At 39.4% G+C, this 71,631-nt stretch overlaps 3 protein-coding genes across 3 annotated transcripts; 1 reads left to right on the forward strand and 2 right to left on the reverse strand.

Annotated features, from left to right (window-relative positions):
- Nucleotides 1–223: 223 nt before the first annotated feature.
- LOC104608169 (ethylene-responsive transcription factor 12-like) lies at nt 224–977 on the reverse strand. Its single transcript, XM_010274065.3, has one exon. It carries the CDS (start codon nt 910–912, stop codon nt 439–441), a length of 474 nt encoding a protein of 157 aa, XP_010272367.1. The 5' UTR covers nt 913–977; the 3' UTR covers nt 224–438.
- A 4,486-nt stretch (nt 978–5,463) lies between these two features.
- On the reverse strand, nt 5,464–41,171 carry LOC104608170 (receptor-like protein 4). Its single transcript, XM_010274067.3, has 9 exons — nt 41,001–41,171; nt 36,517–37,569; nt 33,926–34,073; nt 32,816–32,887; nt 31,945–32,016; nt 8,265–8,336; nt 8,094–8,171; nt 6,573–6,754; nt 5,464–5,961 (listed from the first exon to the last, which is right to left on the reverse strand). Exons 1-9 carry the CDS (start codon nt 41,065–41,067, stop codon nt 5,846–5,848), a joined length of 1,860 nt encoding a protein of 619 aa, XP_010272369.1. The 5' UTR covers nt 41,068–41,171; the 3' UTR covers nt 5,464–5,845.
- An 18,285-nt stretch (nt 41,172–59,456) lies between these two features.
- On the forward strand, nt 59,457–64,632 carry PRA1.H (prenylated RAB acceptor 1.H). Its single transcript, XM_010274069.3, has 4 exons — nt 59,457–60,053; nt 60,145–60,281; nt 64,067–64,138; nt 64,228–64,632. The coding sequence occupies exons 1-4, from the start codon at nt 59,587–59,589 to the stop codon at nt 64,320–64,322; spliced, it is 771 nt and encodes a 256-aa protein (XP_010272371.1). The 5' UTR covers nt 59,457–59,586; the 3' UTR covers nt 64,323–64,632.
- Nucleotides 64,633–71,631: the final 6,999 nt, after the last annotated feature.

Consider the following 71,631-nt stretch of genomic DNA (forward strand, 5'->3'; position numbering starts at 1 on the left):
ACGTCATCTTATCGCAAACAGTCGGCGTGGACCGTAGAAAAAAAAATACGCTAAAGACCCACTTAACACACCATAGCAGAAAAAATGTGCGTGAGAGAGAGAGAGATCTGTTCATTATCCGTAGACGGAGGAGCTGTAAGCGAACGGTTTGATGCTACCACTCCAACCAACAAAAGTAGACAATATCAAAGATTTAAAACAGAGATTGGGGGAGCTCGGAAGGTGGAAATAAAACATGACAACATGCTTCGTTTCACGTAGCTAAGAACTAAAAATATATTTACAAACTGATTCTCTACGAGTCGATCTTTCTCAGTTCCATCTCCGAAAAGTGAAACCCAGAAGAAACAAAGGGGAAAAATAAGCAAGGCAAAGAAGGAAGACGTGGTGAAATAAGCAAACAACCAACGTAAAAAAACAGCTTCTCTTCTTCCTTTCTCATATCAAGCACAGAGGCGATGTCGTAGAGGGTGGAGGCTCGTTCAAGTCGATCGACAGGCCCCGTCTCGCAATCCCGAAAAACGACTGCGGTGCCGGAGTGAGTTCTGCCGCCGAAGTCTCGCCCGAAGCACATATATCTCTAACCGGAGGACCATCACCGGAGCTCACCTCCTTGAGAACGCGAGTCTGCAAATACTCACCGAATACAAAACCACCAGGAGGACAGGCCCAGCGGTCTGAAGGGACGTTGAGGTCAAAAGATAGAGCAGTCGCCGGAGCCGGGAAGTTAGTCTTGGCTTTAGCTCCCCTGAGAGACCTGGCAGCGCCGTCGTAAGCAAGAGCAGCTTCCTCGGGGGTATCAAAGGTACCCAACCAGACCCTGGTTTTCTTCCATGGATCCCTTATTTCGGCAGCGTATCTTCCCCACGGTCTCTTCCTCACTCCCCTGTAGTGTCCTTCGCGAGAAGCCATGACGAAGAAGAAAAAGCTCTGCAACGTTATTAAATTGAGCGGCAAAGAGAGAGAGAGAGAGCTGCAACCACTGCAGCAGCAGCCTAAAAAAGAGCAAAACAGAAAAAGTGGAATGGGACCCACTAAAGTCTCTGTCTCCCGTAATCATCGGCTAAGTGGCACGATGTTTTCTGAATCAGATGCCTCCCTCCCGTTAACCATCCGTCTAAATTCAGAACGGAAGTAGATCTAAATGACAAAAATAGCCCTAACACGTAACACTCATCATGATATTGGTGATGGGTAAACTAGTAATTTAATATTTCCGTTAGTACTTTTTTTAACGCGGACAGGAGTCCTAAAAAAGAGCTCATAAATTAAAAAAAAAAAAAAAGGTGCAAGTAGGTCGTCGTGTCGTGGGAGCAGCAAAGGCAGGTGCCAGGCACACACGCATCAGAGCCGCCGCTTGATTGGACGTGTCGCAGGGGGCTTTCATGTGACTCCATAACAGGACGGTAACGTCAGCCCTACTGTAGTACGGATACTGACGAGCGGCGCCTTCTTTTCTGGTTCTTCTCCCTTTTTCTTTCTAATAATAATTCGATATTTTATATATATTTTTTATTGATTATTGTTATTGAGCAGCGGGAATGGGGACCACTGGCAAGGACTGAGGACGGGGGTGTCATGTCACGTTGTGGGTGGAGGATAGTTACTTGTCTCTGATGTGTGTTTTGAACTTACTTTAGAAGTTAGAACTGGCTGCGGCTTCCCACGTGGACGGAATCCGCGTCGTGTCGAGATGCAGGGGACAGCCGAGTTCCACTCGCTCCTCTCCGGCCGAGTTCCTCTTGGTCGGCGACTCGCCCCGCACTGGGCCCCTCTGTTGCATACGGCCTGGCACTGGCACTGGCACTGGCAAATTCAACGCGTTTCTCCTCGTGATTCGTATAAGATTGCTTGTGGGCTGGGCTGGGCTGACAAATAAAATAGCCCATGTGATGGGCTGCCCTCCATGGATTTGAGTCCAATTGAATTCCAGGAGAGTATGAAGCGAAGTAGGATGTAAATATAATAATAATACCAACTTCCCTTCCACTCCACGTGCCATAAATAAGTGGGTTTCTTATACTTAATAGAGAGTGGTATTGGTGAATCAAAATTCATTTAAATAAATAAAACATAATATATTTAACATAAAATTTGTTAAATAAAGAATTAAAAACTATTAAATACCCATGTGGATGAATAGCTGTCTTTCATGGATCATGAAACGCATCAGCTTAGCCCCATTGGGATCCATTCCAGGATTGGATCTTGGATCCATTACCAGAAAGGGCTGAAAGCTACTGAAGAGGTCAGACTCAGACGATTAGGCGTCTGTTTGGCATATACGTTACATGCCAAACATATACGTTAGTTACATCGGAAAAAGTGGTACTTCAGGAATCGCCTGTTAGTTTGAAATCGTTTCTTGCTCTAAGCCACACCTTAGAAATCTCGAACGATTAACCACCCGGGTCAACGGTTTTCTGACTAAAATCAACGATTTTTTGAGAAATTCTGATTTTGGGGAAAAACGAAACAGGTCACCTGACTGATTTCCGGTTTTTCCGGTCCAACCGTCTGGTCCGGTCCGGTTTTGAAAACCATGCCTCAATCCCCTGAAATGTGTAATATGTAATACCGAAAAACAGTTATTTTCATACAACCATTTTCCTCTTCAAAAAGCAGAAAGAAAAGTGAAATATTTTGCACCTCCACAGTCCACTCACTGTTTATGGAGTAAACTTTCAGCCTAAGCAGCCTAGTAATGCTTATTCATCCATTATCATGACCTAGAAATAATTTAGTGGAATTATAAAGAAAAGATAGATTAGAGAAACAAATACACAGCCAATCTTGGAAATCCTTAGGCTCAGTTTAAAAAAAGTACAAATATAAATATATACAGTACAAATACAAACAAAATAACACAAAATACATACAAAATAACACAAAATACAAGGTTTTGTACTGTACATTTTCATTCACAAATTGTCTTTACTGAAAAACCTGGTTTTTCTCCTTTTCCTTTCTCAATAAATGTTTATAATGGATTCAACAGTGGATGTCTCTATCAGCTGCGAAGTGAACGGTTGAGATTATTTTCAAGCTTCCATCTGATTGATAAGTTTAATATGTGGATGGAGAGTTTGTGTGGGTTTTGATTAGTTTAATCCTATAGGATTGAGTGTTCAGGTTGTTTGTGATGGGTGAACTGTGAACAATTTAGACTATATATTCTTTTGGGTTGCTCTAAAGTCATCTCTTGGAACCTACATATGAAGCAGAGATACAATTACAAGCACTAACAAGTAGCAATTCAACAACAGTCTTAGCCTTTTGGGTTTCTAAAAAAATTCAACAACGGCCACACAAATGTACCTATTTGGTTTACTAAATTTGTCAACTTTAGATTATCAGGGTCAGGGGGAATCATATTCTAAAAATTATTTATTTTATTGTTCTGGTTCTTGAACATGGTTGGAGTAGATCCTACATCAGTCTCTCAGTTCTATGTCCTTTGCAACCCCAAAAGAGATTCTTCTCGATTTGTCTATGTTATACACGGATGCAAACTAAAATTAGGGATGACAATTTCCACCCTTCCTTCATGGGCGCTCAACCCCTAATGCTTATAATTAGATTATTTTTGTAAGGCATTTAAAATTATGTATTGTGTGTTGAAAATAATAATATTTTGAATGTTATGTGAAGGATAATTAATAACTGTGTATTTTCTATATATTTCAATCAAATATTAAAAATTTTGATATTTGTTAATGTTATTTTTATTGTTTATTACTTGTCTAATAGGAAATAACAAAAAATTAGGTGTAGTTTCAACTTTCAAAAGCCAACTTGCCAACCCAACCCACCCCACCCTCAAATGTGGGGAGGGTAGGGTTGGGGGAGGGTTTTTTGCATTTTAATGTTCCATAAGGGTTTGGATTTTGAAAATCTAACCGGTTGTGGATTTTGGGGAGGGTACGGGTTGGGAGGTTTGGGGAGGCAGGGAGGGTCTAGAATTTACAAAACCTCTCCGAGCCCGCCCGTTGCCATCCCTAACTAGAACAGAGGTTCAACCATTGCATTCAAAAAATGGGGATTCCCTTGTTTCTGCTTCCTTTCTTTCTTCCTCTTTATGTATCTATAATGAACTACAAGAGATCTTTCAATACACTGCCAAATTTTGGAGCATTTTCAAAAGAAAGCGGACTGGGTGAACTGATTTGCCAATGAAAAGAGGGAAATTTAGGGGGTGTTGACAACATAGTTTTGCTAATGTGGCAGCTGTAGTTGTTAAAGGAGAAAACGAGGGTAGGAGAGATAGAAAGAAAGAGAAAATCCCTCGCTATGATTCTTACTCACCCAGCTGAATAGAGGTTTGGGTTGGAGGTTCAAAAATGAGTTGTCACAACTTGGGGAGCTTTGTTTCCCGGTCTCTTAACAAAAACTAGTTTAAAAATCTTTTACATCTAAGCAAAGAGACATCAAGTTTGGATTGGTTCTGTTCTTGGAGCGGTTTAGATGATTCCGCCTCTCTAGTTAATCCGATTAGGCTGATGATTTTTGTAGAGCTGATGTTTTAGTTAGAACCCATCATCTGTTGGTGGCTCCTGATTCCCAGACCTGAGATGGTCTTTTTAAATAAGCTTGAAAATGTTGAACAAAATATGATTGCTTCATTCCATCTCTATAACGCAGATACTTGATAAAAATTAAATTTGATTATATAACATTAACTTGTATCTTCACCCTTGTGTATAGCTAGTGCCCTTATACTAATTTCTAGCGATAATCTAAAACTCATAACTTTTCTACATTTATCTTTCACCATGACTTTTCAAAACATCCAGAAAGCTCCCTGTTAGTGATTTTATTGAATTTTCCATGCTACTCGTATTAGAGGTTATAAATTATAATGTGTAAACTGGGTTGTAACGTAAATTATGTAATCGGAATTTTTTCCCTCCTTATGTCTGCTGGTCGAGACGGAGGTGAGGACAAATAGAACTAATGGATTGTTTATAAAATTGCATACTAGTAGGGAAGAATTTACATTGCATGTGATAAAAATTGAAGGCCAAGGTTTTTCAGTGTAACGTTGGCACTCCTAAGGCACCAAAACTGTCCTCGGATCAATTAAAGCTAGTTAACCCAAATCAACTAATACCAAGTCTAAGAAATAAAAAATATATTTTTTAATAAAAAAAAAATAACAAACGAGAGAGAACATTGAACCAAGGGATATCTATCTTTTCCAGAATATATATCGGAAGATCCAAGGGTATTTCACCATTTTATGGAAATCCATTTTCTGACTTTTTTTATGAAAAAGGATTTCATTTTCCCTGGCCATATGCATCAATACATGCAATCAAATACCAAAAACTAGCATTTTCTTGCAACTTCAATGTTTTCCTCCATTCTACGTTGTGCAAGTGCAACCAGAGAATGAAGTTTGTGTAGCAGGAAAGAAAAAAATAATCTCTCATCCAATGTAAAAATATCAACCGAAGGCCGCTCTTAGTATGAATGGTCGTTTAATATATGCAAGGAATCATTTGTCTGTGTGTGTAAGATACTTTGGCTGAAAACAGAAAGAGAAGGAATGAGCAATATACATGACAATCTACAGCATACAACACCACACAAAAATGAAGGGCACGTGTACGCTTTCAGACGTGGTAGAGTGCCTTCTCAAGGGCTATTAAGCAAGACCTGAGAAGAATCTTGAAGCATTTTATACTGAGAAGCTCAGAAAGCAGCCCAGCTGAAGAACAAAAAGCTTTGGGACTGCAGGGGCAAGCAGATGGATGGTATGGGATTGGAGGTTTTGGTCAAACCAAAGGTATCAAATGGCAAGTGCACAGACAGCAAAGTTGAAAGGATCCAGAATCATAGCCAATCAAGAGAGCAAACTGGGTCCATTCTCAGAAACAGACCGAACGAGCTCATGATGCCTAGTCAATCGCACATCACGCACAAATTGTGTTCTTGCTTTTGCATATGGAGCATCTCTTGCTGACAGACAAAAGTAGGAAGATCGTTAGAACCGGTAAAATAAACCCTGTGTAGGTTACCAAAAAAAAACCTGGTGTATCCATGCGGGCTCTTGTTGCTTGTATATATGAATGAGTCTAAATAAACAGGACCAATACACACCAGTACTGAACCCCATTATCCGAGGTCTTGGGAAGGGTGGTCTGGTTATGGACCTAACTTCTAGCACCTTTTATAGAAAGTGTCCCCTCTCAGACTCAAACCCATATTTTTGTTGTCAGCTCACGATTTTACCATTGTTCCAAGCAACGGCCCCACAAATGATCTTGTATAGCATTCTTCTCATAACAGGAGCTGTCACAGCTAAAGTGGCTGAACTGAATGACTTACTACTTTGTCTTTTAGTTGACAAAATAATTAACAAATAAAGATATTTGAGGCTATAATAATCAACCCAACTTCAGCTTCAGCCAGTACAGAGCTCACAACCTCGTTATTCACTCAGAGACAAAACAATAAGCCATTCAATTCAGATCAGCCACTTCAGCTGTTATCAAACGTCCCCCATAATTTTTTTTTTATTGTTCCTGATAAAATAAGGCCCCAAATTAATGCATATACAAGGTCCTTACCTGCAATTCTCTGTGCCCGCAGTATATTCTGTCTTCTTTTCCACCAGCACATTGAACAGACAAGAAGAAGTATAAATGCCACAAACACCCCAAATGCAATCCCTATCTTGGCACCAGTAGAGAGGTGGGGTCCACATGTTGGTAGTCCCGGTATGCCACAAAGGCCAGCATTACCAGTAAAACTGCATTTGTCCACAGCAAATGTCATAATTTTGCAGTACAAAAGGGAAAACAAGCTCCTCAAGCCGTTTTACCCTCAGCATTAAAAGTCCTAAAAACCATTTTTTACCAATAAGCAGATCAAAGAAACTCTATTAAGGTAATGAAAGTGGTAATTAAGATAATTCTTCACAGGCCAAAAGGCCATTGCCCAATGTCAGTCCCAGCTATCTGGATCTTGGGAGGGTGGACTGGATAAAGTCCACCTTCAGTATTTTTTGCACAAAGTGGCTGCCCGTAGACGCGAGTCCACATTCTCATGCTTGACACATGTTAACAAATATACAAGATCACCCCCAAGCTTCTGAATCATCCAAACAGATTATCCCTCCCAAAACCCTCTCTTGATGAAGCTCATAAAACCATGTTGGAGACACATGAAATGAAATTATTTTATTTAGGTATCTATGGCATTTGAGTCAGCAAGGTTATAAACTAAAATGAGGTAAAAAGAAAAAAAGAATGAGTCCGCTTCTTAAAATCCTGAAATTATTTCACTTTTATCTTTTTTAGCAAACCAGAGATTTGCCCATTTTAAACGGTAGCTTCGCTCACGTGTGTAATAGTCATGATTAGAATCATTAGATAAGTTCTTTCCAGCCACAATTACACACTAAATAATTCTAGTGTTTCATATTTTATGGGTAAATTACGAACTGCCACCCTGTACTTAGATGGTGGTGACACTTAACCCCCCAAACTTTGTTATGAACATGGACCCCTGAACTTATGGAATTCAACATTTGCCCCCTATTCCACCAACAGGGTTGACAGTGAAGGTGAAATTACTAAATTTCCCAGTATAGATTTGATGAGCTGAGAAAAAAAGCTATCAAAATGATAAAAATGGACACTATCTCTTTTGGATTGGGTTACTGTGCTTCCAACCCTTGTTGAAGAAGAAACAGAGTTCATTGACAGGTATTTGGAAGCACAGTAACCCAGCAAAAGAGATATTGTGATTTAGCATGCCCATTTTTGTCATTTTGACACTCTCAGCTCATTATATCTAAACTGGGTAATTTTACAATTTTACCTTCACTATCAACCCCGGGAAAAGTGCTGAAATCCAAAAGTACAAGGGGGTCTTAGTTGAAAAACAAAGTTTTTATTTATTTATTTTTATTTTTTATTTATTTATTTATTTATTTTTATTATTATTTTTTTTTTTTTTTGGGGGGGGGGGCGCTAAGTATCACTACCCCCTAAGAACAGGTTGGTAGTCTCTAATTTACCCCATTTTATAATAGTCGTGTATCTTGACCCATTAAATTGACCAATGAAATAAAAACCATAGCATACTTGAAGCTAGCCCTGTGCAGAAGCCTTCCTCCAAGTGCAGCTGGAACTCTTCCAGATAGAAAGTTGCTATTGAGATTCCTGCCACCATGAGTTAGATTAGATCCCAAATTTTGTATATTTCTATTAAATTTCCAAGCCAAGCAAATTGGATGGTTAGAATTTTGCTCTTACAATCTTCTTAACGATGTTAACATTCCAAGGCTTTCGGGTATCGTATCATTAAAGAAGTTGAAGGAGAGGTCTCTGCCATGCAACTATATGCAGTTAATCACCAAGAAATTTCATAAGCAAAGCACGGCAATTAATAGTCAGGCTGAAAGATTACCATAAAATGAGACTATATAATTTATTTAATTTAAGCATTAAAGAGATACTATAAACACAGATACAACACATTTCATAACTAGAAATCTTTTCCTTTCACATGCTTTTGATGCTGAGGCATGAAACCATACCATAAGCAAGTTGTGGTTCAAACATGTATGTCACAGAAAGTTTTGGAATTTTGTATTCATTTTTTTTCAGAACTTTCTTAATCTACTGGGTGTGATAAGGCAGAAATATTTTCACCTCTTCTATTGGGAGTTGTCTTCACCAAAGATACATCTTCCATACAGTTGACTGGTGACCTTTCTGTGATACGACTGTTATCAATAGAGGCTACCTAACTTTTTTCTGAACATCGAAACCCAAAGATTAATTTGAGGACAAAATTCTGATATTCTGCTCCCAAGTTCAATATCAATGTGGTTCACTATAAACTCATGCACTTCAGTAATATAAATCTCATTGTAATATTTTCTTGGTCAATTGGATTTGTCAGCAGTTGTAATTGTTGTACAGTTTTTGAGTAGTTAAGATGTGGGGTTTCTGCCAATGAGATTTGAAATAATCATCCCAAAGAAGTGAGCTATTTGTTCATTTGTTCCACATGAAATAGTTGGAAGGTCTGGCATTGCAGTTTCCATAGTCTCTGTGACCAACATAATTGAAATTGGTGTCAATATGTCATCATCAATTCATCATCCAAGCCCTATCCCAACTATATGAGGTTGGCTACATGAATCCTGTTTCGCCCAACATAATTGAAATTGGTGTCAATATGTCATCATCAATTCATCATCCAAGCCCTATCCCAACTATATGAGGTTGGCTACATGAATCCTGTTTCGCCAGTCTGTTCTGTTTAATATCATAGCCATTATTAAATTATTGGCACTTAAATCATTTCTTACTACTACCCATTTCCTTGTTGTCTACCCCTTGCCCTTTTAGCCCCTTCTTGTAATAAATCACTTCTTCTTACAGGTTCTGTTCATAGTCTTCTACACATAACCAAACCATCTTAGACTACTTTCTCTCACTTTATCACCTATTAGAGTTACTCCTAAGTTCTTACAGATGACTTCATTTCTGATCCAATCCTTTTCTGGTTTTCCACTCATCCATCTCAGCATACACATTTCTGCCACATGTATTTTCTGGAAATGTTTCTTGACTGCCCAACAGCCTGCTCCATACAACATAGCTAGCCTTATAATTGTGTTATAGAAATTTCCTTTTAACCTGGTGGTATTCACCTATCACATAAAGCTCCAGATGCACCCCTCCAGTTTGTCCTCTGGCTCTAATTCTATGGGCAACATCCTCTTAAATCTTTCCCTTGTTATGATTTGTTTTTTATCAGCACTCTCCCTTGTTATGAATTATCGAACCAAGGTACCAAAAAAGGTTACATTGAGTTATTTCTTGGTCTCCAATCCTAACTCTAAGTGTACCCTGATTTGCACTCCCATTGTTATTAAATTTGCATGACATCTATTCTGTTTTAGTCTTACTTCAAAACCTCCTGTTTCTAAGGCACTTGTCCATAAGCTCAATTTTGCATTTAATCCTTCGTTAGTTTCATCAATTAAAATGATATCATCAACAAATACTCTTCTAATGCATAGTATAATTAGATGCCTGACCCTAGAAGTTATAAAATAGGACAGACAAGAGTACCCTTCTTTAGACAATAATGACTAAAATACCCCACACACCTATGCATTAATAAACTCTAACAAAGGTGATTTAAGAAGAGGGAAGTAGAGCATATTTTTATGGGATGGAGTCAAAGGGGTGTAAAATGGAAGAGAAGGAAAAACTAGATAATGCATCTAAGAAAGGGATGATTCATGAAGGTAGATACATGGATCATGATTGATAACCCGCTGAATAATGATGAAATGGGTAGTGATGATGGTATTCATGATAAAGAAGAGAGGAAAAATCAGCCACTAATGGCTAGACGGAGAGAAGTATCAGGAGCAATGGAGAAAGGGAGAAGTAGCGAAGAATTTCCGGAGGTGCACAGGTGGAAATATGAATTGAGCATTGAAGCAAAAAGAATGCTGTTCGATATTGGAAGAGCCAGTGGTAGAAAAGTATTAAAAATCAGAGAGGACAGGAAGGCGATGATTCTCTTGCATGAGGAAGCTGTGTTGTGGTTAAAAGGGTTCATTGACGGACTAATCAATTCCTTCAGGACAGCAGGATGGAGGAACTCTTTGGAGGTGCTAAGGAAAAGGTATGATGTTGAGTTGAGGAGAAATGAAAAGGGATGGTTCATTACTGTTTCAGAGTTTTTTGCTGATAGAAAACAAATGGCATGCATACCAGAAGGGAAGCAGCTACAAGGCTGGATCTCTTTTACAGAGCAGTTGCAACAGTTTCTTGTCTCCACAAACAGGGTCACAAAGGAAAAACAAGCACCAAACCAAGAAAAGAATTCGGAGCAGGTTCAGAGTCAGGTGCTGAGCGATGTTAACATTGAGGAAAGGAACTTGCAAACCTCAAACCTCAGGAGCACAGTCATTGTGAGTTCCAGTGTACTGAAGAAGGTGGTGATTGAGGCTGAGCCCTGTGACTGGGAACAGAGACTGGTTATATCAGTTAATATAGAAGTAAAAGACTGGAGGAATCTGTTAAACACAGCGGTGGAAAAATTGAAAATCAAAGACGAGGAAGCCCTGAAACCTTTCTCAGACAGAAAGGCTATTATGGTAGTTGGTGATGAAGCAAGACAGGATTTCATGACGCTCGAGTTTGAAGGTGGGCTGGTCCAGGTACAGAAGTGGAGGCCGCTGTGTAATTAGATGGAGCCGCTCTCTGGTAGTTTTCGGGTTAAGTTGTTTGGTTTGCCGTTTCACCTCTGGAGTGAGTCTTTCTTGGAGTATATTGTGAGGTCTCTAGGGGGAGTAATGGAGGAAGTCTCTCTACATGACTTGCAGGCTACGGAGGTTAGGGTAACAGGGGTGAAACCAGAAACCCTTCCAAGATCAGTTGATATTCTCACAGCTGAAGCATGGTATAGAGTCTGGCTGATAACAGAAATGGAAGCAACTCTGTGAGGAAGAAGCTCCAAGGTTGAAGACAAAGCTGATGTGGCGGGCTGGTATACACATGGCATACATTCGGAGGTGAGGAACTCTGATGTTCTGAACAAACTAGATGGGGAAGAGACGGGATCTGCTCCTCACAAATGGGTGCCTCACATGCATATCCACCGTGCATTGGGAACATCTCCCGTGAATAATAATTAATAAGTACGGGAGATGTTCCCAATGCATGGTAGGATGTGCATGTGAGGCGCCAGGTGTGAGGAGCCAATCCGATCTCGATGGGGAAACTGAAAAGTTGAGGTATGTAACCCAAAGGTTAAGTAAGTTATTTAAAGAAAGAATTTCAAAAAATTTTGAATTAGAAAGATTTGAGGAGGTCCGGGCCTCTTATGCTGACGTGGCCAAAAGGGGAAGCGGTCCGGCCAAGAGGTTGGGAGGGGTTGTCGAGTTGGGTTCAACGGGGAGTCTAAAAGCCTCAACCAAAGCCCAGCAGACCAACCCACATGACTCTTTAAGTGGTCACGTGGATCGGGGAAAAAGAGTTATTGTAGACGGTAAAAACCGTCTATCTTCTTCTCCACAAAAAGTGAAGACTCATCTTCTTCCTATGGCCCGAAGGGTAGAACAGACCTCTGAAGGTTCTCTGCAATGGGTCACTCGAACTGATGCAGTCTCTGTTAGTGCCTATCAGGCTGTACAGGATCGGCCAAACCCAAGATACTCTAGAACTCGCCTCGAGGAAAGGGAGGGTGCTGATGAGGACTGGGTAGACTGCAGTTTGGAGGAAGATGAGAGTGAAGAGACTCTGGAGATTGCTCAAGCCTTGGTAGTGTTGGGGATGAAATTTCGACTGAGGAAGAGCTTGATGCAACGTTAAATTTGGAGCTGCTGTTTAAAGGAGAAGCTGAAGGTGAAAATCTCAACTGTTCGTTTCAGCTGGACAGAGAAGAGTTAGTCAATGCTCTGGAAAAAAACCAAACCGTAGGAGTTGGAAAGCCTAGCTCAACTTCAGAGGAACCATTTCCAAATCATGATGCTAGACAGGAAGCGTGTAAGGAAATTTTAGAAACACCTTTGCGGCAGGACAGGGATACAATATAGAGGAACAAACAAAAGGGTACAATGAAAGATCACTGTTTAACAAAAGAGACAGGTAGCTGCACCAAAAGCCATGGCTCTCCTTTCCCAAACCAACAAACCCCAGGTAACTGTGTCTTTTCAGGTTTTGCTACTAATGAGTGTTTTGTGTCCTCTGTGCCAGATTCAAGTCCCATGCCAGAGATTGCAATTCCTGTGGGAGGAGAAGGGGGGGGAGAGCGCAGTGAAGTTAGGGAGAGTCGTGGGGATGGAAGGCAGGAGGAAGCAGAGAGAAATAAGAAAATACTGGAAATTTTGGAGAGGTTGCTGAATGATTTCGAGGAGAATCATCTTCAGAAGGGATGATCTCTGAAAAAGCAAAAGTGGACAAAAGAAGGTTGGGGGGAATGAATCAGGAAGGAATGACCAAACAATATGATAGAGGAGAGTTGAATAATGAAGATTTTGTGGCAGACTTTGTGGGGAAGCTTGGATGTAAATTGAAAGATATAAATGATCTCAAAGTGTTCTTCTAGTTCATCCATTGATTGGAATTTGGGTTCTAGAAGGCCCTTAGAGACCCGGAATTGAACCTCATTGCTGACCTGCTAAAAGTCCTTGAGGGGGTGACTATTGATCCACTTAGGAGGGATAGTAGGATCTGGACTCCTCCTTCGGGTGTTTTCTCATGCTCCTCGTTCTTCAAAGCTTTGGCCCATTCCCCACCTGTCTTTGGAATCCCTTTTCCAGTTTTGGAAGTCTGGGGTAGACCAATTCCTCCCAGAGTTGGTGCATTTTGTTGGGAAGTTTTCCTTGAAAAATGTAACACTTGCAACTTACTTCAAAGAAAAATGTCTAATTGGTGTTTATCCCCACACTGGTGCATCCTTTGTAAGAAGAATGGTGAGAATTGTTATCACTTACTGATTTCTTGCCCATTTATTTCAGAAATCTGGTGTTGGTTTTTCTATCTTTTTGGATGCAGGTGGACCCCCCCCTCCAGATGTACAAAGCCTATTCCATTCTACTACTGTTAGGGGGCTAAAGAAAATAGGGAAAATTCTATGGAGATGTGTAAGAGCAGCTGTATGTTGGACTGTTTGGGAGGAAAGGAACCAACGGACCTTTCATGGGAAAGAAAGAAATAAAGCTGTAATTATTGAATTAATTTCCATAAGGGTGATTCAGTGGGCTAAGACCTTGCAACTTTTTGAAAACTACTCAGAAGGAGATCATCAGGAAGTGGAAAGAAGTGGCTTGGTCAGTTACAAGGAAGAATGTATTTCACCCAGTTTGGCCCCCTCCAGCTTCAGGGTTCATTAAATTAAACTTTGATGGAAGCAGCGAAGGAAATCCAGGTTTGTCGGGTATAGGGGGAGCTTTCAGGGATGATGAAGGTCGAATTATCGCATTGTATTCGGGTCCTATTGGTTGGGGGGACTCTCTTAGAGCTGAAATATTGGGTGTTATGGAAGGGTTAAAAAGAGCTCAAGAGTTAAATATCAAAAACCTGATAGTTGAAGGTGATTCTAAATCGACTATCAACTGGTTAATGAAAGATGATTCTAGTTTGTGGAAGTTTCTGAAATGAAAAGAAGAAAATTAGATATCCCATACAAAATATGGAAGTTAAGTTTCAGTGGACTAAGAGGTGTGCCAATTCCTTGGAAGATTCATTGGCTAAACAAGGGGTGGGAAGAGATACTTTGTTCTGGGCAACATTGTAATCTGAACTGTTCTCTTAGGAGGGTTAAGAGTTTTTACCCCTCCCTTTGTATTTTTCTATATTAATATCTCTTAATAAAAGTCTTTGTTATTTATCAAAAAATAAAAAGAGAGAGAGAGGATGTGAAGGTGAAAAAAAAGAAAGATGAGCGAGGTTGAAAGACTATTGAGGGATGTGGAAGGAGAAAAGAGTCTCCACCTCAGAGGGGAAAGGAGGAAAGGAAGCAAGTGAGGTTAATAGAGGTTAGGGGTGAACGATTTGAAGAAAATGAAAATCTTTAGTTGGAATGTTGGAGGCTTGGAGAGTGCTAGAAAGAGGGCAGTCATTAAAGAAGCAATCAAGAAGGTAAATTCGGATGTGGTAATTCTGCAAGAGACAATGAGAGCAGATTTTGATGATAGGTGGGCAAGGAGTATATGGAAAGCTAGGGGACTGCTCCTCTTGGGGGGCAGCAGGGGGTATTGTGACACTTTGGAAAAATGATACCCTCACAGGGTTGGAGGAATTGAAAGGACAATTTACAGTCTCAATGAAGTTTAAGCAGGTGGAGGATGGTTTCAAGTGGGTATTAACAAATGTATATGGGCCAAATGATTACGAAGAAAGCAGGAAATTGTGGGAAGAACTGGGTGATATCAGGGGTTTGTGGGAGGGACCTTGGTGTATGGGAGAGGATTTCAATGTGATCAGATTCTCGGAAGAAACAAATAAATCTCGACAAAGGGTGACCACAAGCATGAGGAACTTTAACCAATTTGTGGATGACTTTGAGCTTAAAAAGATCTTTCCGTCACATAGCAGATTTACTTGGTCTAACCTCCAAGTGAACCCCATTTGCTCGAAGTTGGACAGATTCCTTTTTTTCAAATGATTGGGAAGAGCACTGGGGGAATTTGATTTGTAGGGCCCTTCCAAGGATTACCTCTGACCATTGGCCTATTGTGATATGTACAAAAGAGTTGGGGAATGCAGGGCCAGCTCCTTTTAGGTTTGAAAATATGTGGTTAGGCCATCTGGGTTTTATTAGGAAAGTCAAAGATTGGTAGTTAGAGTGTAATCCTAAGGTTGAGTGGAGCGGTATGAGATTCCATAGAAAGCTCCAATTTCTGAAAAATAAAATTAAAGATTGGAACATTCTAGAGTTTGGGGGTTGGAGGAAAGGAAGCAATCAGTGACAACACAAATTGAAGATTTGGACTTGAAGGAAGAGAGGGGGTGCCTTACAGAAGAGGATAAGGATCTTAGATGGAGGTTGTGGAAACGATTAGATGATTGTTTGCTCAAGGAAGAAATAAATTGGAAGCAAAAATCAAGATGCAAGTGGTTAAAAGAGGGGGGTAGGAATACCAAATATTTTCATGGAGTGGCAAATGGAAGGAGGAAAATTTTCATCTCTAGCCTAGAAGTTGAAGGGGTTACTTTGTCCAATCACAATGAGATTGTTGGAGCCTTTGCAGAACACTTCAGATTAATTTTTAGAATACCTTTAAATAATGGAGTTTGGGTGGAGGGGTTCCTTGAGTGTAGAAGATAGGGTTTGGCTGGAGAGGAGGTTTGAATTGGAAGAGGTGAGAGAGGTTGTTTTTTCTATGGACAAATCAAAGGCTCTAGGCCCAAATGGTTTTACAATGGCTTTTTATCAAGATTGCTGGGAGATACTAAAAGAGGACCTTCAGCTGGACCCTCTCTCCTTTTGGTACCTTCTCTTGTGCTTCCTTTTTTCAAGCCTTAACACAACCAAAAACCAAATGTTCCCTTTGGTCTACCCTTTCCTGTTAAGGAGGTGTGATCTCAACCTATTCCTCCAAAGGTGGGAAGTTTCTATTGGGAAGCCTTCCTGAAAAGAGTTAACACTGGAGATCTTCTTCAAAGAAAAAGGCCCAATAGATGTCTGTCTCCTCATTGGTGTGTCCTCTGTAAAGCCGCTGGTGAATCTGGGTTTCACTTACTAATTTCTTGTCAATTTGCAAACTATATTTGGGAATGGTTTACTTCTTTATTTGGGTGTAGGTGGAACTCTCTAAGGGATGTGCAAAGCTTGTTTACTTCCTCTCCTTCTAGAGGACCAACTAAAAGAGCAAAGATTATGTGGAGATGTGTTAGTCTATTTGGGAAGAAAGAAACTTGAGAATCTTCTCAGAAAAGGAAAGAAGTACAGAAGCAGTGATAGAAGTGATTCATGCAAAGGGTAGTTCACTGTCTGAAAACATTGGACTTATTTATGGACTTCTCAATTGATGATTTGTCTAGGAATTGGAAGAAAATTGCAGATTCAGCCCCAGCCAAGAGGGTCTCAAATTCTGTTTGGACCCCTCCACCTATTGACTTTACCAAGTTGAATTTTGATGGTAGCAGCATGGGCAATCCTGGGCCCTCCAAAATAGGGGGAGTCTTGAGGGACGAAAGAGGGACTGTGATGGTTATGTTTTCTAGCCCAATTGGAATAGGGGACTCATTGAAGGCTGAGATTTTAGCAACTGTGGAAGGGATTCAAAGGGATAAGGACTTGAACATAAACAAGCTGATCTTAGAAGGAGACTCTGAAACTGTAGTGAATTGGTTAAAAGAAGAAAATTCAAGACTATGGAGCTACAGCAATGAAAAGAGGAAATACAACTGGCTGACAAAAGATATGGAAGTTCGATGCACTTGGATAAAGAGAAGTGCAAACTCCTTTGCAAATGGGTTAGCTAGACAAGGGGTGAATAAGAGCCCTGTTTTTTGGGCTCATCTGTAATCTTCTCTGTATTTTTGGCTTTAGTGGCATTTGTAAGAAGTTAAGTTACTTAGCTCCAGTTGAATGTTTTTTATCACTTAATCAATTAATGAAATCTCCGTTATTGATAAAAAAAAATGATGGTATTCATGATGAAGAAGATTAATTTTTTTTTTTTGATAATTGAAATAATTTTATTAAACAGCAATAGACAATAGTCCAAAGTCCCCAAGGAAAGGCACGAGTTGCAACCTCTCCGGGCTAGTTAAGTACAGATTTCCAAATTAATAACTTACATAGAAGCACAAAAAAGATCTTCCCTAGAAACCCCCTGTTTGGCTAAAGCATCAGCCAAAGAATTAGCAGACCTACTAACCCATTTTACCTTAACTCTCATATTGCTGGTTAACCACTTTACTTTTTTGATGAGATCTTTGTAGCCCCAAATGGTGGTATCCAAGTTTAGGAGCCACCTTGTTACCACCTGAGAGTCCCCTTCAACTAGGAGATGCTCCACCCCAAGCTGGTTGGCAATCTGAATTCCTTGTACTGCAGCAAGGATTTCTGCCCTTGTGGAATCCCCCACTCCCACCGGTCCTGAGAATAGAGAAATTATGTTGCTGTCCTTATTTCTCAGGATACCCCCTATACCTGAAGGCCCGGGGTTGCCTTGGCTGCTTCCATCAAAGTTCAGCTTGATGACACCTTCCAAAGGCGGAATCCATTCTGACAGAATTCTATCCTTCTTTGTTGAAGTGTTAGCTATTACTAACCAATTCCTCCACAAATCATCAAAGGAGAAGTCATCAAAGATATCCACAGTTTTCAGCCAATGGATTGCTCTTGTTAGGATACAATCCTTCATTTCATCTAACCCTCTTTCCTTCTCTAAGAAAATTCTTGCATTCCTTTCCTCCCAAAGAGTCCACAGAGTGGCTGCCCTGACACATTTCCACGTGACCTTACCCAATCTGAATTCCTTGCACCTCTTCTAATGTGCCAAACAAAGATAGATGGGTTGAATAACAAACTTAAATCAAAAGGCATAGACCACCTACCTCCAAATAAACAAAGGCTCCACTTCCATATAGCTGTAGCAAAGGAACAGGAGATCAGCAAATGGAAACAGTCCTCATTCTCGGCCTTACACAAGGAACACCAATTTGGGGAAAGACAAAGCGAGGGTCTCTTTTTCTGTAAGTTTTCCAAAGTATTGATTTTCCCATAGAAGACTTCCCAGCAAAATACAACAATTTTGGGGGGAATAGGTCGCGCCCAGACTTCTTTGACAAGGAATCCTTGGGAAATGGGGTTAGAACTGAGGAATTTTAGAAAAGAAGAGCAAGTAAAAGTACCTTTTGGAAGAGGAGTCCAAACCCTTTGATCAGAAGAAGTGGGGTCCAAGCAAACGGATTCTAGTAAATGTATTAGCTCAATAACACAACTCGACTCACCATCCCTTAACTCTCTACGAAACCCAAAGTCCCAGTTTAAAGATAAGGGGTTTAACGGGCTCAGGAGAAAAGTTGCAATTGGCTCATGTTTGTGAAGGGAAATGGAATAGAGCGAGGGGAAACAATCTTTGAGGGGTTGAGTACCCACCCAAATATCCTCCCATAACAGAATAGCATTACCAGAACAAGCATCATACCTGATGAATTTGAGGAAGCGAGGGAGAATACCATGTATAGCCTTCCAAGGTGTAGTAAGGGTGGCTCGGCGAGATATCCCAGAATCCCAACCATTTCCTGCACAACCATGAATGCTTGCCACCACCTCATGCCATAATCTCTCTCTCTCTCTCTCTCTCGGGGCCATCTCCATAGCCACTTCCCTAGAAGGGCTACATTCTTCAGCACTATGTTCCTTATCCCTAAACCCCCTTCTTCCTTTGGTTTGTTAACTATCTCCCATCTGATCAAGTGATCCTTTCTCACCTCTCCTGGTTCCCATAGAAAGTCCCTCATTCTCTTCTCCAGTTTCTTAGCCTCCCTTGGAGGAATTCTGAACACTGAAAGGAAGTAGGTTGGAAGGTTGGCAAATGTAGCCTTAATTAAAGTCAGCCTACCCCCTATTGAAATGTAATTCTTTTTCCAAACCACCAAGCACTTATCAAATTTCTCCACAATAGGGGCCCAGAAACTACTTTCTTTAGGGTTGGCTCCTAAGGGTAGCCCTAAGTATGTCAAAGGCCAAGAAGAAATATTGCAACCTAAGCATTCTGCAATGGATTCAATCTCCCTATTCTCCAAGTTTACTTCAACCACACAACTTTTATCAAAATTTACCTTCAAGTTGGAGACCCTCTCAAAAGTACTTATTAAAATCTTAAGGTTCTCCACTTTGCTCAACTCATTCCCTTTACAAAAAATAACAATATCATCAGCAAACTGAAGGTGAGTTACTGGAATGCCTCTGCTCCCTATCTCCATCCCTTTATTTGGCCCTCCTCATCTGCTTTGGAGATCATCCTACTAAAGACATCAGCAACAAGTGTAAAGAGGAAAGGGGAGAGTGGATCCCCTTGTCTTAAGCCTCTATTGGCTGGAAAAAAGTCCTTAACCACCCCATTCACCAACACTGAATAACGACAAGAGTTTAAGCATCCTCTTATCCAATTACACCATTTATCCCCAAATCCACGTCTTCTCGACATCTCCAGCAAGAAATTCCAATCCACTAAGTCATAGGTTTTCTCCAAGTCCAGTTTGCAAACAAATCCTTTCCTGCCCGATCTCCTTATCTCTTCCACACTCTCGTTTGCAATAAGGATCTGATCTTAATTTGTCTATCCTGTATGAAGGCTCCTTGTGCTTGGCTAATGAGAGAGGGGAGAACTACTTTGATCCTCCTAGAGAGCACTTTTGCCAGAATCTTATAGATGCTTGTCACCAGGCTAATTGGCCGAAAATCTTTAGGGTGTTTGGCATCATTCTTTTTGAGAATTAAGGCTATAAAGGTGGCATTGATTCCAGGACTCACAAAATGTTTATCCTCAAATTCTCTAAATACTCCAATTAAGACTTCTTTGACTATGTCCCAACAGTCCTGATAAAATGCCATTGTAAATCCGTCAAGACCCGGTGCCTTAGCCCTATCCATAGAAAAAACAGCTTGTTTAATTTCCTCTTCCTCAATCATTCTTTCCAACCATCCCTTATCTGTTTGGTTCAAAGTTGGTCAATTCTCCTCCCCTACTATTAACCGATTCTCTAAGGGTCTTTGAAAGATGGATTTGAAGTGATCCACAATCCTACTGGCAATCTCCTCTTGAGAGGTTATCTCCACACCATCAACCTCAAGCTTTAGTATCAAATTTTTCCTCCTTCTCCCATTAGCCAAAGCATGAAAGAATTTGGTATTCCCATCCCCTTCCTTGATCCACTTATGTCTGGATTTTTGTCTCCAAGAGATCTCCTCCCTCAACAAAGTCTCCTCTAACTCCTTTTTCAGTTTCCTCCTCATTTCTCTGTCTTGCTCATCCATCATCCCTTGGGATTCTTTTGCATCTAACTCCTCAATCTGAACCAATAATCTAGCTTTTACCTCCTCAACTCTTCCAAATTGAACCTTATTCCATTCTTTTATTTTGCCTCTCAACCTTTTTAATTTTTTGTGGAATCTAACCCCATCCCATTTCACTTCTCTCATCTCTTCACTCCACCATTCCTTAACCTTAGGCAAGAAGTCCGGGTGTGTCAGCCACATATTTTCAAACCTGAATGGTCTAGGTCCATTACCAAGAGGTTCTTGTCCTACTTCTATAGGGTAGTGATCAGAGGTTATCCTAGGGTAGGACCTTAGCCACCAAACCTCTCCAGTGGCTCTCCCAACCCTCATTAAATAGGAATCTATCAAGCTTTGAGTAGGTTGGGTTTTCTTGGAAGTTGGACCAAGTGTAGGTAGTCTGTAGTAAAGGAAGCTCCCGGAACTCACAGAAATTTATGAAGTCATTGAACTTCCTCATACTAGTTGTAATGGCCTGCCTAGGATTATTTGACTCATTTGTGAATCTTATTGCATTAAAATCACCCCCCAAACACCAAGGACCTTCCCACAAACCTTGAATTCCATGAAGCTCCTCCCATAACTCATTCATCTCTCTGTGATTATTTGGACCATACACATTTGTTAGCACCCAAGTAAATCCATCTTCCACCATTCTGAATTTTAGGGATACAGTGAAGTTTCCTATTAGCTCCTCTACTGGTTCTCCGAAGTCCTCCCTCCACAAAGTTACTATTCCCCCCGAGACTCCCCATGACGGAGCTGAGCACCATCTTACCCCTCTTATTTTCCAAATCTCCCTAACCCACCTTCTATCCAGTTCAGCTAATTTTGTCTCCTGCAACATCACAACATCAGGTCTTTCTCTCCTAAGTAGCTCCTTAACCGATCTCCTTTTTCTGGCACTACCCAAACCCCTTACATTCCAGCTTATTATCTTCATTACCTCTCAAGAATTTAGCCCTCCAATATAGTGTTCCTTCATTTAGAACCCTTCTTTCTTTCCCCTCTGCCACTGAACTCGATATCCCCTTCAATGTCCATTATTAGTCTCTCTACTTCAGACTTTTTCTTCTTTTTCCTACCCTTATTTCCCACTGACTTCTATTCTGCCCTTTATTTCCTAATTCCTGCCCCAATCTATTGGTTCTTGCCTCTGATTCAAGGTTTTTTGGAGCCACCTCTATCATTTCCTCCTTCTGTTTATATTCCTCCAGTAGGGCACAAATCTGCTCCCAAATCCATTCTAACTCCTCTTGTTTCCTTTCTAACAATCCAACTCCCTTCTCTGATCGGACTCCATCATTATCAATCGCCACTTCCCTGTTACTAGTTGGTTGGTCTGGTTGGGATTCCAGGACATCTGTTACAGGCAGAGAACCCAAGTTAGTATCTAAAACCAAATGGACAGGCTTACCTGGAATTAGCATAGATGGTTGCATGTGGACTGACTGTTGGGTATCAATTCTTGGAGTCAGGACTAGGCCCTTCCCCTTTTTCGAACTCAGCAGTGGAAGCGGGCTAGGTACAACCAATACTTCCTCACCCTCTACAGTCATAGAAACTTCACTTCTCTTTCCCTCTGCGTGAATCCTTAGGTAAGGCTCCAAGTTTGATTCCCGTCTCTTTGGCCTGATGTCCTGACTAGGCTGCACATATGGGATGGACTTGTTTATTGGCCGGGATGCACTTTGCCTTACCTCTTTCAGTGTTCCCAACTCCACCTGTCTTTTGTATAGCATACCCAGTTTGGGAAAGATCTGTTCTTTGCTGCTAAGGCTCACTCTTCTTTGCGTTTTGATATTACCAGAATCTTGCGAATCCGTCTCCTCCTCTAGGAATAACAGTTCAGTGTTTAGGCTACCCTCTTCCAGTATATCTCTTGGCTTTTGGAGGTCGATACTTCCCAAGCTGATGGTTTCTTCCAAATCTGAATCGGAATCAGAAAGTTCTTCATCGTCTATCAATCTTTCCGAATCATAGTCGAAAACCTCACTGCTCTTCACACTCCTGGGGTTACGGCGATCCTGTTCCTTATGCGGCATCTTCTTCGAGGGTCTCCACTGTAACGAGATGGAGACCTTCGTTGAACTGTTCGAACGAGAGAAAGAGCTTGAGGAAGACGATGGTAGATGGATTTTACTGTCTACCTGAGGAGCCAACCTTGTCATGTGCTCCTTTAATTTGTCACGTGCCCCCCTCACTCTTGGGTCTTTTAAGCATAGCCCACTTAACTTTTTGGGCCTACTGGGCCCAAAATTACAATTTAGAGATGGGCCTGCTGGTTGGACTCCCGTGCATATTCCTGAGGCTACCAATGCCTCTGCCCTTCCTTCATTTGAATCATTCAAAATATTTTGTTTGGCGCCACAAGCAGCTACCTGAGCAAAGGTTCTATTGGTTGTCAAACCTTTACCTTGTGTCACACGTCTCCTAATAGTCTCTTGACCCAAATCTTTTGGACTGCCTAAAGGTAGAGTTTCCATTTCAGTGAAACTTCCTTGTCTCTTTTTTCCAACCAACTTCAAGCTGCCACGTAACTCCATTTCCTCCACCTTTTCGTCTTCCTCCTGCCTTGCCTCCCTCCAAAGGTTAGCTTCAATGGAGGACACTAACCAAACTGGTAATAACAGTTCATCCACAATTACAGTCACCTTCCTCGGTATATCTTCTGGTTTTACTCCACCCAGTAGAATGGCTGCACTTCGCAGATCTCCCCAGAAGACATCGTCAAGGTGAGCTCCACACAGCAAAGCAATTGAGTTTGCAGTTTCTTGATTCCAGAGATGGAATGGCAGCCCAACCACTCGGACAGTAACATTATTTTCCATTAAGAACACTTTCGAGTTTGATGAAAAAGACCATCTATAGACTGAAAAGGTCCCCAGAACATCTTGGATACAACATGCTCTAACATTTACCTGGTTTTGGAGAGGGTCCAATACTGCCTTAGCAGAATCAAACGGAGTTAAGATGAAGGTGCTTCTTAGCTCCAGTTTGAGCTTCAGTAGTTCTGCAACTTTCCACCAATCCTCCAGTTTCAACCACTAGTGTTCTTTCCCATTTTCCTGCTGTTCCATCTGCTATCCAGGAAGGATCCCTCCTACTGTTTGCCATGGTTAAAAATTTCTTTTCGGTACCTCTTCCTTATACATGATCTGTCTTCTAGTTTCTGGTCTTAGTTCTCTTTCATCAATTTCCGATAGTTCTTTTTTTTCCAATTCCCTTCTATTTAGGAATTTTGTTAGTATCCCAGCTATCTTTATCCATCCTTTGCCATTCTTCCCTTGAGGGAAGCAAACCATCTGCTTCCTTCCTTTAGAAAAATATTCAGTAAGAGATATGAATGCACCCTTTGCATTCCCCTTGTTCTCCATCACATAACTCCTACCTGACTCTGAGGACTTTTCTTTCCATTTTGTCTGTTTCCCTTTAGTTGCTGCATCAAAGACATATTCCTTCACCCAGACAATCATGTCTGAGCCTTCCACAAGAACCGTAGCCCTCTTCTGTTCTCTTATTTTCAGTCCCATTCTTCCTTTGATCCATATTTCTTCAAAGAGAAAATCTTTGGCCTCTACCCTCAAAGCTGACCTCCATTTTGCTTTCTCCACAAAGCCTCCTTCCACTAAGCCTCTATCCATTGCTGAAAAAGTTCAATCCACAAAGCCCTACCTCGCAAGCAGTTATGAGAAGAAATATATTAGATAAGCCTCTAAATTTCAGCGTTCAGTCAAGAACTGCCTGAGTGTAGCATCTGTCAAAAACTTTTGATCCTCAAAGTCTCAAACAAGAGTAGTGGCATCTCCCAAGCTTTGCGTAAAACCCAATCCATAAAATCTTGTAGATGAATAGCTAAAGCAACCTTACAATTAAGATGGAAACCAATTGCTGATTCAACCTAGGGCTGTGATGTTTCTGTGACAAGGCAGTTTCTCTCCATGATGAAGAAGATTATTGACGAGTCAAGAAACCACTTTTTCTGGATTATTCATATGATGATATTCAGAGGGGTTGGGTTACAGGGGCATCTGTAGTCTCTAAGAAGATTAGGGCACAAGTAAGGTGGACATCTCCAGAAGTGGTTGTAAAGCTGAACTTTGATGGTAGCAGCCAAGGCAACCCAAGGCCCTCAGGCATTGGAGGCGTTTTGAGGGACAAGGACAGCAACATTATCTCTTTATTCTCAGGTCCAATGGGAGTTGGAGACTCAACAAGGGCTGGAATGCTAGCATTTGTACAAGGCCTACAAATTGCTAAACCAACTTGGGGTGCAGAACCTACTAGTAGAAGGAGACTCCAAGGTGGTAGTGGATTGGCTGCTGAATCCGAACAGTGCTGTTTGGAGCTACAGAGATCTCCTAAAAAAAAGCAAAATGAATCATAAGGAATATGTCAGTCAACTTCCAATGGATTATCAGATCAGCAAATGCTTTGGCAGACTCTCTGGCTAAACAAGGGGTTTCTCGGGCTTCTCTGTATTAGGCTAATCTATAGCTTTGTTCTGTTTTTGTTAAGACTTGGGCCTGTACTCACCCTAAAGGGGAGGTAGCATCTCTTGCCTCTTTTTTGTTCTCCTTCATAAATCTACTTATTCATTCATCAAAAAAAGAAACCACTTTTTTTACAGAAGAGCCAGACACCATGGAGGCAGGAGGCTTTCTAGTAGAGTTGGTAATTGAAAAGATTCAATAGGAGAAAAGTAGTTTGTGGGGCTATACGCATGGGATTGGTTTGGACCATGGTTCGCAATATCGGCTAGGTTTGGCTAACTTTCCCCAAAATCTCCCCATTCTACTAGGTGGTGATACAAAATTTACAAGAATCATTTTCCCTAATATCTCCTATTTTTTGTTGATATGTAGGTGATATTTCAAATTTCATTGATATACTATACATTTAAGGTTTAAAATTTTAGAATATTATTATGAACTTTCTAATATTTCATTAAAATTGGTGACTTAACAATCATTATAGTTTTTTTAAATCTTTCCCCAAAATAGCCAACCCCATATAGTTGGGATAAGGCATGGATGATGATGATGTTAATGAAAAATCTTTCCCTAAAGAACCAATGAGGAATCAATGATTAGATGATTGGATTATTATTTTCATATAATTCACTTTTTAAGTCATTATAGTTCAAAAGAAAAAGAGAAGTGCACACAACTACCAAAATAAATCTAACCAAAACATATAGTAACAAAAAAGACCAAGTCTCAAGTTTGGAATTGGCCCAAACCAACCAAGTCCCAAGTCTTAATTTGGGTGCTCACCTGGTTGAACCAATTTCTGTGGTGACCTTCCCGTGTCAAAGAGAGAGGAGGCTACTATTCTGCAAGGAAGCACCTGCCCTGCTAGCAGACAATGCAAGCAGGGTAACTCAAGTCTCTCATATGAAGCAGAAATGGGTGATCCACTGCCGTGTTCTTCTGGTAGAGCGTTAGTGGTGAGTGAGAAAGAAAATTAAGCAATTACAGAGCTACTACAGGAGCTAAGACCAATTGCAATGGAGCTGGCAAATCAATGGCAAGAGTCTGAGCAGGAGCAGTAGGTGGTGGCCTGGACCATGTGTAATTAAACAAAGAGGATTAGGCCCAAGGAAGAGGGTATGTCTCCTTGGGTTTTGTCGAAGTTCCTGACCTTTGGGGAATACCTCAGAGTCTCGATCAAGGGAATGGAACCGGAAACTATTAACTTGTTGAAGGAGATAGAAAGGAGAGAAATAGAGGAAAGAGGTAAGAAGGGCAGGAGATCCGACAAAGAAATACAGGTAGCTAAGCACAACCAAGCAAGAACTACAGGTGACAGCTCGTCTTTTTTTTTTTGTGTTTTTTTCTTATACTTCTATAGTTGAAAGGTAAAAGAGAAAAGAGAGAGAAAAATATTTAGAAAAAAGGGGGAAAAGAAATAGAAAAGAGAAAGGAAAAAGGAAAAGGAAAAGGAAAAGGAAAAGGAAAAGGAAAAGGAAAAGGAAAAGGAAAAGGAAAAGGAAAAGGAAAAGGAAAAGGAAAAAGAAAAAAAAAAGAGTGAGAAAGAAAGAAAAAAGGAGAAAAATAATAAAAAAAGAGAATGAACAATTTAAAAATCATTGCTTGGAACATTAGGGGTTTAAATTCCGGACGCCGAAGAGTGGTAGCCAGGGGCTTTTTAAAGAAGTGGAAGCCTTCAATTCTGTCCATTCAGGAAACAAACATGGAGGTTATGTCCAATGAAGTGGTGTGGTATTGTGGGGGGAAGGGGACTGTGAGTGGGAAACAATTCCTACAGTGGGCACAGCTAGGGGTTTGTTAATTGTTTGGGATCCATGCTCTCATTCAGTTCAGGGGGTGGTGAAGGGATCGTTCTTAGTGTCATTATTATTCCAATCCTTTAAAAATAATTTCAAATGGATTTTGACTGGGGTGTATGGGCCAACAGAGGATAGAGGAAGAGGGGATCTGTGGGCTGAGTTGGACGGGATATGAGAGAGGTGGCATTTCCCTTGGATAATTGGGGGGAGGGGGATTTTATTAGTCAGATTTTCCTGAGATGAGGAGTGGTGATAGTAGATGCAGGGGTAGACAAGGCTTCTCACAGTTTTTGAGAAGATGGGAGCTAGTGGACTTACCTTTATTGCGGGCAAGGTACACCTGATCAGGAGGATCCTGTGTTAGTGAAGTTGGACAGATTTATAGTTTCCACTGACTGGGAGGATAGCTTCCCATATCTATCCCAAGAAGCACTGCCCCATCCTCTATCAGACCACTCACCAATTCTTTTGGACTGTAAAGGATTAGCCACCATTAGAAATCCACCTTTCAGATTTGAACATTTGTGGTTGAAAGAGGAAGGCTTCATGAATCTGATTAGAAGGTGGTGGGAGGAGTGTACAGTAATGGGAACAGCAAGCCATGTGTTCTGTAAGAAACTTTCTCATGTGAACTCTGAGCTGAAACGATGGAAGAGGCAGGTTTTCAAAGGAGTAGAAAGGAAAAAAACAGGATTTCCTAAGGAAAATAGTGGAAGTGGATAGGGCAGAGGAAGAGAGGAGTGTTTGGGAAGAGGAGAGGCAAAAGAGGGCAAGGGCAAAATTGGACTATGACAAATTATGCTTCCAGGAAGAAATTAAGTGGAGACAATGTTCCAGATGTTTGTGGTTAAAATAGGGGGATAAAAACACATCTTTCTTCCATAAAATGGCAAACAGGACTACTACCATTAAGAGGCTGGAGGAAGGAGAGGGAGGTGGTTGAAGGGGAAGAAAGGATAAGGCAAGCAGCTACTAATTATTTTTAAAACCTCTATAAAGAAAAGTGGAGAAGACCAAAGCTGGATGGGATGCCTTTTAAGAGTCTCTCTCAACTAGAGGCCAGCCAACACGGAGCAGAATTTTCAGAAGAGGAAGTTAGAGCCGCAATTGAAGAAATGGAAGGTGACAAAGCACCAGGATCAAATGGATTCACAATGGAATTTTTTAAAAGAAGCTGGAGTTTCATAAAAGAGGATTTAATGAAAGTATTTCAGGAGTTCCATCAGAATAGGGCGTTCAAAAGAAGCCTAAACTCTACTTTTTTGGCTTTGATTCCCAAGAAGAAAGGGGTGGTCGGTCTGAAAGATTTCAGACCAGTAAGTCTTATTAGCAGTGAGTATAAAGTGGTAGCAAAGGTGTTACCTAAAAGAATGAAAGGGATGATGGGTAAATTAATTTCAGAATCTCATGGAGCTTTTGTAGACAAGAGGCAAATTATCAATGGCATACTAGTGGAAAATAAACTCATTGATTCCAAGAGAAGAAGTGGAGAGGGGGTATTGCTTAAAGTTGACATGGAAAAGACATATGACCATGTAAATTGGGATGTATTACATGCTTAAAAGGTTCAACTTTGGTAGGAGTAGGAGGAATTGGATAAAGGTGTGCATAACAACAGCTAGCTTTTCTATTCTGGTAAATGACGTTTCAGCAGGCAGATTTCAGAGTTCAAGGGGCCTAAGGCAAGGTGATCCCCTCTCTCCCTTGCTGTTTATTTGTGTTTCGGAAGCTCTAAGCATGATGGTGAATAAGACAGTGGAAGGAGGACTCCTAGAGGGCTTTAAGGTGGGTCAAGAAGTGGAGGTAGCACTGTTGCAGTATGCTGATGATACTCTTTTCTTTGTCAATGTGTCAAAAGATCAAGTGGAAAGAATCAGAATGATACTAATATGGTTTGAAGTGGTCTCTAGACTTAAAGTCAACATGCACAAATGTGAGTTAATGGCAGTGGGGGCTGGCCCTAATTTGGATGTGTATGCAGATATTGTAGGCTGCAAGGTTGGAAAGTTGCCATCAAAGTACTTGGGGATGCCACTTGGAGAAAAATGCATTTCTAAGAAGATTTGGGATCCGGTGGTGGAAAGAATGGAAAGGAAACTAGTCTCTCGGAAATCAAGGTATCTATTGAAGGGAGGAAAACTGGAAAACTTACAATATTAAAAAGTGTTTTATCTTCTCTTCCCACTTATTTATTGCCTCTCTTCTATATTCCAGCCATGTGGCCAAGATGTTGGCGAAGACAATGAGAGATTTTCTATGGCAGGGTTGAAGGATGATTTTAAATTTCATTTAATCAGCTGGAGTAAAGCCTGTAAGTCAAGAAAGGCTGGAAGTTTGGGGTTAAGAAATGTGAAAAATTTTAACTTGGCTTGTCTAGGGAAATGGTATTGGAGGTGGAATGAACAGACCACAAACCAATGGAGAAAAGCAATAGAGACCAAGTATGGCGGGACCCAGGGGAATCAAATCTACTTTACGGATGTGCAGTCTGGAGGGGTATTCAGAAATCAGCAAGGGATTTTAGACAAGGATTAAGAATGGAAGTAGGAGATGGATCTAGAGTTAGTTTTTGGAACGAGGTCTGGTGCGGGGATAGCCCTCTTAAGGACAGATTCCCAACCCTCTTTGATATTGTTATCAACAAGGAGTGTATGGTGTCGGAGGTGTATTCTTAGGATGGAGGGGCAGGTCAGTGGTGTCCCAGTTTTAGAAGGAACCTAAATGATTGGGAAGTGGAGCAATGGGAGGAGCTAGTGCAGATCCTGAATGCGGTAAGGGTGGATAGAACAAGGAGGACAAGAGGATTTGGGCAAGGGAGAAACGAGGTTTTTTTTCTTTTTTGAGAAAAAGGTTAAGGTAAATTTTATTGATATGAAATACTAGTACAAAGCACCCCCCCCCCAAGGAAAACACCTTAATAGGGGAAACAACCCAAACAGAACAAGATTACAGATGCCATAGGCTCCTAGGCCTAGCCCCAAACTGAGAGGCCTGAATCCCCTTAGAAGCCGAGACCCAAGAAATCAGCTTTCCAAAAGAAATAGATATCCGGTCCTCCGGATCCATATATATTCTGGATTAATCTTTTCTTCCTTTCTGCCCAAATGGTGCTGATGACTTCAGCCGGAATGGACATCCACACAACTGAAGCAAGCTTTGACAATCCCTGTAACCCCCAACCCCATAGCATCTCCTTCACTGAAGCTGGCATAGTCCAAGCAAGACCCACCGTACAGAAAACGATTCCAAATTCTAGCAGAGATAGAGCAGTGCAGAAACAGATGGCTGTTATCTTCCACTTCTTGACCACACAACACAGCTCTGATCCTGAAGCTGAACCTCTCTCTTAAATAGGTGGGCTTTAGTTAAGCACCTGCCTAGAGCTGTGGCCTACACCAGAGCATTGATTTTTGAGGGGGATATTGAATTCCAGATTCTAGAAGCAGGCATGTCTTCTGAAAAACTTGCTGTCAGGTGTGTGGCAAATGACTTGACTGAGAAGAGACCATCAGTGCTCCAAGTCCATGACCAACTGTCGTCTTTGAGAAGATTCAGGGGTTGAAGGGAGAGCAGTTCAAGTAGATCCGCCAGGTCTGTGATTTCTCAATCCTGAAAATTCTTACTAAAAGAAGAGCACCAGGCTACTGAGTTCCCAATAACCTCAAAACATTCAGCAATCACTGCATCTTGGTGCTCAGCTAACTGAAATAATTGTGGGAATAAGTCAAATCCTTTTACGGCAACCTATGTAGTGATGAGGAAGCTAATTTCCCCGAAGACTTGGTATGGAGGATCGTGGCTCATCTAAAAGTCTCTTTTTGTTTGTGCGTGACATCTTTGGGGCGGTGCCTAACAGCTGATAATCTGTCAAAGAGAGGTTGGGTGGTAGAACCAAGCAGATGTATCAAAGAAATATGAGGCTTTTTGAAGACAATTTGAGGTCAGAGGAGGAAGTCTTAAACAGCATTTGGGGAAGGTTATACTCCTGAGTGGCAATTCACAAATTGTTCAAGAATTGTCCTTACAGCTTTTTTTGAGCACAGTAATATTTTTGTATGATGTTATTTATCAAAAAAAAATTGTATGATGTTCATATAGCGGTTTTTTGGGATGCAGAAAGTGTTTTTGTCTTGCCCGGTGCCTCATTGGGCAAGGCTGTATCTTTTCAGTTTGTTTTAATGAATTAGTTTACCTTTTCTCTCAAAAAAATGAAAAGTAAATGACATATTTAATGAAGAGAAGATGGCTAAACGAGTAAAAGAGAGACAAAGACAAAGATACCTATTCTCTTTTTTTTTTTTGAATAAGTCTCTATTCTCTTATTTGATTTATACAATTCTGTATTATGATTTTTGAGCCTTAAAGTGCAAATATACTTCTTGTAATGATTCTTTTAGTGAAATTAAGAAAATAACCTCAAAATTTCCCTATTTCTACATGGAAAAGTGTCCATTGATATTGAAATTGCAAACCATGGTTTGGACCATATGGACAAAAAAGGAATGGTCGAATTTTTGAAAACAAAATCTGCTTGCAAGACTTAATTGCAAAGGCCCTATGGGGTAGGCTATACGCATGGGAGGCAGTGCATTGATGTTTGGGGTGTCCCTTTTTTTATTTGAAGGTAGAGTAAATTTTTATTGATATCACAATAAAAACAACACCATATACATGAGATATGCCAATCCCCAGGTACAACCAGGCTAATATCACCCCAATTACCACGAAGACCCCAATAGCACTCAATAACAGAAGTTTGAGGGGGGTTCCTTATAGTTCATTTTTTCGATAACAGATGTCATTTTTGTAATTAACATATGACAGAATGATGTATAGAATAATTGGGTAACCATGTCACAGCATCTTGCTGTGGTGGGACAGAGATGTATTCTGTTTTCATTTTAATACAATACCTCTACATAACATTCTTTTTCATTAATTAATCATATTGCAATACACTCAAAAAACTTCCCACCAACAATCTATGAATACATGATTCAATATTTAACCTATTCAAAAAATTATTAACAAATGATCATGTAGCAGACTCTTAGGCAAAGTGAATCCTTTGAGAGAATGCACTAGTAAGAAGAAACCAAGATAAGAAATGAGATAATCATAGACTGGAAAAATATACAAGTTTTACTTACAATACTTCCAGCCTTGTTATTGCTCCGAGTGAGGATGGTATTGTCCCACGAATGCTATTCCCGCTTAGGTTTCTAGAAAAATGCATCATGAAATGAAATGACATCAGGAGAAAGCACCCTTATCCTATAAGGGCATGGACAAACTAGGCACCCTGTTTTATTTATTAGGTGAAACTTTATCAGGCTCAACGAAAATAGGACCAGCATAAGGATGATAGACATACCCTTACACAACCATCTTATGTAAATTGGACATTGAAAATTATGCTAGTGAAAGACACACAAGTTATCAGACATGCATGTATGACATGATAACAACCTATGAAGCTTTTTCTGAATGATTTAATCCATGGAAATGTATCTATTCATCATGATGGAGCCAATTCTGATCCTCCTATTATATTTGAGGATGCTTCTGATATTTTCTTTTCCACTCTTGGTCATTGATAAAATATTTGTTAGGCAGTTGGTGAGGGGGCAGTAGCAAATGTAATTTCGTTGAATGCCTCATTCAATTGGGTTCCTAGGTCTGCAAATGTGTTGGCAGGTTCCTTAGCAAGAGAAGGGATAGGGAAAGAGTCTTTAGTCTGGAGCTACCCAGGTTCAGGCTGTAATTTGCAAATTCTATGTTGTAGGGTGTTGTTTTTTTAGTGGTGATTTTCTACTTTGTATTCTGTTTTTGCTCTGCTGCTCTGTTTTGAACAGTTGGAGTTTCTTAATATATTTTCAGTTACTTGTCAAAAAATTATTAAAAAAAAAGGAGTGGAAATACCAACATAGTAAATTAGTATTTGAAATTCTTGCACAATTAAAAAGATGCAATTTTCGGTTTGAGAATCTTCACATAGATCCAAAGAGCATTGCAGCATACATGCTTTGTAGATGTCGCAGCTTGGCTATGTCACTTGGCAAAAATCCCCTTAGACCTTGGTTGTCAAGACCACTGAACATGTAGAAGCAAGTAGTTACTCAGATATACAAGTACAAAGAATGGCAAAGAAACTGACATAATCAATAACCTGCTTAACAGCACAATGTCAAATGGAGACAAGACTTCCAGCAAATGAAGGAGAAGAGAAGAGTGTAGATTGGTGAAGTCAAAACCTAAATGACTGAAATAAAAAGATTCACATGATTCTCTTATGTTTCTTGGTAAGGTTTGTAGAAATAGATAGCATGTCATATGTTAAGAGAAGGGTATTCTTGTAATTTTTACTTTAACACATGTAGCCTGATCCTTAGGGTAACTCAGAGAAAATGCAAATGATTCAAATAGATCAACCAAATAACCTATTACACAAACAAAAGCTAATATTTAACTTCGTGTTTGAAATGAATATCAAGCTCACTCAAAGTGATAATCATGTACATTAGGCAATCAATAACATTGCTACTCCACGGACCAACAATACTGTCACCAACTTATGTTATAATACTATCTCTTGTACTCCATGGAAATGAAAATATTTGGAAATTTATGGACATTTTAAACCATGACTATGGCTTTAGCTTTTTAAAACAATATGAACAATAACTCGTCCTGATATCAAAAGTCAAAACAACCTTAAGAGCTTAGAAGAAAATCTAGAGCTTAAATGTTCTCCATACTCCATAGAACTAACCTGTGAAGCGCAACTAAGTAAAACAAGTAAACAAAAAACAAGGTCAATAATATGATTTTGCATTCCAATGTCTCTTTAAATTCCAAGGAAATAATTTTTCATTTTACATTAAGTAAACCGTCACTAATGCAGAAGAGAATTTTTCCATTTTTTTCTCATGTGCTGCTTAGTGGGGGCTGGGATAATATGAAATTTTTTGTATAGTTAGATGGGGCACTAGCCACACTGCTTTTCTTTTTCTTTTTTTTTTTCTTCTTTTTCTACTTTTCTTTCTGTTTTTGGGTATAAAGTAAAGAAGAAAGCAATGGAGCTTCAAAGGTCAGGATCCATAAGGTATTAACTAGGTAAAGATTACTTACAGTCCATCAATGAACCATTTGGCACTTATCCTGTCAAACTGGCAGTCCACTCCACTCCATGGATGTTGTTGGGGGACACACGGATCACCATTCCACCCAAAACGAAGAGGAAGCCCCAAAGCATTCTTCAATTTCTGTAAAGCCCCAACTATTAAAACAGAGATAACAGCATATCAGTGACAATTTCTAAATGTTTAAGGATATTTTCTTTACTTTGATTTCAATGCATCGTGTTGGCTTTACCTAAGCAACAAGATGCCTAGATGATTTGGAGGAGTGAGAGCATTTACTTAATAGACAATTGTCTAGGTTCCTGGGCAACAATTTTCCTTACACAACTACAATACCATAATCTGATATTATATAATATTTGAATGTTTACTTTTTAATGTATATGTTGTTATAATTAGTTATATATTAATTTTTAAATGTGTATCCAAATTCCAATACATAGTTATCTATTTCCCTCATTAAGGCTTCCCTTGCAAACATGCCTGTCTATTTCCTTTCAGTGTTTCAGATCCCTGCCAAAATCAGATCACAGATCGAAAAACTTCAAAGAGATTTCCTATGGGAAGGTGGAGGTGTTAGAAAAGGGCATCTAGTAAATTGGAGTCAGGTCTGCAAACCAAAAGAGGTTGGAGGGCTGGGAATCGGACACCTAAAAGAGAAGAATAATGCCCTCCTCGGAAAATGGCTGTGGAGATTCCCCATTGAATCAAACTCCCTTTGGGCAGCTATCATCACCAGCAAGTATGGGTTAAATGCAAATGGTTGGGACTGCAATCTCCGCTCAAACCGATCAGCTTCCTCAAATCCCTGGAAAGGTATCTCTTCCATTCACAACCTCTTTCTTTCTCTCATAAGATTTAGGGTGGGTAATGGAACAAGAATAAAGTTATGGACGGATCTATGGTGGAGCAAGTCCACATTAGCAGAATCTTATCCTAGGCTCTACAACCTTACCCTAAACAAAGGTGCAACTATCTCTCAGTGCCTCCCCAATTCTCCCAATGAAAGCAACATAAACTTGAGCCTCAGAAGACCCTTAAGGGAACCGGAGATCAGTGAGCTTACTGACCCCCTCCTCTCTCTTAGAGAAGTCTACATTTCCCTAAACTCCCAAGACTCCCGAGTCTGGAAACCCCACCCCAGAGGTGAGTTCTCGTCCAAGTCTTTATTCAAAGCTCTGGTTGCAGGAAACCGAGACTGTGACTTCCCTTTCAAGAAGATCTGGTGCAAGTTTGTCCCCTCAAGAGTGAGTTTCTTTGTTTGGGAGGCTTGTCCACATCAAGTAAACACTTGTGAGCTATTGCAGAAGAAAAACCTTGGAAGGCTTTTTAACTCCCCTCACGTCTGTATCCTCTACCTTCGTGAGGGAGAGACAACTGACCACCTCTTCATACACTGACAGGTAGCCAGCAACATCTGGAACTTCTTCCTACAGGCTATAGTTGGGTGGCTCCTAAGCACCTTCAGGAACTGATTTCTCAGTGACATGGAAGAGGTCTGAGCAAGAGAGGTAAGACTTACTGGCTGATAGTACTTCATGCTGTACTCTGGGGAATTTGGGAGGAAAGGAACAATCGACTGTTTGAAAATAAGATAAAATCTAAGGGTGAGCTGATCAACCACATCACTTATCACTGCAATTTGTGGGCTTCCAGCTCAGAGGAGTTCACAGGAAGTCAGGAATCAATGTTAACGACCTTAACAGAAAAGTGTATAACTTTCTGATCTCCTACCCTTCTATCCCACTCCCCCCCAGAGTTCCCTCAATAAGAAGGGAAGGAACTTGGACTCTAAGCTTTGATGGAAGTGCTTTTGGTAACCCTAGAGCTGCCGGCACAGGGGGAATCCTAAGATATGAAGACAGAGTTACCTGCTGGGTATACAGTGGACCGATTGGGATAGCTGACTCCACAAAGGCAGAAGTGTTAGCAGCTCTCACAGGGATTCGCCTAGTCAGCAAACTGGGTATTCAGAACTTCTCCATCGAAGGTGACACAGCAAATACTATAAGATGGTTAGGACAACAAGAGGCTGGACCTTGGAGACTTGGTCACTTCTTAACAGAGGCAAGGGACCTACTGGCTCATACGAATGTTTCTCTATACTGGATCCCAAGGGAGCTAAATGCCATCGCAGATGGTCTAGCAAAATTAGGAGTCATTCTGGAGACCTTGTACTGTGATAAATTTCCTCCTGTGTAATTTTCAGGGGTCTGGCCCCTGTTTTGTATTTGTACACCTTCTTGTGTACCCCTCTTTCCTCTAATGAAATTAGTTAACTTATTTCAAAAAAAAAAAAAGTTATCATCTATACTATAATGCACCATATCATACCTTTATGAATAATATTTTCTTCTTGTCAACTAAAAACCATGTATATATGTGTGGGTGGGTGGGTGGGCATGCCAGACTTGGCTGTTGTATTTGTCCCCTAACTTCATTTTTCTGAAGCATGGGGTTCCTGTGATAAACTAATTAAATGATACTGTTGATGATAAAAAAATAAAAATAAAAAATAACTTTGTATTGCTGATTGTGAAAGAAAAAACAAAATCATAAATAAGGTAATTTGTAAAATACCTTCTTCTGTTAAAGTTTTGGATTCTGCTGAAATAAGCTCAAAGACCTCAATGGCATTGATAATGGCACTTCCTTTGGTAGGGTTCATGGTTATTGTCAAAGTCCTCCCATTGATAGCAACTGTCTTGTTCAACACAATAGCTGTGTAAGTATCCCCACTCATGCCAATAATGTCAACATCTTTAAATGCAATATCACCATTTATGAGGATATCAAAAACCCTTTGTCCTACATTTGTGATGCCAGCATCAATCTCCGCAAAGTGCAACCAAATTGAGTAGTTTCTGTTAGGCTCCACATCCATACTATATGATAAATCTGGCTGACCATCAGTACCAATAATAGCTGTCTGATAAATCTCCTTTGGATAGAAGTTAGGTGACGAATAAGCTTTCCTGATGCTGTTTTGATTAGATCTAATCTTATCAGAACCCTGGCCAAAAGATGTAACTTTTTGCCAAAATCTGTCCCCACCCCAGTGATGCCCATCATAATCTGCATCAAATTTCGCCAACCCAGAACCACAGTTGAGTCTTTTGGCTGTCCTCAAGATTGTCCCTTGACCCCAGCCCGGCCCATAATAATATGCTTTGTCATCAACTTGAAGAATCTCAATTGAAAGAATAGCAGGATCTCCATGCCCAGTGCTATGAACACAAGAAGAGACCGTACCATCTGGAACAAATACTAGAGCTTCAGCAAATGATTGATCCTCAGTGGTACTCCAACCTGATTCTAAAGAATATATCTGAGTTCCTTCAATAGACACATCAAACAAAGGTTCACTCTCAAAATTAGGGTCTGCAACCAACCCAAAGAAGATTCTCACTGAATAGTGCCCATTGGGTACTCTCTTGATATTATAGCAATTCTCTGGACCATCAGAGAGAGTGAAATAGCGAAGTGTTTTAAGTGGAGGAACAATGTTATTTATTAGTGATGCATTTCCCGGCCTTCCTCCAGTATAACCAAAGTCCTTGTACCAGAGAGTATTGGTTGGTGGGGTGTGAACATTAAGTCGAGCCCCACAGCTTATGCGCATAGCAAATGGCTCTGCAAACAACAAAACCCATTCAAAATTTGTCTATTAACCAAGATAAGAAGAAAAACAAGAGCACCAAAGAAAAGATATGTTTCTCTGATTTTGTAGTAAGCCTTTTTTTTTCTTATCAATAGATTTTTAGTGATGCCGTGACAAAGCACAAGTAGGCCTTGCCTATGTGGCTCTAGTCTAGGACCATACCCAGAGGATTTCATTACTATTAAGGAGCCCTAGAACTATAATAGGGCTTTCTATAAGCCCAGTACCATGCCCAAATTGAAGCATACATGTAAGCCCATTCTATCAGGCTCATAATGAATAAGGTAGAGAAAGAGCATTCCTAAGAATTCTAAATGTTCGATATTTCGCAATTTTTGTTTTGTTGCTTTGTAAGATAACAACACCTCCTATAAAAAGTATCGCACCCCAATTGCTATTTTGGTTAAAGAAATTTTTCTAATTTGTTTCTGTAATTTTGTTGCCATTTGAGAAAGAAGCAAGAGTTTTCTAGTTATCCATCTTATCCCTTCTCTCTGTTGGGGATGATTTTGGAGAAGGCACCACTTCAGCAAGTAAGATGCCAGCTGGCAGCAGAGCAGAAAGACGAACAAGCAATAAGAGATATTTGGTTAGTTCAGTTTGGAGGTTGGACTCAAAAGGACTACAAATGCACTGACACTGTCTCTAGTAGGAGTGCAACACGAGTTGGGCTGGGTTGGGTTGAGTATTTGTCAAATTATGAATGGAACCAAGCACAATATAATTGAAATTCTTCAACTTAGGTTGAACACTTTGGTTTTTCGGCTGGTTGAGTATGAAGCTGAGGGTTATTTTCTTGTCTTTGCTTTTGCTATATGAGGTTTATAATTTGGTATTACTGTATTCGGGTGATGTATTTTGAGAACATATAAGCAAAGAGTGTCGTTTTGCTTAAACTACCTCGGCTAGATGAGGACTCAGTCCATTGTTCAGGGTCACACCCCTCTAACCTAAAGACATCTAGCGAAATAAAGAGTGTAGATGATGTGGGAACACATTCTGATGCTCATTAAATGCATTTTCCATCATTTCTCTCCTTGCAATTAATGAGAGGGGCAGGTATGTATAAGAATATAAAATACTCCAGCCCAATGGTTAAGATGAATCAGCCATTGGGCTGATTCTCTCCTTGCAGTTAATGAGAGGGGAAGGCGCGTGCAAGAGTATTAAATACTCCAGCCAAACAGTTAAGATGAAACAGCCATTGAGCCGATTGAGGGGGTTGTTAGAGATTGTAATAGCAATATCTGTCTCAGTTGCTATGGACCAATTAGAAAGGACATTGCTCTAAGGCAAGGAATTCTTGCCCTCATCCGTGATCTAAAGTTTTTTCAATGGATGGAAGGAATTAATACTGGAGGGAGTCAGGGAGATGGAGATTGCCAAACTGTTATTACATTTATGCAATCTTCTGAGAATATTCCTTGGCGTTACAGACCTTTTGGTCAGACAGGCTCAAGCATTGGGAAGTCAATTGAAATGCTTGCTCAAGTGGATTCCAAGGTCTGAAAATGTTATGGCAGATGCTTTGGCAAGGACAGGGGTAGCTAGAGATTGTATTCTTTGGGGAACTCATGGGCCAGTCTTAAATGTGTAATTTTTATAGTAGTTATCAAGGCTTCTCTTTTTCTCTTCCTTTCCGTTTTGGTTTTGAGTAGGAAGGCTCCTATTATGAATGAAATCATTTTATGTTATTGATCAAAAAATTGTTAAGATGAATCAGAAAGCTAGTCTCAATCAACATGATGGTAAGAACTAGTTGTTACCAAGTCTTGACACCTCAATAGTTCAAATTGCTGGCAAGAGGACAGGGAAGTGGCTTATTACACAAATAATTACCATGGGAAGGAAAGATCTTGTGGGCAACATATGTTACTCTCACCTAATTCACCTCTTTACCTCTCCCTCCTCCTTTATCCCTGGGCTTACAGCTAATCAGCTGTGTCAAATCACAGACCAAGGACCCAATACCAGTTTGGTGTGGCCACTCTAAAACCTTCAGGACATGCACTGCCGCAAAAACCACTGAGCGCAGTGCCCTGTGATGGGATTCCCCTTCCACATTATTTTGTGTCCTTTCTTCTTTTTATTTTCTTTCAATTTGGGGGAATCAACCATTAAAGTACCTTCAATCTCTCATTAATTTTACAAATTAAGGAACCCAATCACCTCGGGTTCCATGCCAACATCAAGTTCCTCTGGAGTAGAAATGGAACTGCTAAATCTTAACTTGTCTTCTAACAACTGGAATTTCTAAATAAGCAAAGAAAACCATTAAATGGACTCATTTATTAAAATTCTTAGTGAAGAGTTAAAGCATTACTGGTCACTCACTCAGTCATGTAATTTGTATAACATTGCACTATCTTGTATTATAATTCAATAAATTTCTTTCTAACAAGCTATTTCATCTCGTCTGAATTAAATTTAAATGCTCGAGAAGTTGTCAACTTAACTTGTTCAAGAAGTTGATAAAATTTCAGGGTTACTGCAATGGTAAAAACCCACACTGACAAGTATGAGAATGTGAATTAAACTCTGACAGTTTTCACACCATCAAAGAAAATTTTAAAAGCTAAGCCTGTATCCAGTCCACTACCCTTCCCCATACCCTGGATAGCTGGGACCAAGGTTGAGTAATGATCCTTTTTCACTTAGTCAAAAACTTATTAGCTTCACAAAAATCCCTACGACTTGTATTCATGTGCGAGAAGGACTAATTGCCACTTAACCCATTTGTTCACTAGTAACCTGAAGTGCAGTGAACGACGCCCCCAACCAAAAAAAGTAAAGAAAATAAAAGGAAGAATGAGAAGGAAAACATAGTAAAATGTTCGCCCAATTTCAGGTTTGCCACTTAATCAGGTCAGCAAATAGCTCTTATTGGTATGAACTAGCAGAAAACCAAGTAAAAGTGGACCATCTTAGCAAGCAACTCAGCAGTACTTGATAAATCTTATTTTCTAAATCCATAAGCTAATTTTCTTCAAAGCTCGTAAGTATGTTTTGAGCGATATATTGTTCTTATTTGATCAAGAAAACCAGGAGAGGGGATACTAGAGCCCTTTCTGCTTTTTTATATAATTATCGGGTTCTCAATGTAAATTTCAACTTTTTGTCAGTGTGAGCCTGTGTAGAACTAAAGTAAGGGTATTCAAACTAATAAAAAGACTCCACCATTTAACACCTCATGGAAATGGATTCATGCATAAAACAAACGCTAATCTGCTAAGTGAACTAGATCCATCAAGATTCATACAGAACTCGTTTTGGGTCACCAGAAACTCAAAACTTCAACAATGAAGACTCGCCCGCTATCAACATCAATAGAACTAAATAAGTGAAAATAAATCATGTAGAGAGAGCGTGCGCGAGAGAGAGAGAGAGAGATTATTTTACTTACCAGGCCGAGGAGAAGAAGGATGCAGAGTCGAGAACAGGGTGAGCAACAGTAATACTAGTTTGGACATCGTAGCTTCGAATGCCTGCTCTCGCCTTTTCCTCTGAACCCTCCACTTCTTTTTCACATTCTCTCTCTCTCTCTTCCTGTCTCTTCCTGGCTTTTGTATTTTTTGCTTTAGAGAGAGAGGGAGCATTAACGTGATAGCAGGTAGACAGGGTGTGTTTGTTTAATTGTTTATTAATAATCCGTTATTTTTTCTTCTCGTTGGCTCGTTGCGTCGTTTCTCGCTCGTGAATTGCAGCTGGGCAGGTGGGGACTCATCAATGAGTTCATACATAATATATCTGATTTCCATCATTCCCAATACACACTACCAGACCAGTCAAAAGTCAAAACATTGATTCAACCTTTAACGAACCATGATGACTCACTCATACTTCAATAATCATATCAATAAAGCTAAATGATGATGGCATCGATAGTTTCTGATTTAGGTCCCACTTTATGGGACAATCTCTCATCCAGCAGAAGGACGGCCCAGATCAATTGATGGACATTGTTGATTATGGATCTTAAGTGCATTGAAAAATATTTCTTATAGTTATCAGTTTAAAAGTGGGAAAAGTGGGAGACAAGTGAGAGGAGTTTGTCGTTTTCAGAAGGAAAAGCCACCCTGGTTCATTTCCTTTACATGAAACTAGGTAGTTGATGAATCCAACTGTAAGCATGTCTGATATCAAGCGTAGATTGTTGATCAGAGGGTGAGGATGGCTCCTTGGTTGGATTTGACCTGTAAATCATCCTTTTGACTTCGAAGCTTCTTAACTACTCCTTCTAAAGCGTGAGTTGTGCGCAACCATCGGAGCTGACATGTGGCGTACGGCGGATTCCGTGGCCCCGGGTAATATGGTGTGCGGCAGTATCACATCAAAATGGATTTCGAGACGGAATTAGATTATCCACGGGTGAGTCACCATCTGACGTGGCTGAATTAATGGCCACGTTCGGATCAATTCTCTAAGACTGATGTCATTAATTAAAAGGCCAGCTGTAAAAATTGGGCCCAGTTGGATCTATTTATCCATGACACGTGGCTAACAAGATAAAATGCAATGATACCTCCGTCATATTAAATCATCAATTCTTTCAATCCGTTCAATAGTTTTAGCTGTTTTTTATTTTAATTTTTTTTTATTTATTATCAAAAAAGGCCATTCATTCGAATCGGACAATCAAATCATTAACTCAAAAACCAATGCCCAAAATAGTTCCGATTCCAAATCGATTTTAAAACCTTGACCAATGCAAATGAAACTTCTACACAACAAAATGTAAAAAAACAAAACAAAACAAAAAATGATCGTTTAATATCTGTAAGTACGAATCAACTTGGAATATGGTTAGCTTTGTAGTAGGACATTGCCAAAGCTCCTATGTACCAACTCCAATTGATCCAGGAAATGATTGTGTTCTAATTTGTACTGACAAACTACCGAATAAGGCCAAAGCACTTAGAAAATCAAGGAGATTTTGGTATTCGACGAATTGTTTTTTTTTTTTTTTAATACACTAGCGTAGGGCCTACTTCGCAGGGGCTGTAATAAAATTGTAACATTTCTTAATAAGATACAATGGTTTCTTAATAAGAACTTATAATTATAAGTACTCAAGTTTTATACATATGCTCATTTTTTAAATATTGCTTTAATAAAATATCTCATATAAAAGAATACGATCATACAGTGATAGTTCTGAGTTCTACTTCATATCTGTCATTTGTTTTATATCGAGAATTCACAGTTGACCCAAATAATAGGACCGTTCAGTCCGAGAACCGTCCAAGCAATTAGTTCCATTTTACCCCAAACCCAGTCATTGGCAAAAAATCGTTGAATTAGTCAATGACCCATGGCCCGAGTGATCGAACCGTCGACCCGTTCAACGGTTTTGGCCATTTTTTAATTTTTTAAATTTTTTATGTTAGAACAAGCCATTCGTTCGAATTGGACAGTCGAACCGTCAACCTAAAAACCAGTGGCCAGAACGGTTTCATTTCCGGATTATTTTTTCTAGATGTCAATAATTAGACAAAATAACTTTGTAGTCATAGCCATGGAAAGGCCGGATATTGCAAGGGATTCCAAAACCTTGAAAGATAAATCCAAAGTGCCCTTAAACACAAAAAAAAAATGATGGTAAATCTACCAAACTGGAAAAGCCAAGGAAAAAAATCAGAATATCGAGTCCAAAGTTCCACTTTGAGATGGAGCTAAACATTTCGGCCTAGGAACCATCCAGGCAACCGGTTCCATTTTACCCCAATCCCGATCCCTAGCCAAAACCCATTGAATTGATCAACGACCCATTGACCCGGGCGGTCGACTTGTTGACCCGTTCAATGGTTTTGACCATTTTTTATTATTTTTTAATTGGGAACCATCCAGGCAATCGGTTCCATTTTATCCCAATCCCGATCCCTAGCCAAAAACTGTTGAATCGATCAACAACCCATTGACCCGGGCGGTCGAACCATCGACCTGTTGACCCGTTCAATGGTTTTTGGTTATTTTTCTTTTATTTTTTAATTTTTGTTGTTAAAACGGGTCATCCGTTTGAATTGGACGGTCGAACCATCGACCCAAAAACCAGTGGCCAAAACGGTTCCATTTTCAAGTCGTATGAGCCACATGCTTGAATGACATAACATGTATGTGCTTAATGGACCTCACACACTCAATTTTTTTCTCGTAATTTATGTTGCCAGAAGGGGCCGCCCGTTCGAACCGGACGATCGAACTGCCATTTTTTTATTTTTTTAATTGGGAATCGTCCAGGCAACCAGTTCCATTTTACCTCAATCCCGGTCCTTAGCCAAAAACCGTTGAATCGGTCAATGACCCATTTGACCCGAGCGGTTGAACCATTGACCCATTCAATGGTTTTGGTCATTTTTTTAATTTATGTTGTCAAAATGGGCTGTTCATTTGAATCGAATGGTTGAACCATCGACCCAAAAACCGGTGGCCATAACAGTTCCATTTTTGGGTCATATGAGTCACACACTTGAATGACATAACACATATGATACTGCTTAGTGGAACTCACACACTCAATTTTTTCCTTGTAATTTTTGTTGTCAGAATGGGCCATCCGTTTGAATCGTCAACCCAAAAACTGATAGCCAGAATAGATTTATAATTTTTTGCTTGTAATTTTTATTGTCAGAATAAGCCATTTGTTCGAACCGAACGGTCAAACTGTCAACCTGAAACTAGTGGCAAAAGGGGAGATCACCCCTATCCCTTTAATAGATATATATAAGATATAAGATGAAAATATATTTTAATGATAGGGGTATAAATGGAAGAATGAAATCAGGGTCCTTTGACGATAACATTATTATATAATATAATATATAAATATATATATATATATATATATATATATATATATAATTCAAGCATTTTAAGAGGGGATAGGATTGGAAATATGAAATTAGGGAGGGGTAGGATTAGAAATATAAAATCAGCATTTTAAGAGGTGATAAGATTGAAAATATGAAATTAGGGAGGGGTAGGATTGGAAATATAAATCAGGGTATTGGACGATGGACGCTCATTCATTTCTCTTTTTTATAAATGGGTAAGATATATATACATAAGATGGAAATATATTTTAATGACAGGGGTATAAATGGAAGAATTAAATCAGGGTCATTTGACGATAACATTGAAACAATCTTATTTTTATTAATAGGTAAGAAAAGAAATGGTTAGGAGCTTATTTTAAGCAAACCACAAGTGATATACAGTTCAAAATGGTATAACAGTCCTTTAATATTGAGTTATAATGATGATAAAATTTCAAAGGGTCATTGTTTGGGGTAATGGTAAAATTTCAGGTTAACAAGTGAGAGAATTAGGATTCAAGTTTGAGAATAGTGAAAAATGTTCAAGGTTAAGGGTCCGTTTGGTAAGTCTTTTTGAGAAGATCTTCTTGTAGCTCTGACAACCAAAAGACACATTGAGCTTTTGACATAAGATCTAGGCAGCCCAAAGACCATTTGGTAGACACACATCTTTCCCTACGCCTTTTCACGTCTTCACATGCAAGCATAAAAATGCAAAAGACACGAAAAACTTCATTTAGAGCTTCCTGAGATCAGCCCAAAATGGGCTTTTCACGTCTTTTTGGTGTTTCATCTTTTGGTGGCTAGATCTTCCGCGCGCCAAACAAAAATAGACCAAATTTCGGTTATTCTTATAAACAGCCAAAAAAACGTACAGAAAGACACACCAAACACGCCCTAAGTCTATATCTAGTACCCCTCCCTTCTTGAAGATAATGATTTTTTATTTCTTTTGAGAGAAAGCACATGCAAAGGACCTATCTCTAGATTGTGAAGCTAGATTCTTCACACATATTACAAAAAAGAGGTCACAAAAATAAACAAATAAATAAAGTCATTGAGTGGTTTAGAAAGGTGACTTTGGAGGTACACAAGAAGGATCCCTTTGTTTGTTACTTGTTAATTTTATTTATTTAAGAAAATGCATGTCTATTGTTTAGAGGGAAAGGTTGAGCTCCCCTCCATCATGTATGTGGACCATTTGGCAACAGCTGAAGTGGCTGAACAGCTTATTACCTTATCTTATAGTGAATAAGAGTGGTTGAGAGTTCTTGATGACTGAAGCTGAAGTTGGGTACGTTACCGTATCTTTGAATATTTTATTATTTAATTATTTTATTTATTAAAAGACAAAACAATAAATCATTCAGCTCAGCTTATTAAAACTAACACAAAATGACTGGCTATCAAACAAATAGATTGAGATTTTCTATGTGCAGTTATTATCAGCTAATAACAAATAAATAAATTTATAATTAAGAGCTAGTAGTTTTATCTTTCAGAACAACAGAATTTGCTGTATCCTTGGACTGAATGGACAAAAGAAACTTACAGCTTTAAAGAAACAAATCATTGTAACAAAGCTTATGTTCTGGTATATCTTATAGTTGTTCTAAGCCATTGCATGTCTCATAATCTTTTTTTTTTCATTTCTAACTTTCTTTTTTTACAGTAATTCACAGTTATCCACTGTGAAAGGAGTATCAAGATGAGAATATGAAAAAAGAAATGAAAAACGTTATAACTAATATAGTTTTAACACCCCTTAATATTTTATATTTCCTTAGGCTGCATTTGGAAATGATGCAAATAAGTGTGAATGCAAATATGTAGAGTGTAAAACGATCCATATAAATTGTAAAATTGGATTAGGTTTTCACTGATAAATTTACCTTCTTACCAAACAGACTTTTAGCAGTAATGGATACAAACACGAATTCCAATAAAACATATGTTTTTTTTATCAAAATCCCACTTGGATGCAAATTTACTTCTTTTTTTATTGATGTACTTCTACATCTTATTATCAATATAAATATGCATTTGTCTGTCATTTGTCAATGCATAAATGTAATGTTGCCAAACACAAGTAAAAGTGAACCAGAGTGCATATTTACCTGAATCAGGATTTACACTCCATTTGCATCATTTCCAAACGCAGCCTTATGATCAATTTGATTGTATTGCAAATTTCATGTGCATTGGTGTAAATGCATGAGAGTGCAAATGGACTTACTGTAAATTTTGGTTTACTTTTTTCATATTTGACTTAATGGCGTGCCCTCCACCTTATATATATGAAAGAGAATGAAAGCAAGAAGAGGGTTGTTTGTTTGGGAATGAGGTAAAAAGCAAGATCATATGATCTGCACACTTAATTATAAGTGAGATAATTGATGTAGGAGGAAGGTGTGGTGCAAATTTTATATCATTTTTTAGATATAAAATTTGCACTTGCCAATGAATGCAAATGAAGCAAAAAGTATAAATTTTGTCTTAGATATAGAAATACAAACCATAATTATAAACAAATGGATGCAGAACTGAACTCGGTACAAAATTTCTGTGGTTTAGATTTGCAGTACATTTGGTAAGAGTGCAAATGCTAAACCAAAGTGAATTTGCACTCTTGTTCAGTTTTATAAGCATTTGGTGATAATACATTTTTACACTTTAAAAAATTGAAGCAAAATTGTTTTTTTTTCCTGAAATTTTTGCATTTAATAGGGAAGCAAACTTTAAAACTCAAATGTTTGGTTGCAGTGCAATTTTTTTTTTTTTTTTTGCACTTGAACAAATGCATGGGAGTGCAAATGAAAAAAAAATGCAAATTCTTATTTAATTTTGTTTTGAGTTTTACTTTGTTCTGCATGATGTCTTAATTTACTTAATTTGTAGTGCAATCAAACAAAATAAGCTAACATTTGAAACAAAAACATGTCAGAATTTACACTCAAATCATTTTCACTACCATAGTTTTGCATCAATACGTGTAAATTTATTTGCATTGCAACCAAACACAGTCCAAAGGTGGTCAATGTAAAACACGTAGATTCAATTTTGTACCCATCACAACTAAAATACAAAATTTTTTCAATGCAAAACCAAACCAAATTTGCATTATAAACCAAACATAATTGCATTTGAAGTTTGAACACTTACCGCAAATGCTGCAGAGGTCAATATTGTAAGGCAAATTCATGAGATGGAAGTATTGACCTAACAAATAATTAACACACTATTTACTTAAAACAAAAAGATGTTGATGAGAATCAATAATTATACCACTAAATTGAAAAGACAAATTTGTTATTGAGAATGAGAAATGCCCATTTCATTGTTTGGTTGAGCAGTTTAACTGATAAATGTTTCTCTTGATTTATGTGAGTCATTTATCAAAAAAATGCCCAAAATGATATTTTTCATTTTCATGGACGTTTTAATTCTACTGTTTGGTGCATGTGGTGCCTAAATGGCATCTAGTGGCACTAAATTGTTAACAATATGTATGTGTTTGGTCATGTCAAACAAAAATAAGTGTCATAAAAGAGACCTATTATTAGTAATGATGGAATTGACTGAAAATGCAAAATACAAAAGGAATTAATGTCTAATACATGGCCGAGTAATTCAAATACTGGATCATTTAACGGTTCAGCAGGGGCTAAATATACCTAGAAAACTAGCTAGGTGATGGATTAACGGGTCCAACCGGCCAGTTCATCAATTATAGGTGGCACTAAGGCTCAGTTTAAAAAGAATACAAATACAAATATTAGAGTGCAAAACATTGTATTAATATGAGTGCATACAAATTAAAGGTGTTTTACATAAAAAGCATAAGATATCCTGAACTAATCAATAGAAGGAAATTAAGAAGAGGTTCGTAGGGGGTTGACTTCATGGGGTTCATAAAACGAAAAGGATTCATCTGATAGCACCGGGCAATGGCTTGCAGCAGAGACTGCTGCTTCAATTCTCTCTTAGTCAGGACTCAGGAGACAGTACTGGAGCTGCTGCATGTCTCGCTCCGAACCGCTGGCAATTTCATTTTGTCGATCAATTCGATCGAAATGGAGCTCTGGTGCACAAACTTGGGCTTGGCTTCGAGTTTAAGTGCTTCCCCGTTAGCATTTGAACCAAGTTCATGAAATGGCGTGCATCTGCGTGGATTACTTGTGGAGTTCCTATGTAAACTATGTTGGGTTCTTCCGTCGTTCTTTTTCATTCCTGAGCACTAATATGAATCTGTGCTTTTGTTTCTGTGTACCACCTTGACGCTTCATGGTCCTTGACTCACAGCTGAGTCATTATCAAGCAACAAACAAGGATGGGCTGTTCCTCTTCAATCTTTTTTGGCAATGTGAGATGGTTTAATCTCTTCTCTTCTTGATGATCTGGGGATATAAAGAAGATGTAGTCGTATATGTCATCAGGTGAATTTGGATGAATGCAGTGGAGGATTAATTTGTTAGGAGAAAGGGGATAGAATTAATTCTGGGTATATTTTATTATACCATGCGCTGCTTAATTAGTATTGACTTTGGGAAGGAAGCATGACAAGATGGAAGCTTTCTGAGATCAATATATTAGTAATAAAAGAGAAGACTGAACTCTGAGAGAGAGAGAGAGAGACCCTACTACCAATCTTCTTCAAGTTTTAATTAATTAAGATAAATCTTTGTATATTAATTGGAATTTACTTCTCAATGGGATTATAATAATATTGTACCGACAACCTTGAGTTGAGCCAATTCTACAATTCTCATCTCTTACAAGCATAATTTGCATCATACCATGTGGAAGCTGAGGATTCAATCCAATAACCGAATGACAATATGACATGTGATGCCATTTAAATAAAGAAGGCAAACCCCATATTTGACTGGTAAAACATAGCCCATCTTTGCAAGAATCATTCAATCTGTTTACATATTTTGGTAATGGATCATGCTATTTCCAATTGTTTGGTTGCAGATTTTCATCAGTTGGCAACCTCTTTGAAAGAGAACTGGTTTATTCCAACTATTTTCATTAAATTAGAGACTGACCCAGACTTGTTTCATAACTGTTATTGATTTTATGACCCCATCCAATTGAGGCTCTCAAGCCATAACTGAGTTCTGTACTGGTAGGTCTAGATCACTTTCGACGTTACAACATTTTGAAGTGGAGGGATCTGGATTATAGAGTTTGTTCATCATTGAATACAGTGGAAACATTCAATTAATTTGAGTTTCTCTTCCGATGATTCTCAATTCTGCTCTGGTTCCCTATAGGAAAATAGCTCGGACGAGAGTGCTTTGAGATCCATCGGCAGGCCGGATTTGTAAGTCATAGTACCTGAGGGTCTGGACCCGGGCTAGGAACTCTAACTCTAATGCACGATTTCGCATGTACCTTGTGAAGGTTTGGGGGTCTCTTTATATAGACATCAAGGTTAAAGTGGTGTGTCCGACATATAAGCCTTATCAGCTTGCTATTTTTGGGGCACGTCGTACTGGAGTTGTAATGATCCTCGTCTGGTTCCATGCGAAGTGGACAGAACCGGGCTCATCACTACCAGGACATATAATCATGTGCTTCGGAACCAATAGGCGGGGTGAGTGGATGAGGTCGAACATGTAGAGGTGTAAATCAGGTCGTGTTGGGCTAGCATGACACAACTCACATGCAGCCCGTGCAAAGACTAGGCGAATCCGCTTCCCTCCCTTGGGATAATTTGGGGGGGGGGGGTCGGCTCGACACGACCCATGGTCCGAGCCCGTGTGGGTCTGTGCCGGGCTGCGGGCCTAGGCCATGTTAGGCTGGCTACAGGTTGGGCCTTGGCCTGGGCCGAATTGGGACAAACTGATTTTTTTTTTGACATTTTGATTTTTTAATCTTTTTTGCTAAAAAATAAAAATTCTAGCAAATGAATGAAAAAAATACTTAACAAAATACAAAATGGACAACAAATTAGAAAACAAAATAGTAATTTTATTTCATATAAATTTGAACAATACAATGGTCAAAAAATACTTAACAAAATAGAATAAAATATAAAAATATAATACAATTGCAAATTAAAAATAAAAAATTACATTGTTGAAAAAATAACAAATAATTTAAATAAAATTGAAAAACAAAATTTACAATAATTTTAAAAATTGCTACAAAATCATTGAGTATACCAAAAAATATTGACTTCATCATTTTTTTCAAGTTCCACCCGCATCTCCATCTCCTTGACTTTGATCATCTGCTTCAGGTGAAACATCAGGTATAGTGTCATGCCCTCCTTTGTGTTGTAATTTATCTTAAGCATCCATCCAATCTTTGAAGCATCTCTAGACTTTCATCATTCATGTAGTTTTTCTTGTTGTTCAGAACCCTAGAATCTACACTAAAATCAAGGTTTTAAAAACCTACCCGAAAACGGAACCATTCTAGCCACCGATTTCTGGGTTAGCGGTTCGACCGCCCGGGTCAAACGGTTCGAATGGTTTAAATACTTTAACAGGTGATATGTCATCTTACCCATTAGATTGGAATATTAGATAAGATGCATATAAATATAAGAGAAATAAGGTTTGATTGTTTGAGAATGGGAGAGATTTGAGAAACTGTTGACAACTAAGAGAGTTTAAAAGAGAGAGAAGAGAGAGAGAGAGAGAAAGAAGAAGAAGAAGAAGAAGAAGAAGAAGAAAGAGGAGGAGGTCACTTGCAGGCTGTAGTGGCAACGATGACGACGACTTACAGTGGCAATAGTGACAACGACAGTGACGGCGATGGCGAACTACAACGGAAACATCAACAACGATGGTGGTGAACTGGCTATGAAAGTAGATCCAAGATTTCTCTCAATCTCAGATCTCACTCTCTTTCTCTTGCAGATCTATCGTCTAGACTCTAGATTGCTCTCCCAGATCTCTAAATGTGAGATTTCTCATATCTCTCTCACTGTCTCGCACATCCCTCAACTGATCTCTCTCTCTCTCTCTCTCTCTCTCTCCTCAGTAGATCTCAGATATGAGAGATCTTCTTCTCTTTTCATTCTTGTTCTAACTTGTCACTGTCAGAAGTAATAAACCACAAACCATTCTCCGGATCGACTGGTTCAACAGTCAAACCATCTAGGTCAATGATTCATTGACTAATTCAACGGTTTTTTACCAAAGATTGGGTTTGGGGTAAAATGGAACTGGCTGCCTGGACGTTTCCAGTCTGAACGATTTGACCATCCGGATCAACGACGATTCGAAAACATTGACTAAAACAAGAATGATGGAACTGTAAACACCAGAGGGGTTAGTAGATTATGTGCCATGGCAGCAATGATCAAATAATTTTTTCATGTCTACTCCACCAAGCTAAAATGTGCCAAAATTATTCTTTTCCTTTGAGTCGAAGGAATCACTTAAATTAGAAAATTTTGTTTGTAAAAAAAAATTAAATTTAGTAAATGAACTTGTTGATGAAGTGGCAGCGATTTCTGCCTCTTACTTATTAAAGACCAAACTCTTTCTTTTCCACTATTGGAACTAGTTGTTTCAGAAGTGGAAGTTGCACCTGTACAAGTTGTTGATTTCTTTTGCCCTATCATTTGATATTCATATAAGTTATACATTTCAAATAATAAATTATTAATTTTTATTTTTAATTTTCAATTTCAATATTCATATTTTCACAATATGATTCAAGTAAAACCAAGGTTTTATAAGGCTAAAGGCAGAAGCAAGGTGGATGTGTCTCATGGGGGTGAGGCATAAGACTCAAGGATTTTTGAGGCGTAAGCATTGAGCAAAAAAAAAAAAAAAAGAAAAGGATATAATCCATAAACAATAAAGACATGAAAACATAAAATTATGATCTTATATAGCTTGTATGATATATTAGGCATGGATTCATTGTTCTAAGTATCCATACACCCCAATATGCTGAAAGAGATGTATGAGTATTGACACTTTAAACCATGCTCACCTTTTTTCAGTTTTTTTTTTTTAATTTTACAAGGTTAGCTTTATGTTATTTAATTATTAAAAAAAGTTTTTTTAAATACATTAAAAAGGGGCATCGATACCCTAAAGATACAATACAATTTTGGTTAGAATATTATCAAACTAGTTTTTATTTTTTTCCTTAGACGAACAAAACATAGAAGTCAAACTTTTTTCCATTTAAAGATATGAACCAACATTGTTTAAGAACAAGGCATTCTTTTTTCGTTTCTTACACTAGTATGCATTCGTGAAGAGTGACCATCTATATGATCCATGTTCTTTAGAAGAAATAAATTATCAAGTATGAGATAAATGGGCAAATGAGTAAGAATAAAGCATGAATAATAAAGCAAGCTGTTTTCTTACACATTTTATATGTATTTTTGTGTTATTTGTATGTTTATTTATTTGCTCCCTACACCAATATATACAAAACATTGTTTGTTTTTGTTTTAAATTTATGTTTGCCCCTATGGATCAGTTTGGAATGAGTACAAATACAAATTTGTAGAGTACAAAACCTTGTATTTTGTATGTATTTGCACCATACATATTTGCATTTGTACTTTTTCCAAACTGAGCCTATGTAAACCTTCATATTCCACATTAGCATGCTAAATAGTTGAGGCCTAAGCCTTGAACATTTTGAGGCCAAAGGCATAAGCCTCAAACAACTCAAGGCCTAAGCTTTGTTGGTGGGGTTTAAGCCTATTGAGGCTAGGCCTTTTTTCTAGCCTCGCCTCAAGAGCCTTTAATTTTAAAACAATGAGTAAAACATCTAAACCATCTTTCCTAATGCTAGGATCTAATATTGTATCTAAACAATAAAGAGGATAAATGTTATTCCAATATTTTTTAAATTTATTTTCCATTATTTCAACAATACTTTTAAATTGTAGATCTCTTCCATATTTTGTAAAACAATCACTAATCATAAATAATTGATTAACTAAAACACAACAAGTTGGGTAATAAACACCTAAAAAATCATTAGTTGTATCATAAAAATTTTGTAAAAAATCTCTTATACAAATTGCCATTTCTCGGTCTTCCTCGAGTATAATATCACGTGGCATTTTTGTATTATAAAAATTAGTAAGAATTTGTGTAGTAGGGTAAGGCTAGGTTAGGGAGCGGTCTCTTTGAAAGATAGAGAAAGATCTCATGAGTAAGGGAGTGAGGGTTTCTAGGTCAAGGATGGAGAATGAGAGAATTAGGGCATACTCGGGAGTACTAGGTAATAGATGCTTGGGATTCAATCCCCTCTAATACGAGGAGGATCTCTATTTATGGAGGAAATCCCGAGATCCTAAAAGGTAGGAGATGGGGATATTTGCTCCGTATCAAGAAAGGGAATATTTGATTCACTGTCAATTATTGGGTGCACTAATGGGGTTTTGCCACGCGTCTCATGAGGATCTTCTTAAGGATTGATTTTCCTTATCCTTAAGATCCCTCATTACTCACGTACACTACTCCTTTTTTTGCGCACTATAACTAATCCTATGTGACATCGGTGACGTCCTCGTTCGGCGGGTGGCGCTTCGCCGGCTCCACGTGGCGGCTCATTATGTCCTTTGCTGTTGTGGGTTCCACATGCCTCTGGGTATGCACGGGCCTCGTCATGGGTTCGGCCAGCGTCCCTTCTATCCCGTCGTTGCAAGCGAGTTCGCGGGCTACGGGTTCATCGCACACCTTAGCGGGCGTAGCTTCATCGCACATTCAGGTGGGCCGGGGACCCTCGGATGGGCTTGGCCATGGTTTCTTTAAGTTCGGGAGCTAACTAGACTCGGTGAATCGCGGTTCTGCGATATGTATTGTGAGTTCATCGCAGGGGTGATGGTGTGCTACGGGTTCATCGCAGCGTGGGGGTTGATTGTGAACTCCTCGCATGTGTTTCTGTGGTGTTAATCTTGATGTTTGGATGTTCTCTAAGGGTCTGAGTGAGCGATAAGTACTTACAATTTGTTTGTAGGAAATACAACTTTCTAACATAAAAAAAAATGGAATTCCATCTATATTGAACATTTAACATAAAATGTTTATATTTTAAACTATATATATATATATATATATAATACACTTTCTAATTTTAGAAATATAATGAGAAATAATATTTAAAGCATTCTGAATACATACATTTAAGACGTGACATGTACATATAATATGAAATAATTTACCATTTAAACATGGTTTTAATTGAGATTTTAAAATACTTATTACTGAATCGTTATTACTGGCATTATCAAAACTAATAGAAAAATGTTTATTTTCAATTCCATAAGCATGTAAAGTACTTAAAATACTTACAGCAATAGTTTGGCCATTATAGAGCTATTCAGGCCTAGTAAAACTTAAAATTCTTTTTTTGTAAAAGCCAATTTCATCAATAAAATGATTAGTAACACAAATATAAATTATATTAAAATTAGAGGTCCAAATATTAGAAGTAATTGCAACTATAGAATTAAGATTTGATAAAGTAGAAATTAAATTTTGTTTATGTGAATAAAAAATTTTCAAAGCATTTGTTCTAATAGTATTTTTAGAAACTTTTTTAAAATATGGATTTACAAAATTATGTAAAAATCTTTCAAGTTTAGTATCTTCAGCTAATAAAAATGGTGTTCAACATGTACAATATATTTTTCTAACTCTTGCTTCATTTTTCTTAAGAATATTTAAAAGTACCAAAACCCCCACGCCCAATTTGTGTTTGTGATTTTTCTTTCCCTTCTTCTTCTTCTTCTTCTTCTTCTTCTTCTTCTTCTTCTTTCTCATGGGAGAGCAAATGTCTGCCCAACTGGCTAGTATCCCCTTACTATAGTTAGGGGTGTAAACGGATCGAATTCGAATCGGATAAGACAATATCCGAATTCCAATTCGATTAGATAATCTGATATTTGAATTCAATTTGATATCCGACAAATATTAAAAATTAATATCCGAATTCGAACCTAATTAAATATTTCTTCTTCTTCTTCTTCTTGTTTCTCATGGGAGAGCAAATGTTTGTCCAACTGGCTAGTACCCTTGCTATAGTTAGGGGTGTAAACGGATTGAATTTGAATCGGATCAGACATTATCCGAATTCGAATCCGATTAGATAATCCGATATCTGAATTCGATTCAATATCCGACGGATATTGAAAATTAATATCTGAATTCGAATCCGATTAAATATTCGAATATTTGATTCGATTAATTAATTATTTTAGATAATTAATAAATATATAAAATAAATATTTTATTGATATAAAGTATATAAATATATAAATTATTTATATAACTAAATTATTATATATAAAAAATACTTTATATATTATATATAAGAATTAAATAACCGATCGAATTCGGATATTTATCAAATCCGATTAACTATTTGGTATGAATAGGATATCCGAATTTGACTGATTAGATCTTCGAATTATCCGAATTTGATTCAATTGTATCGAATATCGAAATCGGATTTTCAAATGCCGTTTACACCCCTAGCTATAGTAGCTAAAGTCATTCATACATTTTTAGCAAACGACTCTTTTTCCCTTCCCCTCAACCTCCTCTATTTTAAATATTTTTCAAACTAGGCCAGTCAATTTAGTGCCCTTCTTTTTATTTTCCCTAATAGCAGTAATAAAGGTGGGAACTCCGGTAATATCAGTAGCATCCATATTGGTGTTAACACTATCATGTTGCAACTGAACATCGTCGACATTGAACATGTTAGAGAATTGGTTTCAGGAGGATTCAACCCTTTATTTTAATTCTAAAAAAAATAAAAATTAATTTAATTGCACTTACTCGTATTTCTGGTTCAAAATCTCAACTTGATTTCAACGGTTGAATCCTGCAAGCCTCCTGATGAGGGCGGATTTGGCCCTCCAGTGAAATTATGACACCTGGCACCTCATGCCAACTAAGTGCAGCCTCTTGACAACTAGACAACTCGAGCTAGCTACAGGCAGCTCGTCACCTACAGGCAACTCGCCACTCACAGGCAGCTCGCCACTTACAGGTAGCTCGGCATAGGCAGCTCGCCATAGGTAGCTCACTACTTAGGGGCAGCTCGGCACTTACAGGTAGCTCGGCATAGGTAGCTCGCCACTTAGGGGCAGCTCGACACTTATAGGCAGCTCGCCATAGGTAGCTCGCCACTTACAAGCAGCTGGCCACTTACAGGCAGCTCGCCTCCTATTAGGCCACAAAGACATGCCTCGGGTAGAAGCACCTCGGCACATTACCGGCAGCTCGGTGAAAAGTAGCTCGGTAAAAAGTAGCTCGGTGCAAGGTAGCTCATTGCTGAGCAGCTCAGCGTATCGCAGGAAGATTTTCCTACCTGACAACCGTACTTGCCAGATCTGGAGACTGCACCCACGTCTCTGGCTAGGCGGCGTCGTGCCTGCCAACTCTGACAACGCCTCATGTCTGACAGGGCCGTACCCTGTAACGATTACTTGCGCCCACAAGCTCAGCCTTGGCAAGTAACGGCTGTAACAGAGAATTAGAGGCGGTTATGTCAGATTTGTCAGGACACCGCTATATAAGAGCTCCGACCCCCCAGAGGGGGAGGAGGATGAAAAATGGAGGTAACCCCTGCTCTCTAGCTCTCTCATTTCTCTAATATCATCTTCAAGCTCTCTACTATCAGAGTGCTAACTTAGCCATCGGAGTGGCCTTGCCGGGTAAACACCCCCGGGTCCTCTGATTCAGTTCCCGTAGGTTCCTCGACTCCCGCCGTCTACAAAGAGGAGCAGATCATCTCATGCAGAGGGCAGTCGGGTTGCACTACCAAGAGGCTCGCCACTAAGGTAGCACACCCAGCAGCTCATCAAGGTGGCTCGCCACCAAGTAGCTCACTACCTGGGAGCTCGTCACCAAGTAGCTCACCACCAGGGAGCTCGTCACCAGGTAGTTCACCACTAGGGAGCTCGTCACCAGGTAGCTCACCACCAGGGAGCTCGTCACCAAGTAGCTCACCACCAGGGAGCTCGCCATCAAGTAGCTCACTACCTGGGAGTTCGTCACCAAGTAGCTCACCACCAGGGAGCTCGTCACCAAGTAGCTCACCACCAGGGAGCTCGCCACCAAGTAGCTCACTACCTGGGAGCTCGTCACCAAGTAGCTCACCACTAGGGAGTTCGCCACTAAGTAGCTCACCACCAGGGAGCTCCATCATCCTCCGAGTCACAGGCCACCTGGGAGCAGGTCAAATGATGAAGTACTTAGCCAAAAATTGATACATCACAAAAAAAAATTGGTACGTGACTAGAAACGGTTACATCACCTCTCAAATTGCTAATTTGAGATACTTGAGCAAGCCTCCTTATTGAAACTTGAATAAAGTCGAGGCTTGAGAATTGAAGAGTAGAGAGATAGAGTATAAAGAGTGTATGAGAAGAGAATTGTTAAATTGGTATGATGAGAATGGTAGAGGATATGGCTATTTATAGGAATTGGAAATAATTCAATTGCCCATAATACCCTAAAAACTAGTCATTTTTTAGTTGCTAGGAGGGGTATTTTGGTCATAATAAAGTCATTTATCACTTTACCCAAATGCCCTCAAACTAGCTATTATATAGCTATTGGGGGGCATTTTTGTCATTTTGTCCCCCAAAAGCCAAAATACATAAATACTCCTCCATATAGTTGTTTATAGCTATTGGGGGGTATTTCTATAAAAACCCCCAAAAAATCTGAAACGATTAGCTTCTCGGGCAGGCCACACTCGATTCACTGCGAACCCACACCGCAAGCCATGCCACGTGCTAGGCAATGCTGGCATGCAAGTGCCACGTCAACCCATGAACCTAAAACCCTAGTACCAGCACAATTCGTACAATCGTGCCATACCTAACATGACCCGCATTCCGTTGTGTCGGACCACGAGCGACACGACCTGATTTACACCTCTACGGACATGTCACGCAAGCCGGTACCGCTAAACACATAGGTCATCAGTTGCCTAATTCGGAGATACAGGTCGGTTGCTTGAGTCCTCAACTTACGCCTACAAGGTGATGTATTTCGGGTTGTCATCGAGCGGTCTGTAAGTCTTCCATTAGTTGAGGTCCGATTCATAGAGGCTGGCTTAAGCCGGCCTAATCAGGCAAGGTCCGGCCATATGTGGTGCCAAGGTGTCATAAAGCAGTCCAAATTTGCCACATGGCATAGCGTTATTGAAAGGTCAAATCACCCCTCATCATCATCTAGTGATTCATGACCTCATTTCATGGGATATGGATTAATGATCTACCACTAATACAACAACAACAATAAGAATTGATGCACCACCTAATGGATCATGACCTCTTTCAATTAATTACCACCACTTTTCTATCTACTATACCAAACCACTGGTTGTTTCTATTAACATCACCAGCAGATCCCATTAGCCATTGCATTCTCGATTTATGTAGGCAGTTCTTTACCGTTCTGTTCATCCATCTTTGCTGGTCCAGTGCAAAACCAATCTGATTGGACAAATTACTCTGTTTTCTTGATGGTTAGAGGTATTTAGTCAAAGTGATTTTTCATCAGGTGGGCTCCTTCCATTAGTCTGGCCAAGGATATGATTTAGATAAACTTGTCTGGCATTTCTGAATGACCTCAGGAAGAAAGTTTGCTATATTGGGAAATTTCCTTGTAAAGCAGCTTAGTGTGGCAGCTAGGGAGCTGACAAGTGTGAGCCCAAATTCTGATGTGAATGTTTGGCAAATTCAGTGGATTGCAAATAGGAGTGAATTTCATTCCCACAGGGGTCCTAGCTCTTTGTGCACATACTATTGGTCAATTAATTGACCATGATAAGCTGAACCCAATGTGGGTTAGGTTCATATAAACCCAACGAAACTACCCAAACCCGACCCAACAGGGTCGGATCAAGTCGGTTAACCATTTATCACAATTCATACACCGCCCAGTCTTTAAACATCTGGCCCACATCCACACTTGTCACAAAATTCAGATATCCAAAGAGAGTATGATTGAGATAAGCCCATATACAAATAATCAGCCCAACAATACAAATCTTGTATATTTGAAAACACGTGCGTGAGACACGGAGTGAGTCGTTCCAGACTCCAGAGTCCAGAGTCCAGAGTCCAGACAACGAAAATATATAAAAATCCAAAAATTCCATTTTCATTTTTCCACAGAAAACATCGACCAAACAAACCTCCGTCCGAATGTCGAAATGGCCTTCTCGGCGAACCCGTTATCTCTAAGCGTCCCTGAGCCCGCCTTCGAGTCCTGGCTTCGCGACAGCGGTTACCTAGAAATCCTCGACGAGCGAACCACCAACCTCGATCGCTCTTCTTCCTCCTCTTCTTCCTCCGACCACCACCACCGCGTCACCAATAGGACCACCGGCTCCACTACCACCGTCGCCACCGTCACCACTACCACCAATGGCTTCTTCTCTATTATTTTCTCTTATTTGGGTACCTTCTTTTCTCTCTTCACGCTAAACCCATTTGCCAAGCTCACAACCGATGACTTCGGCGGCGAGACCCCATCCTGGACATATGGGTTCATCGGACTCTGGGACTCCTACTCCTTGCCTTCCTCTCCTTCCCAGGCAAGGTTGAGGGTTCAGGAGAACTTGAAGCGTTATGCTCGCAACTATGCCACTCTTTCTCTCCTTTTATTCGCGTGTACACTGTATGATTTTCTTTTCGGTATAATTTCGTTCCTTGAATTCAGCTTAGTTTGCAAACCAATTTGTTGGTTTTATCGCCTGTGGTGATCACAGGTACCAGATGCCGCTTGCCCTTTTTGGATTGATATCTTGTTTGGCTCTTTGGGATTTGTTTCGGTTCTGTAATGATAGGTGGAGGTGGGAACGGTACCCATCTCTTCGCCAGAGTCTGCTTCGCACCACTCAATGTGGTGAGGTTTTTTCTCCTCTTTGTTGTTCATTCTTTTTCCGAATGTTTTAGTACACTAATTTTATTTCTTCTTTTCTATATATATCTTTTTATGTCGTCTCATAGACTCCTATTTGGGAATTTATAGCAGAAATGCTTGATGGCTATGTGCAATTCGATTAGATTAGTTTGTTAGACATTATCTAAACTTGTTGCTTGCATAGTTGTGAAGGCGTATAGGAGATTAGGTGACAGTGGAGGGCCTATCCTCTCGCTTAAGCATCACTTAGTAACAGAAATTGATAATCTAGGTTAATTCCCTAGTTTTATCTACCAATCAATCTTTCATGTAAATTGAAAATAGCAATTCACTTTACTAAAAATAACAGTCAATTTATATAATAAGAATTTAGTAGAGAAATTACGTATAAAAAACCATTAGCAATTAAAGAATGCTATAGTTTTGTATTTGAGTTATTGATAAAAAAATGCTATAGTTTTGTACTAATAAAATATTTAAGGGAGAGAAAAAAAGGAAAATGGGAGGGAGGGAGGGAGTAATTCTAGAATAAAGAAGGGGAAAAACCAGATGGGTCCTTTCTATCCTTCTTTATTTCTTTCTGTCTTCTCAAAACCCTAAAACAAAACATAAGTCTCAACTCAACTACCGCATCAATGAAATTAATGAGATGCACCCATAGTAATAATATAACAATGAGGTTCCCGCTTTGTAATTTTTTGTTTCATGGGCGGCTGCCTTGTTGCCTAGGGTGCATCATTAATTTCATTGATACATCATCTAGGTGATGCCTTGTAATTTTTGGTTAGGTGCCCACGAAGGGTACCTCGTCATCTAGGTGATGATGCCTTGACAACTAGGGCTGTTTGTAAGTTATAAACATCTGGAAAGGATTTAAATAATGTATATGCACCACAAAATCCTTTTAAGAATGCTACTTTCAATTCCTTTGGTCCAAGAGAAAAATATAATGCAACTCCAATACATGTAAAAACTGTTAAACTATATGGGGTTGGCAATGTGAATCCTGTTTCACTATTTCTCTCCACCAAGTCTGTCAAATTATGAGAATAATCAAAAAGGTCTGTCAAATTGTGAGCTTTAGAACATTTTTCACTACTTCAACTGATAAGATGTCCTTTTCAACCTTGACTTTGCTCTTCTAGCACCATTAAGCAGTCGGCTAATTGAATGATCACATTCTCCTTGTTTAGAGCCCAACCCAACTCACCTTAATCCCAACTATTTGGGGTTGATTACACAGATACTGCCCACCATTGTGCTCTACCAAGAGCCATGCTATCTCTCAAATTATAGGTCTTTGAATCTTTTTTTTACCACTTCAGACAATTTTTTTTAGTCTTCCCCTTGCTCTTTAGAGCCTTCTGATTCCACCATTTCACTCCTCATTGGTGCAGCCGTTGCTCGTCTGTACATATGATCAAACTATCTCAATTTGCCCCATCTTGTCACTTATTTGAAGTACTCCTAAGTCCTCTTTAATGTGCTCATTTATGATTCTCTCCTTTTTGGTCTTGGCATTCATCCATCTCAAGATCTTTATTTTAGCTACTCTTTTTTTTTTTTTATGAAAATATTAATTCTTAATTGCCCAATGCCCATTACTCTGTCCCATATAGCAATGATGGTCTTATAGAACTTTTGTTTTAACCTCATTGTTACATGCAGGTTACACAGCACAGTAGATGTATCTCTTTACTTTAGAAAAATTCTAAAATCATGTTGAAGCAAACTAACAAAGTCCAGACATGAAGTTCTTATATTATCCAATTCCATAATTGGAGTATTTTCTAATTCAGAGTTGTGTATTTCTGCAGTCCATGTATTGAGGTTGATCATCACCTATCTAGATCTGCTAAAAGCTGAATGATCCATTTCATTATTTAACATGCCACTAAGCCCACTATGCCAATCATTTCGTTTAGTGGCTTTCTCATTGATCCTCCCTATTTGTGACACCTAAACAGTAAGCATTCACATAATTTATGTATGATAGCAAGTTGGAACAAGTTGAATTTCCCACTCTAGGTGTTGGATTCAATATCCCCATCCAAATTTTGGATTTTGGTTACGACTTTAGGTTTTGTTGACTAAGAGTTAGGGGGAGGGACATATCAATTTAACAATTAACCTTCCTTTTATGGATCTCAAGCGTCATCCTAATGTAAAAGTTGAAGATTGGGATGCCCTTTTGCTATTCATGCCATTACCAAGTAAAGAACTTTGCATTTTTTGCAAGGTTCTTCATAGTTTGGTTTCTACTTTCTACCCCGTGGAGCCTTGGCCAGATCTTTGAATGGAGTAAAAATTCAATTTCTGCTGTCACTATAAATATATGGAATGCTGGAAAAGAAATCTCAATATAAATAAGACAGTTAGTGCAACTCAAATGCTTAATTCTCAAATTCATTATAAAAAAAGAAGTGCTTATCCTCCAACCAATAGTTCTTTTTTTTATTTTTTTTTTATTTTCAGATCTATATTGTCCAGAAGCTACTATCTGGATTCCAATCTTCATGAACGGAAGTCCTGTAGCTAAACTTTTAGAAATTGTGGAACCCTCTAGTAGAACTGCTTTGATCCTTTGATTATTTAGTATTTCCAAGAGATGAAATAGATGTTAGAATTTCCTGAAGCACCATATGAGCCTTTTTTCCCAGATATAAAATGCAAAGAAGATGGACAATGGGGTGCAAGTAGGTATGCCCTGATATCCAAAATGTCCTCTGTGCCAAAAGGTGAAGTTACAGTAGAGCTTAATGGCAGGCTTGTAGAGGGGAATACTGTACTATCAGTCACCATATATCAACATATGTAAGATGCATAACATGATTGAGATCATTTTTTTTTTGATATATGGTGGCAAACGTGTAAGAGCAGGTTTGTTGGTGACCTTCTCTAAACAACAAAGGTATCTACATGGCAAATTAGTTTGAACTCAGGAGTCTCCAAGTTCTTCCCAACCCTTGTTCAAAGGAAAAAAATAAGCCCATTTTTATAGGCAATTTTTATATTAAAAAATTAAAATTCTGTGGCTAATGTTAGTTGTGAAAACCATAATACAAGGTGGGCCACATGGTTGATATTGGACTGTTGCATTGAACATGTGACCAATCCAGTGGGTCCCAATCTGTTGGTCAGTCTTGATTGGCCACACGATTCCTCCATGTGGCAAAAATATGTTGGTTTGTGTAGGGAAGCTCCCTAAGGCTGTGTTTGGTTTGTATTGGTTTCCCTACCTTTCCCTTCCTTTACCTACCTTTTGTTTCAAACCAAACACAGCCTAATTGACAAGTTGCAGCAGAGTTCCCCTGTTGGACAACTTACATTTATATCGAAATAGTGAACATTTAAACTCTGGACTACAGGGATGGGAGTAACTTAGGATAGACTTCTTTATCAGTCTCACCCAGTTTGCATAATGATAGGGAAAGTGGAAAACTGAGCTTAAATTAGTCCACTTTGCAGCTCAGTCTCAGAGTTTTGCTTGGCCAAGCTGCTAGTTATTTGACCCCGTTAGGCCACCTAGGGTGATTCATTTCTTCTCAAGGTATTGAAGCTTATTTGTTCCTAGCGCTGCTACCTTTTTGTTTTGACCCTGCTAAGCCACCTAGGGTAACTCATATCTGCTTAAGGTATTTTGAAGCTTATTTGTTCAAAGCACTGAAATTCTGTTGACACTTGACAGGGCATCTCTAGTAGATGCTGCATATATTCTTTTTTACTTAACGTATCTCATGGGTACTAACTTCCTTTGCCGTTCACAGCAACTGCAATTATTCTGTATTGCACCAATGTTCAGCTATCTCTCTTCTGTGCAATTGCTGTGAGTTATGCAGGTAAATTTAAACCAAAGCACACACTTCCCATCTTAAACGCTTTGTTTTCTTTTCCTGAACTTTCTTCCCCCTTTGCATCTGTTTTTCAGTCATGCTTTTACATGCCACACTTCGGAAGTTGACTCCTGCAAAGCAAGTTGCTCGGGTTGATGGAAATAAAAGATCCCGACAAAACAAAATATAGAAGTTCATACTTGTAGCATCTCCTGTCCAAGTATGATTGAGATATCTTTGGCATGCATAGCTGCAAGAGTTCTGCAGGACGCCTCCATATTGCTAAAAGACATGGATGATTGGATGGCCCTGTCTCGAAGGATATCTGTAGAGGTTTCAGGCTCATATAAGCATACGATGCGTCTGATTTTCTTTCACCTATGGAACATATAGATAAAAAATTCTGCATCTTGCCCTATTGTATTTTTGTCAAGAGTAGTAATGTAGATGAAATACGGAAAAATGAAGTTATTTATATTTAGATCATCACGTCACTAAAAGATGCTGGAGAGAATTTAGGGTTGGTTAGGTTCACAGTTGGAATTGGAATGTTCTATTCTCATAGCCTGTTACATGAGTCAGAATCGAACTTGGAATCAGTTGGAATGGGTTTTCATTCTCAAGGGAGGAGGAGGGGATGTGATGTTCATTCCTTCATATGGGGGAATGTTATTCTACTAGGAATGCGAAAGTGAGATCGATTCTGCTGAATCACATAGTTGGAATTAGAATTGGACCATTCTGAATGCAATTTCAGACCCCTAACAGGAGTTAGGCTTCAGTCAGGGCAAAGCCTGTTCGAGTAGTTTTTACTGCTTTGCATTGAGAATGTCTTCGTACTTTGTGCTTTATTTCATAGGGAGATATTTCCAATGCAAGGTTGAAAAAGGCTGTTAGAACAGTGTGGTCACAGATTTGCATTGATAGAAGCTGATCTCCAAGGAAGCCCCGAAAAAAAAGTCTCATGGGAATTGGGATCTGCTCCTCATAAAACGTGCTTCACACCGATCTTTTAGTTACATCCCACCCTGTATTGATAATATGTCCCTATCAATAATAAATACAAGTACGAGAAATGTTATTGATATACGATTAGGACACTGTGAGGTCGGTGTGAGGGCATTTTGTGAGGAGCAGATCCTGTCTCCTGCATGTTCAAACTTATCTACTATTTCTGTCATCCAGTTTGCTTTGTTGACCGAAATAAGACATGTAGATGTAGATGTAATAGTTCGTGACTGTTCCTCACAAATGGGCGATTCACAGGCACATCCACCATACATTGAGAACATTTCCCGTGAATGATAACCAATAAGTACGTGTGATGTTTCCAATGTATGATAGGATGTGCGTGTGAGGCGCCAGGTGTGAGGAACAGATCCGATCTCTAATAAATCAAAAGGTAATGGAGACATCAACGTGCCTGCCATGTGGCAGGTCCACCGATGGAAAGGTGCAAAACCAGGTAACTAACCGAATCAAACTAGCATAATAAATCATGCTTTTTTTATCAACAATTCCCAGATATTCAAATAATTTGGGTAACCAATGACAAATCGATTTTGGGTTTGATGCGAAGATACTTGGCATTTCAAATTTCTTTTCTAATAGTCTTAATTAGGTGTTTGGCATGTTTTATGAGAAAATGGTGTTGTATGTAGAGGGGCTATTGCACCATTTTTTCAAAAAACGGCTCGTTTTTTTTGTATGGCATCAATTCTGCCTTATAGGCTGTTTTCTGAAAAAAGGGCATTGGTTTCATTTGATATTAGTGCTGTATAACCGTTTTCAGTAATTATCCAATACCCAAGATAATGTTACGTCATTGTACCGTTGGCAGTAATAGTCTGTTTTTTGAGAATACATTGAATTTGGTGTTTCTTCATATCATGCTTTCTCGATTTCCAAGACATGGGTTGGAGAAACATTTTTTATGAAAAAATGATGCCAGATAAGAGTCCGTTTTCTGAAGTAACGCTTTTTCTGACATGGCACCGATGCGGTGCCATTTTCTCAGAAAACGACATCGATGCCAAACACTGCCTAAAAGGTCATATATTGTACCTGGCTAGAATCTAAACCTCCAAACACAGATGAGCTACTAACTCACATGGTCACTCAACACATCTCTCAATATAGAGACATGGGATCAAGCCCACATGCAGGCTGTTTCGCTGTATCCTCAGTGGGCCTCACGTGCATCATGCTCTATTTTTCACCCCTTAGTCCCGTGCATAATGCATTATTTCCACCCCGTGATCTGGGTAATGTGTAACAACTTAATAGGTAATTGTTTGGATTCCGAATTCTGTATTCAAAGTTCCTCAGCCAATGATCGGAGAGATCCTTGACAACACCCCGCGGACGAACACCAAAGGACAGTGTGCGGATCTCGAATTATGATAGGACCTACATGAACCGACCCAGACACTTAACCAGACTTCGACTTCGAGTTCCTCAACCGAGGACTAAAACTCTCTTCTATGCTACACTTTGGCCGAACGCTTTACTCCTCAACTTCAGAATTGGGGGAGTGGTGTTCGGGTAATGGATGAGCTAGCCTTGGACGCCACATGGTGCCTATGTGGCCGCCCTGTCACCTCAGCCATGCCAAAGCCATGACATATCCGTAGCCTGCCTTATCACCTAGACCACACCAGCACTATGCCCTACCTTATCCATTCAGCCACGTTGACACCACGCCATATGGATAAACGCGATCGAAACAGGAGAAAGGATGGGGACAGACCCACTGGGGATTAAATCTTATTCCGAAGACCTCGGTGGTTAACCTCATCCCAATAACCCTGGAAACCTCATTCGACTAGGATACGGATCTTCGGCTATAAAAAGGTACCTCCCGCTCAAGGCAAGGGATCCAACTTCTAGCTCTCATACCGTTATATTGCTCAGATTAGCATTGTTCTCCAACTGCTCGGCCCGATTCCCTACCACCTTCTACTGACTTGGGCATCGAAGTGTCTACCCGGGGATAACTCCTCGGGCCTCTGATATCTTTTTTGATTGTAGATCTTGGAGCGCGGTTCCGTCCTTCTACCCCGGCTCCACCCAATTGGTAAGGACTATTTGTCAGTGACCTCGATTCTTGCACTACCTCAAATCAAATAGCATCAGTAATGGTAAGGTCTAAAGAAAACTGATCTCATGTAACTGAACAATTGGTAATGGTGTAGTGTATAGGTGAAGCTAATTCAACAACATAGTTTTCAGCAAAACTATAACCGAACTGCTTGGATCGAATTGGGGAAGGTGAGTCTAAAATTCCTTTGAATTTTTCTTGAAAAAATCAGAAGAAAACTGATCTCTACTAGTCTTTGATAGTTGATGGAAAAAACTAGGAGACAAAAGGATGTAGAGAGAACAAAAAACTGCAAAAATATGAAATTGTCTTGGACTAATCCACCCCCTCCTCTTTTATAATATCTTATAAAGCTAATTCCTAATCTAATTAGGAGATAATCCAGATCTAAATCAGATATGGACTCTAATTAGAGATATACCTTATCTTCTTATAATATTATGTGCTCCATACTCAAGTTCAAATCCAGATTAGCCCCATATCACATAACAATTTAAACTATCATTTGACAACTTAATTAATCATATTAATTATGGGCCTTAGGCCCATCAGCTATAAGGCTCACGACTCAAGGGTGTTACATGGCCAATTTAGATTTGATTTGTATGGCGTAGGACACTACAATGACTTCACATAAATCCACATGGGTTTGGTTCATCTTCTATGAAAAGGCTTGTCTGAATTTATTGCTAAACATAGTGAACCCCTAAGTACATCACTATGGGCTCAATATGGGCCCAACATTTGAAAGGATGGGAGATCCATTATATGGATGGCCAAACCCTACAGGAAGGTTGGGCAAAATTTCAAAAATTTCTTTACCCCAATTTAGGAATCCTATTCTCAGTTTGGAAAACTGCATTTTCAAGGTTCGTTCTTATAATCAAACTAGACCAAATATGAAACCAAGATTAGGGAGGGATATACCTGATACGGGATCCACGCAAAAAGCTCCTCCCAACGTAGGTGTTCACGCCCAAAGAGTGTACCAAATCCTCCCTCCACTGAAGATGACAGCTTAGGATGAGGTAGGATCAACAGGTACTTCTTCACCAAGAACTTGCGATTCTTTAGCAAGAATCGAATGGGGTAGTAAGCATAGCTTCAAATTTGTTTCTTCTAACAAGAAACAATATCAAGATCAAATCTAAGAGTTGGAGATTGAACATGGTAGGGCGACAAGAGCAGAGAGGAAAAGAACTGGCAAAACCAGTCAAACTGAGTTGTCTTCTATAATGTCTGTTTTTTTTTTTTCCAGATCTGCCTTGTTCTCTATTTATAGCCTTAAAGGGACAACCTCCTAATTTGATTAGGAGTCTCTTGATCCAAATCTTTATTTGAATATGAATTCTTTAAGTGATAAGAATAATCCCTTATCTTATCTGTAGTTCAAGATCAGTTTATTCCTAATCAAATTAAGAGTTCCCTTATCCAAATCTTTATTTGGATATGGACTCTTTAAGTTGATAAGAGTTATCCTCTTATCCTTATCTGTTGATCCAAACACAGATCCGCCCCTATTTAATTAACCCAATTAACCTAGTTCGAAATGGGCTTTAGGCCCATTAAGCTTTCATGCTCACTTCCTTTTAATGCTGGTTAGCTTGGATCTCTTTGTATGGCGTGGGATCCTAACATTGATCTACACATCAGCCACATGGGTTCAGCCTAGCATCTTTTACAAGGCTTGGCCGAATTCACTATTGAATACAGTGAACCCCTGAGTCCATCATTATGGGCTCTTAATGGGCCCAACATTTACACTAAATGGTCATTGGGTTCAATCATCTTATAAAGGCCCAAGGACTGTGGGTAGATACAAGATTAGCCCATCATGTATAACCCTCAATGGTCTTACACTTAACCTCTCAGCTCATAATTATCAAACACTGTCCGACAAGAGAGGACCTCTCCCTCGGATGCAAAGTACAATGCTGCACTCTCTACTCACATGCATCCCGGGAATTAAAACCTTTTGCAAATATTTTGAAACCATAATATATATAAATATATCTCTATAAAAATATATTTTGCAAAACCAAATTTCTAACACATTTGAAATTCACTACCGACAGTTTAGGTTTCCATCAGAGAGAGGGCATTTTCCCAATCATTCACTTTGTCTGACAAAGTGGTTGATCCTATCATTATGATCACCCATTCAGATAAATTCTAGGATCGTTCCAACATACCTAGGTTTTGACCCCCTCTTAAGGATCTCACTAATTGACATATCAAAGACAGTCCAATTCGACACTTAGTGCAGTATCATAATCGAGTTTAGGGGTCAGGTGTAACATTCTAGTTTTGCCCATCTATCTCCAAGGTTCAGGGTAATACTAGAATTTTGGTCCGGTTCAGGGTTTCAAGAAAACCCACACTGCATGTACCTCAGGTCTCCCCCTGGTAATTGAGACAAGCCACCTCAACCAACTTGGCAGTACATTAGTGTCAGTCTTGATAGGATAAATCTCCCCAGATCTATCCAACGGCTGTGAAGATTCTAAACTAACACGAGTTTCATATGTGTCTAGTTTAAGGGTATTACACAGAAACACACCACAATAACATGAATCAAATATGTATTTTATTCATTTACAATAAATGTCATAATGTATATCATGCTGATTGGAGCTAAGGGCATATACTGTCTAACAGCTTTCACTTGCTCTTAGGTCTAATCGAGTACAAACCGAAGTCCCATACTTTCCACGTGTTTCTCAAACACTTTCTATATTAGTTAATGGGTCTGCTACATTTTCCCCTGATGCTACCTTCTAAATCAGGACATCCCCTTTTTCCAACTATCTTCCATTGTACATGGTACTTCCTTTCGATGTGCTTTGACTTCAAGTGGACTCGTGACTCCTTAGCCTGAGCAATGGCTCTAGTGTTGTCACACAAGAGCGGAATGGGTGATGTATTGAAAGGAACTACTCCTAAATGATGAATGAACTTCTTCATCCATACGGCTTCCTTGGTAGCTTCACTTGCGGCAATGTACTCGGCCTCGGTTGTGGAATCTACTGTGGACCCTTGTTTGCTGCTTTTACAGCTAATTGCACAGGTCCCCATCGTAAAGATGTATCTAGACGTAGACTTTGTATCATTTGGGTTTGACTGGAAATCGACATCGGTATACCCAAGGATCTGTAGTGAAATACCATCGAATACCAGACAAAACTCTTTTGTCCTTCGAAGGTATTTCAGTATGTTTTTCACAATGGTCCAATGCTCTTGTCCTAGGTCAGACTGGTATCTACTTACCACACTCATGACCTAAGCAATGTCTGGCCGAATACACAGCATGACATACATGATGCTCCCTAGGGTAGAGGCATAGGGAACTTCCTTCATGCCCTCAATCTCCTCGGGTGTCTTGGGAGACATACCCTTGGAGAGAGTGACTCCATGCCTGAAAGGAATGTTTCTTTATTGGAGTTCTCCATACTGTATCTCTTGACTATATTGTCAATGTAAGTAGACTGGGATAATCCTATTATCCTCTTCGATCTATCTCTATAGAGTTGAAGTCCTAAGATATAAGAGGCTTCTTCAAGATCTTTCATGGAGAATTGTTGTGAAAGCCATACTTTCACTGTAATCAATATTCCTACATCATTGCCGATGAGTAGAATGTCATCTACATACAGAACCAAGAATGTAATCTTAACCCCACTGGTCATCCTGTAAACACAGGGCTCATCCGGATTCAACTCAAAGTTAAACTGTTTGACAGCAGAGTCAAACCAGATGTTCCAGCTCCTAGAAGCTTGCTTAAGTCCATATATGGATCGGTTGAGTTTGCATACCATGTGTTCCTGACTTGCAGCTATGAAACCTTACGGTTGCTACATATAAATATCTTCAGTAAGATTTCCATTCATGAACGCGGTTTTGACATCCATTTGCCAAATCTCGTAGTCATGGTATGTTGCTACAGTTAGCAGGATCCTAATCGATTTAAGCATGGCCACAGGTGAAAAGGTTTCCTCATAGTCGATTCCCTCTTTCTGAGTGCACCCTTTTGCCACAAGACGAGTCTTGTAGGTCTCAACCTTACCATCGGGGCCCTTCTTCCTCTTATAGATTCATTTGCAACCAATTGCTTTTACCCCAAGGGCGGATCTACTAGAGTCCAGACTCCATTGGCCTCCGTTGAGTCCATCTCAGCTCTCATGGCATATACCCACTTCAAGGAATCTATGTCCAACATAGCTTCCGTATAAGTCACGGGATTCTCCTCACTAGTCGTGGCTTCCACTAAGTAACTTTCTTTGTCATAGCCGTAACGAATTGGAGGCCTGGATGCCTGGGTAGATCTCCTAGGTTGGTTATTAACTGGAGCTTGTGGGACATCTCCCACTACTCCTGAGCTCTCATCATCAAGAACAACTTC

Source organism: Nelumbo nucifera, chromosome 1 (genome assembly GCF_055504915.1).
Source record: "Nelumbo nucifera cultivar China Antique chromosome 1, China Antique-T2T, whole genome shotgun sequence".
Lineage (NCBI taxonomy): Eukaryota > Viridiplantae > Streptophyta > Magnoliopsida > Proteales > Nelumbonaceae > Nelumbo > Nelumbo nucifera.

Bases quoted from the DNA above. Each gene is read 5' to 3' on its own strand.
- PRA1.H (XM_010274069.3), top strand. From the start codon at position 59,587: ATGGCCTTCTCGGCGAACCCGTTATCTCTAAGCGTCCCTGAGCCCGCC. The intron at 60,054-60,144 runs GTATGATTTTCT...TGGTGATCACAG, and splicing joins CTTTTATTCGCGTGTACACT to GTACCAGATGCCGCTTGCCC. The intron at 64,139-64,227 runs GTAAATTTAAAC...TCTGTTTTTCAG, and splicing joins AATTGCTGTGAGTTATGCAG to TCATGCTTTTACATGCCACA.
- LOC104608170 (XM_010274067.3), bottom strand. From the start codon at position 41,067: ATGTCCAAACTAGTATTACTGTTGCTCACCCTGTTCTCGACTCTGCAT. The intron at 8,337-31,944 runs GTAAGTAAAACT...GTTGCATGGCAG, and splicing joins ATAACAAGGCTGGAAGTATT to AGACCTCTCCTTCAACTTCT. The intron at 5,962-6,572 runs GTAAGGACCTTG...TTTGTCTGTCAG, and splicing joins GCGGGCACAGAGAATTGCAG to CAAGAGATGCTCCATATGCA.
- LOC104608169 (XM_010274065.3), bottom strand. From the start codon at position 912: ATGGCTTCTCGCGAAGGACACTACAGGGGAGTGAGGAAGAGACCGTGG.